At 41.9% G+C, this 72,089-nt stretch overlaps 1 protein-coding gene and 1 pseudogene across 4 annotated transcripts; one reads left to right on the top strand and one right to left on the bottom strand.

Annotated features, from left to right (window-relative positions):
- Positions 1-22,242: 22,242 nt before the first annotated feature.
- On the top strand, positions 22,243-38,263 carry LOC309415989 (elongation factor 2-like; annotated as a pseudogene). Its single transcript has 12 exons — positions 22,243-22,407; positions 27,415-27,620; positions 28,300-28,476; positions 28,934-29,145; positions 30,427-30,601; positions 31,360-31,591; positions 31,845-32,095; positions 32,607-32,700; positions 33,145-33,499; positions 33,911-34,094; positions 35,400-35,551; positions 37,773-38,263. The product of its transcript is annotated as an elongation factor 2-like (transcript).
- A 2,905-nt stretch (positions 38,264-41,168) lies between these two features.
- Positions 41,169-71,610, bottom strand: LOC309415445 (E3 SUMO-protein ligase PIAS2; the record flags this gene model as incomplete). Of its 3 annotated transcripts, XM_082012974.1 has the most annotated exons (15): positions 41,169-41,354; positions 43,043-43,080; positions 43,808-43,839; positions 44,880-45,026; positions 47,265-47,436; positions 47,882-48,015; positions 48,603-48,763; positions 49,650-49,723; positions 50,337-50,442; positions 53,441-53,575; positions 58,161-58,251; positions 58,378-58,428; positions 59,065-59,149; positions 62,652-63,126; positions 71,587-71,610. In XM_082012974.1, 15 exons carry the CDS (start codon positions 71,608-71,610, stop codon positions 41,169-41,171), a joined length of 1,911 nt encoding a protein of 636 aa, XP_081869100.1. The 3 variants fall into 3 exon arrangements, with proteins under 3 accessions (XP_081869100.1, XP_081869101.1, XP_081869102.1); XM_082012975.1 differs by lacking the exon at positions 43,808-43,839 and having other exon boundaries at positions 41,169-41,357; positions 44,887-45,026; XM_082012976.1 differs by lacking the exon at positions 43,808-43,839 and having other exon boundaries at positions 44,887-45,026.
- Positions 71,611-72,089: the final 479 nt, after the last annotated feature.

The following is a 72,089-nucleotide window of genomic DNA, read 5'->3' as shown; positions in this document are numbered from 1 at the left end:
ACTTTTAAAAGAACAAATACCTTTGTGGGGCTGATGTCTTAAAAAGGTCTTTATGGATTTCCAACCAGAATTCTATTAGTTTCTGAAGACAAAATATTGCAACTTTTTGGAGCAGTGATGAACTTGCAGGCAATGAATTATCTGCAAACAAGATTAAGATCAATTATGGAAAAATATGCTGTTAGGAATGAAGGAAAACACCCACACACAAACCTGATTAATCAACTACAATTGGCAGCAAGAATAAAAGAGAAAATGTGTTCTTTAGGAGACATTTCTTAGTATAGATGAGTTTTTGCTTGGCTCCAAGTGATGTTGTCATGTTTTCCCTATTCCCATTCCTGTTTCAGTCCTTGTCAAAGGCTCTGTCAGTACCTCAAACCCCATGTCCTGACTCATTTTTCTTGGGCTCCAGTCTTTCACAGACGCTTGGTGACAAGTAAGAGGGAAGGTAATTGGGATCTTCATTGGTCCCAACCAGGCTATTGCTGATAAAAATCTGCATTTCCCCTTGAAAATCCTGCTCATGTTAAAGATGAGCTACATCACCACGATGGGCACTGAGCTGGGTGTAAGGCATTCCCAGGAGCCGGTCAGACCCTGTTCTCCAGAGGATCCAGGATAATGTAACTTCCTGAACATGCTACTGGGAACCTCTTTGTGCCCAGCTCATTTCAGGTGGGCTAGAGGGTGAAGTTTCCCCCCTCACGGTTAGAATTTGATAGCCAGAAGTGGATATCACTCCTTCTCCATGTCTGATTTTAGGGAGTTAACTTTTCCCCCCTCTGTGTTATTTTAGTTCCTTTTCTAAACATATTACAGATGTGCCCAGAGCCCAGAAAAGGAGCTTTGGGAAATATTTCTGTTTTTTCACTAAACAAATTCTGACAAGTCGAACATCCAAAGTACAACAGCTCCCTTCCCCTCTCTGACCTCTGCCTCCCAGCTTGGGGAGGCTGTCAAAGGCCTCTTCTCCTCCCGTCACGTTTTCTGTGTCCACAGCACGCTATCCTCGGGCGACACAGCATCTCCTGACTCTGGAAGAGACTAAATGATATCATTTTGGGTACAGAAAGGGTTTTCTTTGACTCTCCTACATCTGCGCAGTTGCTTAATGAAAGCGCAGCATCTGGTCTAACAGGCCCTAATTAAAAAAAAATAAAATACCACTTTCTCAAACATTTCCAACTAACTATTCCAGACTACACTATTTTATGGAAATGTTCATGGTGTGCCAAGACAGAATGATTTTTTAATGGCTGAAGATAACATGTAGCTGCAGTATTACAAGTAGTACAATCTGCTCTAAGCTGGTCTTACCAACAGAAAAAGTAAAGCTGTCCTGCTCTGAGCTACCTGCCTTTGCTCTTGCACAGCTCCTTCGCTTGGATAGCATTAGTGTTTGCATGGATGGGTCGTGACTGTCAGAGAGTTAATCCAGGTTAGAATAAACCCAGCAGAAAAAGAACTGAATAGGTTAGTTTTCACATGGATCAGCCTCCCAGCCCAGATTCACTGCACAAGCACACAGACACTCCCAGAAAGTAGGAGAGGGGATGATACAGAGGAGGGATGAGTAGGGAAGCTGGAGATGAAGGGGTGAGAAGGACGGACTGGGGGATTTAGACCGCAGGAGAGCTATTGCTTCACTCTGTAACCTTGGGAGAGGCACTTGGCCTCAGTTTGCCTTAGCTGGAAGGCCGGTGGGGAGGGACGTGCAGCTGGACAAGCCTGACAGCGTGATGCTGTGGCTGAGCTAGGCTTTGCTGGATGTTGTGTAGCTGCTCGTGGGCAATTATGTACAAAATTACAACAGTGATGCTAGAAAGCTCCAGGCATCTTCACCAGATTTTGCTGGCCATTAATCGAGCAGAAGGCTGCTAATGGCATCTGATCGCTTGCTTTGTGCTACTGCCATTTAAGGTCACTCTGAAGGACACAAACTCTTCTATACTTTACAGTATGAGATTCAGGCAAAATAATAACCATATGTTTTCAGAGAATGAGTTCTCAAAATGACAATAAACTAACGAGATGTGAAATATTTTTTTTTAAGTCTACAGCCATGAACTGAAAAGGAATAAACTCTTGAAAAGCGAGGATCTCTGATGAGAAATTAAATATCACCTAGTGAGAGCTGATGAAGAATTCATCCATGGCACCTCCATGACTAAAAACCTTCAGAACAACCCTGTGATTATGAATCCCACCAACCGCAACGTTCAGCTCTCGCGTGTCCACCTGGCATCACTGCACATGGAGAAGCGCACACCATCCACCAGGGAGTTCACAACATGCCAGTGTACAGCAGAGATCTTCAATATGGGTAAGAGAGGGATGTACCAGCACAGGAGAAAGAGCAGCTAGCAGTGTGCTTCACACCATCCATACACAGAGAGGACCAGATGTGCCAGCTCCAGCAGGGCAAACTTTCAACAGCAGGAGTTGGTATCAAGCTTAGAAGTCTTTCAGTCCAGCCTTTGGGTGATGACTTCTAGTCAGTGTGGTTATGCAATGGTCAATGCTGGCCATGGCAGGTTATTATGATTTGTTCATTCCCAGCAAAGTTAAAAGACAAAAGATTCATTGACTGATTTGAAGAGACCTCACAGCAACCTACAGCCACTGATTTCAACTATTCCTCAAGTGTTGCCCTAACATCAGGGGGTAAAAGCTCCTTCTCAGTCAGGAGAGTCAAAGATCACATGCAAAAAGAACAAAAATAGAGCCAAGCTAAAGGGAGAAAAGAGAGGCAGGATCCTGCATATCTTGACACTTCTTCAGTTCCTTCAGCCTCAAGGAAGGAGTTCATCTGACTCAGAATGGATGGTGAGCATCAACACATGGGTTAGTTTGCAAAAAGATGTAGCTTCCTTGTAGCTAAAACCAGTGATTAATGAAACTGTGTCACTCAGCACGCGTACCACTGCCTGCCCTCCTGTCGGAGGGGTTAAGCTAGAAGCCCGGTATGATCCCTCCTGTCCTGCGTAAGGAAAACTCTGAGGTGCAAGTAGGTGTAAGAAGCTATGAGGGTACCTGGAATTCAGAGACACCAGCTAAATGGCATGAACCAGCCAGACCGAAAAATCCCTGAGCCTATGGAACGGCTCCAGTATAGGACTAGGTTAGAAACGATGACTCAGCTTTGCCCAGATCTCTTAAAAACGTATTGAAAACATATCTTAAAACACATTCTAAAACACTTAAAATTGGAGGATTTTGTTACAGACTAGTGAATGTCCAGAGGGAAAACTAACCACCTTGTATAGCGAATCTAACACAATTTTTCATTTGGCTTGCAGTCAAAAGAAGATCCAAATGACATACTGAGTCCTACTTTCACAAGTACATAGGACAGCAGTGTAGATGAGAACAAAATTTGCCTGGAAAAAAGGAGTGAACTGGCCATTTCAATCCTTGCTGTAAGCATTCCTGACTAACCACAGCTGATGGTTTTAGAATAGTAGGTCTGAGGGCTAAAGTATTGCATAGGCTGAAAACACCACGTCACATCTCTAAAATTACTCCGCTTTGTATCATTTAATGCTCTGCATACTCTTAGGATCAATTCCCAGGTCCTTATTCTCTAATGGGAATCTCCACCTCAAAGCCAGTTAATGTTTAGGGTTACTCACTCACTCCCAGAGGCTTTTATAGGAGATTCTGCCTCCAACTCTGCTTTATGATATTTGCTCAATTATACTCTTCAAATCCTACCATAATGGTTTCCCTGGGAACCAATGAATGTCCCACATGTGGATTAAGGAGAACTACAAGCCCTAGTTTTTCTTTACATAGATAATTCTTAACACAAAATAGCAATGCAATGTCCATTCACTCAGATATCTTAACTGTAAATAACATGCCAGACTATCAGACTATCTTCTGACCAAAAAAAAAAGCATAAAAATGTATCCAGCCCCTGAAGTTTATGGTCCAAATGTTCTCTTTTCACATGTCCAACTTCCAGACTTCAGGCACTAGACTGCTTTATGTGTGGGACTTCACTCTGTTTAATACAAATAACAGAAACTAAATTTTCTGGGAGTCACATTATACAGAGAGAGAAAAAAAAAGCATATTTACCAAAAATGGCAAATAAAAAGTCTGATAAATGCTCAATCTTGATAGCATTAATTACATCTACATCTGATTAAGGATATATATTGTGCTTTTTCTGTATTTAAATTTTTTAAAAAATTAAATCCAGCTTCCCTTCTGGAGGAAACGTGCGCTGGCTCTTGCTATGGGCCTGCTCAGAACCTGTGTGTGGTGCGTAAAATGCAGATTCATTTGAATGAGTGTTAGCGCTCTCAGTGACAGACCTCTAGAAGAGCTGTTCAGCAGAGTCCCGCTATAGCCAGCAGATGAAAACTGGCATCTCCAGAAACGTTTCATTGTTTTTTAAGGTAGACAGACAGGCAAATCAGCCATTGGATGTGCTTCTCTCTCCCCACTGACTACGGAAAGTGTTTAAATGACTAGCTTAGACTGGAAACCTAGCTTCTTTACAACTAAAACTAAATAAGATTAATCCCAGCTTGATTCAAAGCTCACCAAAAATGAAGCAGAAACTACTATTAACATTTTTGAGCTCCAGTTCTTGACATTACTGAGAGGTGAATAAGGCCTCAATCAGTTCTTTTTGACACCTCTGTAGCAACTTTGGCTCCTGCTCAATATCAAAATGAGGCACCATGACTTTACACATTGATGCAAAAGAGCGCGCACACACACACACACACACATATATCACAGAATCACAGAATCACTAGGTTGGAAAGGACCTTCAAGATCATCAAGTCCAACCATTAATCCAGCGCCACCATGTCCCCTAAACCATGTCCTGAAGTGCCACATCCACATGTTTTTTGAACACTTCCAGAGATGGTGACTCCACCACCTCCCTGGGCAGCCTGTTCCAATGCCTGACCACCCTCTCAGTGAAGAAATTTTTCCTAATATCCAATCTAAACCTCCCCGGCACAACTTGAGGCCATTTCCTCTTGTCCTATCACTAGTTACTTGGGAGAAGAGGCCAACACCCTTGTCACCACAACCCCCTTTCAGGTAGTTGTAGAGAGCGATAAGGTCTCCCCTCAGCCTCCTCTTCTCCAGACTGAACAACCCCAGTCCCCTCAGCCGCTCCTCGTAAGACTTGTGCTCCAGACCCCTCACCAGCTTCGTTGCCCTTCTCTGGACACGCTCCAGCACCTCAACGTCCTTCTTGGTGTGAGGGGCCCAAAACTGAACACAGGATTCAAGCTGCGGCCTCACCAGTGCCAAGTACAGGGGCACGATCCCCGCCCTGCTCCTGCTGGCCACACTATTCCTGATACAGGCCAGGACGCTGTTGGCCTTCTTGGCCACCTGGGCACACTGCCGGCTCATGTTCAGCCGGCTGTCAACCAGCACACCCAGGTCCCTTTCCGCCGGGCAGCTCTCCAGCCACTCCTCCCCAAGCCTGTAGCGTTGCATGGGGTTGTTGTGGCCAAAGTGCAGGACCCTGCACTTGGCCTTATTAAACCTCATACAGTTGACCTCTGCCCATCAGTCCAGCCTGTCCAGATCCCTCTGCAGAGCCCTCCTACCCTCCAGCAGATCAACACTCCCACCCAACTTGGTGTCATCTGCAAACTTACTGAGGGAGCACTCGATTCCCTCATCTAGATCATCTATAAAGATATTGAACAAGATCGGCCCCAGAACCGAGCCCTGGGGAACACTGCTTGTGACCAGCCACCAGCCAGATTTAACGCCGTTCACCACAACTCTCTGGGCTCGGCCATCCAGCCAGTTCCTCATCCATATATATATGGCCATAGGAAATACATTGCAGCCTCCCACATTGCTATGTGCCAGGCTTCACCTCAGCCTTCCTCTGCCTTTGTAGCCTGGTGGCCCGTGCTCAGTCCTCTGGTAAGTGAACTCCCGTGCCCCTGACCTAGACTAGAGGTCTTGGACATCTTGGACTAGATGACCTTTGAAGGTCCCTTCCAACCCGAAGATTCTATGATTCTGTGACTTGTGAGGTGGCTTGATGCACACAGCACAGATTTATCTGTAGAAAGCTTCATCCCCAAGCCACGGGCAGGTTAAGGCATCCAGAGATAGCGTGACTTGCTCTATAAGGTGCCACCTATAAGGTGGAAGTGGCAGAGCCAAGACTACAACACCTAACATGGACTAAACCCAATGCACAGATGACCTTTTCACCCATCCAAATCAACTTCCTTACATCTCTGTTTTAATTTCTTTACTCTTCAAAAAGCATTCTAGTTGTTACTGGTAGGGAAAGAAACCAAGAAAACAGGATGCTTTCAACTAAAGGTCATCATTTAATTTAAATGTCATCATTTAAAATTTCATCATCACTTAAAAACTCCTGGAAGAAAGGAGAGGGTATCAAGTTGGAGAAGCTTTATGGAATGAATGGTGAACACAGAAGGACAGATTGGGAGCATCAATCCTGGCCAAATATTCTCTGAATATGTAATGGGAACTAAGATCAGGGTGACACATCTACTCAGCTCAAACTATGAGATACCTTGGCTAAACTGGGATTTAAACTCTCATTCATAGAGCCCAAAACTCATACAATCACAGATTAATTTACAATGGAAGGAATTTCTGGAGGTCCTGTAGTCCAACCCACCACTCAGGGCAAGGCCTACTCTGAAAATGTAACAGCTTGCTCAGGGCCTTCTCCAGTGAAGTTTTGAATATCTCCAAGGATAGAGATTCCACAGTCTTGCCTAGCAGCCTCCTGTAATGTTTGAATGAATGCTTCCAAGAGGCCACTTAATAAACTTGCTTTGAAAATCCACAAAACTTTGGTAATTTGTCTCAGGACAGATTTTCTTTCCTCTCTATCTATCTATGTAGTGCTGCCAAAAATAATCAAAATATCAAAAAATCATGTATGAAATGATTTGCTACATGGACCAGAAAATCTAACCAGTTTTGAGGTCTAGAACCACAAGCAATTTGCTTTCAATCCTAACTGAAACCATTTTTGTTGTCAGATAATGCAAAGCACTGCAAGCGGGATTCATTTACCCAACTAATAATACCCCTCATCCTGTTCTAAGCCTTAAGAGGTGTCAAAAGCTTAGATGAAAAGCAGTATGAGCTATGCCACCTTTGCTGAGCTCAAAATATTTTGCAAGAAACAATATTCCTCATTTTCATGTGATTTTAATTCCAGAGCATGGAACACTTAAAGCTGTGGATTACTCCAACATATAACATCGCAATATTTTTGTGTTTCATCATAAAGAATACAAACTCCTTGCAAAATAGATCTATTAAGATGTGAAGGGGATGGATCTCTACAATACTTTGAATCTGCTCTTTGAAACTGGTATGTTTATATACTGGAAAATATATCAATTTCAGCTGCAGGTCTCAGAAGCTGCCCATGCTAAGAAAATTCCACTGGATGTAGCCTTATTTCAAAAAATCAGATATCCATTGAACTGGACGTTCTTAATGTATATATGGGTATCTTTACATCAATAAGTACAAACATTAACCTCTACTAAAACTGAATGATATTTGCTTTTCTTTTCAGAACAGAATGTTGCACTCCAGAAATGTCATAAACTTCATGACTCAAGCAAGGAAAGAATATTGATAGATAAAAGCCCCTACTAGGAATACTGAAAAATAGATCAGAATTTAAACATTAAAAGTAATAGAATTTTTAAATTAACTCTAAAATAAATAGGATTGAAAAATAAGAAATTGCTTTAAAAGAGGAGATAACTGTTAATAGTTCAGGAACTACAAAACACTGAATGCTTGCCAGGATCACATGGAACATACAGTCCGTCCGACAAAGATGATAACGCACAATTTTTACACGTCAAATCACTTATGGGATATTGACAGAGGCAGCAGCAAACAGAACTAATAACCGAGCACATCTCACGTTGACAGTAAAAACAGGCCAACAGATACTTCTTTCTCAGATTTTGAGTCAGGATATATGTGACTTAGTTCACAAATTGGGACTGCTGAGTTGCCCAGTGTTACAGGTCCAAAAAGAGGCATTTTGCTAAAACCCCACAAGTAGCTAAGAATGCAGAAATACTGTCAGCATTTAAACTTGTCACACAGGAACGATGCTCTTCTAGACTTAGTATTAAAGGGCAAAGACAGTAGGGTGAGATTTCACTTCAAAGGTTGTACTTCTCTTTCTGTTCTTGAAAAAGAGAACTAAAAGCTCCTTGGTGGGTCTACATCCTCGCTGGTAAGACCCAGAGAGACCCGGTGAGATTTCTGGCAAGCTATTTTCCTTATACTATTTAAAGCTAATTTTCCTAACAGAGACTGTAATGACAGTTACAAGCAATAAATCTAAATCTTTTACAGCAATCCTTTCCACATCTTAATACCCAAATAGTAAGAATCACACTCTTGAAAGTTTTGTAAGGCAAATGCATCTTAATTCTTTGGGGAATCGTTGGAAAGTTGATAAATGAACACTAAGGGATAAATCTGATGATGATGAGTAAATGCAGTGAAAAGTCATCTTCTTGGTCTGTGACTCTGAGTCCCGCTAGATCAACTCACCTGACCTGCAACACCCCCTCTGGCACCCTCTCTCCCAGCAGTGAACTATTGATTGCATCTGTATTTTATCACTTTCAGTGACCTAATAAGCCTAATAAGGAAAAGGTGACCTGAAAAGGAGCTAGAGGTAAAATTAGCAAACTGACGTTCTGAGAATTCAATAAAAAGAGGTTATTCTAATTAAATCCTATACCAATACTGTCTATAGCACCAAAGCCATACTGATCCAATTGTCAAAGCTCTAGACAGTGAGAGTTGAGCTCTAAAAGCTATCTGGCAACTTTGCAACAACTTAAGATTGGTCCCTCCCTTCATGCACGGGTCCCCAGGTATCATGCAGAGTATATCATGTCTATCAGTCCGTTGACCTATTTAATGAGATAGACTGTTCTCCATTTTTCCAAGTTTTATTTCCCACGTAAACCCTGGAGGTCAGAGCTTCCTGGCTGCATCTCCTTCATCACATTCAGTGTAGTCGGTGATCTGCAAGTATCACACAACCTTTTGCTGAAAATTCCCTGGATCTTAGCTAACTTAGTATTTTCAAAGTGCTTCTATATCCTTTGAGAGAAGATGCTATATAAATGCAGATACTGACTACTCCCATTTTCTCACTTTCCCTGACAGGAAAACACTGCTGTTTTGCAATACTTTAGAAATACACACTGGTGCTTGAAATATGAAATGAACTTCTAAAAATAAGTTAATATTACAGTAAATACAATAACAGCCAAGAACAAAATCACTCTGCAAAAGCAAGTATTTTCTTTGCACAACATAAGTATTTACATCTGGAGGAAACCAACACTAGTGGTCAACAATACCTGTAGTCTTTAAATACCTTAGCCAAAAATAGCTGCAAGTCTTTCAAAATCATGATGCATTCACATATTCACGTGCTTGAGAAATCCTTGAATTATTCTAGAAACAGGTTTAGGTGCTTCTGTATATTGATCCTAAACCAAGCTTATTTTGGCCCTGTCCATTACAAAATTTGGATCATTTCTGAGAGAAAATCAAGTTGTTTGGTTACTGTTCATTTAAAATACTGCACCTAATTACTCCATGAAATACCTCATTCTGATAGATCTGTGAAAAAGTCTATGAGAAGGTAGTTATGCACATAAGCATCCTGGCCTTCTGCCCAGAGACAGGGTGCAAAACAGTGCTGAGCACAGGGCTGAATGGGTGACTGGAGAGTCACGTACTTCTTCAAAGCAAAGCTGTAGTAGGACATGGGTGATGCACCATCCCTCTGCAGAGCAATTAATTGCAACTAGTGCAGCCTGTGGTTGTGGTTTCTGCATTCCTGCAGGAATAGCTAAGTACGCTTTTTTTGCCCATGAAACAAGCTGCATTTTCTCTGTTGGAGTTTATCTTGGAAGTCCTGGTCAGCCATTTTTTTGAAATCTTGGCTTTTATCTTTTTCTCTATTCTGTGATGTTTCAGCACTCTTAAAAACCTTGCACGTAATTAGAGCGTGTAATGTCAGAGAGGTGCAGTGCTGCTAGCAGCCTCCCCTGGACACAACAGGCAGGTTCATTATTGCAATCTCTCAACACACTGGTGGACAGTGGACGCTAGATCCTAGATAAGAGATTATTTGGAAACAGGAAATAAGACCTTAAATCTCTTTCTTCAAGGGTGGAGGCAACGTCGCATTTGTAGGGTCAAACGCTAAGATACAGGTTCCTTTCTTCTTCCATTCCCACGCACACCCTGGGTGATTTGCTCTGCTATTTAGTTTAATGGGGTCCTGTATAACCTGCAGCCTCAGCAAATGCCCTGATCACTCACCCCTAAAACATGTTCTTGTGCTCAAATTACTATTCTTTTTATTAACTTGGCGGCATCTGCACAATGCTCAAATACTAGTTAGGTAGCACTAGAAAACACACCCTGCAACCCCAAAGAAGTCAAGTTGAGGCAAATAGTATCTGAGTCAGATTTAAAAGGACTTAATTTGACTTCTGATTTGTTTACACTTCATCACAGAGTCAGTTTCCATTATGATCCCTTTTTATGTCCTAATTCTATAATTCCACACCATTCTCTTAACATAGGAAACTATTATTAGAGCTAGTTAAATACTCCCAAGATTTTTGTGCAAGTATGTTCAGCACAGGTGTTAACAGCTTGCAAACACATCTAAGGGAAACAACCTAACGCACAGATGAAGTTCAGCAGCTAATTGCAAGTGATCTTTTGGTTGCAATCCCTGCCTCCCGTAACACGCCTTGCCTGTCCCTGAACTCTTGTTTTCTTCCATACAAACGTATTTTACTTTTTCAAGAAAAAAATGCCATTTAAAAACTAATTATTTTGTGTATGGAGTTGATTCACAATTTTTAACAAAGCTTTTAGATTAATGCAGATCACTATGGATCTAGATTTCCTGTAAAGTTTTGCACAAATGTAGCAGAAATGTGCTGTAGAGAAAACAGCACATACGATCTGCAGGAAATCCAGCCAGACCAGAAGAGCAGCAGCAACCAGACGTTTTCCAGTCAAATTGCCCCTTATTTTACCATGATTACTTATTTACCTTCTACACGAGCTGTGGCTGCCCTCCTATGGTGCCAGATTGCCCCTTCTCTGTTTCTCCTTCACTGCCACCCATGGACTCCTGCTTCTTTCGCCCTTTGCATTACGGGCTGTCCCCCTCTTTCACCTCCCCTTCGCGTCAAGCCAGATCCAGCCTTCACCTCTGCATCACAGAGAGCTTCCACCAATGCTGGGTTTCAATTTCCTCCTGATGTCAAATTTCAGCCCAGCCCACAAAACCCATCCCCTGCCTTGGCTCTTGCATCGTGAGCTGGAAAGCCCTCCTATGCTCAAGACTTGGTTAGGGATGTTTGCAGGGAAGCAGCAGTTTTTTTCACTCCGTACTTTACGTTGTATTTCTTTTGCAGCTTTTCTCTTTTACGTGACAAAAAACAGCTGTTTGTGTTGAGAAAAGCCTCTTTCTTGAGCTAAATCTTTGCCTTTGCTGGCAACAGCTCTTTCAGTTGCTCCAGTGGCATTGAAATCCCCTGGAGTCAATAAAACTTCTGTAAGGAGCATTTCTACTATCAAGCTTTATTTTTGTATCTAAAAGAAGCATTTAGACTGTCTTTGAAGAGGTTTATTTGTGAACAAGATTCTAAATCTAAAATTCTAAATCAATGCAACGTTTTATAGGTATGAATCCTGAAAAGCAAAAAGGGGGCAGAGGACTTCTTTCCTGTGTAATTTCGAGTTAAACGTTGAATCTACAGTTAATACAGTTAATCCTGCGAACTGTTTCATGAGTAACTTGACTCAAACACTGACCTGTTTGGGGCCACTCACATGAGTATTGCGGTAACACAAAATAGGTTAAAAATTGCCGAATCTGGGCTATTAGATTAATAGCTAATTGAGGCCAGGATTGCCTGCTACTGTTTCTTTAACACACAGCACAAAGCAGATTTCTGCTCCTGCTAAAAGCCTCCAGGTAGATCTCCAGTAAGACTGAAGAGTAACAACAGATTGCTGATGACATCTGGAGCAACGTCCCTGCCTTATCAACTCTCCATCACATTTTACACCTCAAATCAGATTTGAAGTTTTAAAGCTAGATAAATGTGCGAGCTTGGTTAGATACACTCATACAGGTAAGATCATGGGCAAGAAGTTATTTTGCAGGACTTCTCCATTCCTGGTACAATTTATGATCTCTGTAATGTTGTCATAACGTATCAGTTTACTTGACATTCCCATCGAGAAACTCTTTTCCCCAAGCTCTGGGCAACTCATTCTGTTTAAATCACACCACCACTAAAACTAGACTCTAACACAGTGAACTCAATGACCCCGCCATACTCCAACATTCCCACTGGTAGCCTAGAATTCCCAAGCCAGATATTTGCAGGATTCCCTGGGAGAAAAGGGAATAGGAGGAATAAAATGTTTCTCTGCCACCCAAGTGAGCCCTTGATGGAGAAGAGCTGGTGGTCATAAGGAGCTCCCAGTACCCTAGGCCCCACAATAAACTCACCTCAGAGCTCTACAGTTTATGGGAAACATTCTCAAAATTTCTCATGAAAGAGTTGGTTTTTATCAGACTTGTGAAGCTTGCTACACATGTTTCTCCCTGTGCTTTTACTCCTTACTATGGACTTCATTCTTTAATTACTGCAACTACCACCACCGGATAACAGTGGGCCAGCAGGAGAAGAACAGAAGAGAATACAAACTCCTTAAACTGACATTTCTGAATTTTTCAGAATTTTGTTTCCTCCCACAGAAAAATCAGTAAAAAGGAAAGGGAGAAGAACATTTTCATCAGATCCCAAGGGTCAAGGATAAATGGCAAGTTCGGACAAACTATCTCAAGAGTGATTATTCACCGAGAGATATCCCTCAAAGCAGCGAAGCAGATCAAAAGACGCCAATGTTGAAAATGCTGTAAAGGTGCATGCACAGGCTACTGAAGAGATCTGGTGCTTATGAGCTGGAACAAAATAAGATCCCACTGCTTCCAAGGGATATTATCATCAACATAGCAGTATCCATTGTCACCATCAGAAAACCTTGCTAACTTCTTTTGCTCTGGTTGTGGAGCAGTATCCTGACCACGAAGAAAAACATTAAAATATATAACACCATAGAATTAAAAACTCGGCAGATGGCAAGTGCTAATGGAGCATGCACTTGCTGGGAAAGCAAGATGTTGCTGACATTTTGCTATTAATGTCACAAATTACAGTCCCATAAATGTTGCCAACTCTGCTCTGCTCAACATTTGTGAAGTAAGAGAAAGTATTTTGTCTAGAACGCAGCAATGATGATGATGATGCCCAGTTCATTCAACAACGGCAGTGCAGCAGGGCAGATAAACAACCGAATGAATGCTCTGCGTGCTGCTGCCAAGTCACGTCGGGTGATGCTCACAAGTCGCTGCCTGGAAGCACAACTCAGATTCCACTTTATAACACAAACTGCAATATTTGTTTTGCATCTACTGTGCATGAGTTTGAGTTAGTTTGCATTACTTTGCATTTTCAGCTTCTGGGGACAACAGGTAAGAAGGAGATAAGGCAAGTCAAGGCAAGAAAAGGAAAGGAAAAAGAGAGAGAGAGGCACAGCTAGTTTTAGGAACGTAGTAAACAACTCAGTATTTCAGCCCTGTTACTTACAGCTGTACTACAACCACACTGCAAAGCTGGCAGATTACAGACCTGCCCAAATATGTGTCCACAACTTCCTTTCAGCCGCCCCAGCAAACACAGCCTCAGGTTACTAACCGTTTGGACCCCACAATGCAGAAAGCCTGGAGTGTAGAAATATCCCGTTGTATACACGCAGGGAACTTTGTAAGGGGTTAATTTTGCTCTAAGGGATTTTGGGCAGACAGAAATCATAGAGATCAAAAGCCTAATAGAATTTTTAAAAAGGACTGGACAGTTATATTAGAGATAATAGCTCTAAAGATAATAATGATACATTTTAGGAGACATAAAAACCCCTCCAGCTTCCGAATAGAAGCCAGCCATTAAACTGCTTATGATGACAGACACACGTCCCTGCATGGGCTTCTTACTTCAAAACTGCCAAGTGCTCAAAACTGCCAAAGATTTACGCCTTTTTCCTCAGAAGCTGCAAGCAACAGCCTCACTCAGAAACTGTATTGTACGCTGACCTGGTACTGAAAGATGATACTGAAACAACTATAACTACTTCTACTTTTTGCTATAATCTCTGAGTGCACATGTGGCTGAAGCATTTCACTGGATTCCACACGAATGAAGGCCCTGGAGATGTGAAGCTCTCCGTGTAGTCCTAGACATGCCTGCCAAGCACAGGAGAGCAGGATGATAGGAACTCAGGTTTTGCTAACACTTCTGCAGCATCATGCCCTGAAGAGTGCACTGAGAAACTTAAACAATAAATAATAAATTCTGAAATGCAATCTTTCCATGCAGTTACCTCCAAGGCTAGGAAAGAAGTCCTGAGACCAAGCCAACTGCAGCTCAGCATTACTGCAGGGGCACAAAAATTGGCTGAGGACCAGCACTGGTTTTTTTTGGATCAGCTACCACTTCAAGATGGGGAGAGTTTCCTTCTCCTGGAATTCCAGCATCCTAAAATCTCCATTAAGGCGACTGAAATACAAGCCTCCATAACCTCTTCTATATTAGAAAAGTGGTTCAGACAATTAATGAGGAAATTTTTCATACCTCCTCTCTGTTTCTTCTGGGGTTCTCTCTGAAGTGGGACCTGATCTAATAGGTAGTTTTGAAGATGGAGAAGCACTCTATTCCTAGGCACAAACAGAATAGTTAAATATATATTAGAACAATCATATTTGCCAGAGAAGACAAGAGAAGGAAAATTCAGTCAGAGCTGGAATATTATTGCGCCATATACTTTCCAACAGCCAAGCACAACAGGGTCCCTCCACAATCCATGCCTCACTGCATCCTGTTGTATTTCCAACTGGAAAGACATATGGCAGTGCCTTAGAGAGAAATTCTTCCTTTTTCTTTTTTCTGATGTTAATGTAATTTCCCAGCTTTAAAGGAACATTTGATTATGAAACACGCTAAGGCCAAGGGTAAAAAAGTCCCTATCTGTTCCTAACAATGACAAAATCAGGTCCATTGACCTGGCATTGTTGGCATTATGACCAAATAAAAACTTGAAAGAATGGCTTGGATGCTACTTTGTCTCACACATTACTGACAAAATTGTCTGCTCTGCAGAAACCTGATGCCTCACAGTTATGTTAGGGACACTAAAGAGTACAAATTTTATTTTTCGGCTCTCAGGGAGCACTGGGGGAGAGAAGCATTATAAAAATCATCCTTCTGCTTGTAAAATGAAAAATACTGCTTTGTAAAGAGCTGACCATGAACAAATGTTCAGCACCACAACAGACACTTTTACCTCTGATTACAATCAGGTTTTATAATACCATTTTTCACTGTGAACAGAGTCATCATTACAGTAAACTGTTCACAACTGCTGCTAGATCAGGGAAGTTATGTTAGAAGATAGGAGTCCCTAGAAGAATGAGAGAGTACACAAAAAGCTTTTATAAGTACCCTATCATCACTCAGATAAGAAGAAATATTTAACAGTGATGTTATTGTAGCAGTAATGCTTTTCACCTCCCCACAGTAGCTCTAGGAGAGTTATCTTGGATCACTTCTGCTTGAAGACGGTTATATTGAATCACCTTTTCCAAAAAAAAAATGATATGACAAGCCTCACCATAGTTGTGGTATGAGAGGAAGATGGTGAAACTCTAGGTTTGCTTCATCAGCTTCATCAGCCGGGATTAACACGATCATTGTGGAGGGTTGTTCCACAGCCACCCCCCTTTAGTGAGGGTGTCCTTCCTCCCATCATCTCACGCTGCGCCTTTCCCCGTGACACCCATTGCCTCAAAGGAGCACATCTGCCTTGGCAGGCTGTAGCCAGAGGTAAAGTTTGAATGCCCCAGGCAACTGATCCAAGTGGGCTTTGAAGTGTCAGCTCCTCCATCCCAGCCTTGAAAGTGCTCACAGTGGTTTTACCGATGAAGGAACCTGGCTGCCAGGTCTGGCTCAAGCTGGGAGCTTTCAGTCTTCATCTGTTCGTTTCCTCAGTAATAAAGATCCAGAGATTCCTTAGAGACTTCAGACCCCGCACACGTGGGTTCACCAAGACTGCTCGTTCCTGACAGCGCTTCTTGAAATTGTGTTTACTTCTGCACTGGCTTTGCTCAGGGCAGCCTTACTGCATCGCCACTTGGCCTATGCCATTCTCTTCAATCAATTACAAAACACATCCTGCTCCCAGATAAACAGATGTGGCCTTTTCAGTGCAATTTGCCAGATGTTCTCAATGCAGCCCAGTTACCAGAAAGCTGAGAGGTAGCCCTTATTTGATTCAGTGGAGAAAATCTGCCTGCATTCTTCCCGAAGCAGAAAAACACTTCATTCCTTGTACTTTCCCTTCCTTTTCATTCTGTTTTACAGCCAGAATTGAATGAACATTACGACTAAACTTTCTCGAATCTTTGACAAAACATAACTACTTCTACATCCGTATCACTGTATTTAATATTATAATAGAATTTAAAATATTCATACTTGATTATAAGAAGTATTGTAATAATAAATTAGGATAAGGTAAGGAAACATTATTAATTTCATTCATAAGCATGGACCTTGTGGCAAAGAGGTCGTGCAATTTTCCAGTGATGTCTTTCATTCATTTCCCAAAGTCAGGTGCCTTATTTATGAGTCCAACCGTCAACTCTAAACGAACTTGGTTCAGTTATGTTCTTGTTCATTTGGTATATGTAGACAAGCAAGTGTGTCTCACTAGTGCAAATGATCACATCATCAATTCCAAATTTCCACATACTGGTCTTTGCAAAACGCTCATTTTTACAGCTTGGGTTTTCAAAAACAGTCATTTTGGGTCAATCTATATCAAACCAATGACAACAGCAATCTCACTGATTTAAGGAGAAAAGAATTATGTGCTAGTATCAACACCGGATATTCTTGCAAACCATCCAGTGAAGGATGTGGCATATTCTACTAGTTATTCAGTCACAACAAATCCCAGGTGAACAAAAAGCTGAAATGCCTTCCTGAAGTGCCTGTCTTTCTTCATTGCTAAGTAAGGCCTCCAATGTAGATACCTCTGTTAAATGCCTAATATTTTTTAAGATGGTCCCAGGCATTTCTGAAGTGCAGGCAAAATCTGAAGAGATTGCTTGACTATAGGAATGCATAATTAAAAAAAAAAAAAAAAAGGAAAAGGACTCATCAGCTTTCTGATTAATAGTTTTAAAGGAACTGCATGCTGTTAGGAAAAAGCCCAGGAGGAAAAGTTAAAGTCACACTTAATATATAACTGTATACCCCTGATTATGTGAATTTCAAAACGAAATTTAGTGGGACAATCAAAAACCATTTCAAAACCACAGGCTGATTGAGATGAGAGGTTACACAGTTAAAAAAAAAAAAACCTACGGCAACAGATTAAGGAAACTTTCTGCTTTAGAAGCAGTGCTACCCTGGATAATCCCAAAAGCTGGTAGTGAAATTATTCACTGCCTTTCAAAGGTTATTACACCATACAGCTTCAACTTACAGCTCATAGGATTTTCTTTTCACAGTCCTGAAAATCAACTTTTAGACTTTTGCTGCTCTTTACAAGGTTTACTGGCATCTGTTTCACAGATTTTCTAACACTGTATTGGTCAGGTATCTTTTTGCTACCATAAGCACATCCATTAGGGGTGAAGATTCACAGTAGCATTTTGAGGTAAATGGTCCACTGCTTCCTTGATGAAAAATTTGCAGGACTCTAAATTTGTTAGTGGTCCAAAAAGTATGTGAATCATCAGTTTTAAAGAAACAGTTGCCCCATCAGGCATTTTACAACAGCGAAAGCTTTTGTTGTACAGTGGCTTAGTAATAAAGTTGCATTTTTTTTCTTCTCATGCCTCATTATGAGAAATCAGATCCAAATAGTTAATTTACTGAAACATGGATAAACCTACTGTCTTCAAAGGATCCCCTCAGAGGTGTTAATAGTAGGTTTAGAGAAGTGCGATTGGTAAATAAAACAAATAGGCTACAGATCGATCTCACTTAACTGCGGTGTCTTAATGGTACTAATACTGCAAGTGAGAAAATATTTTAGTCAATACACTTGAAAAACACACAAATAAGACCGTGGATTTACAGAACTAGCTAAGTTGTTGGCTAAGGTGGTGCCATTCTTATCCAGGCAGCGTTCAAATTTGAGCTGTTCTGGGGAAAATCCTATATACAAGCAGGGGAAGGCAGGCGTGAGCTCTTCACATGCACTCGAAACTCCCAAGATCTGAGGCAAGACCAGCGTGGAAGCTACGCAGTAATAGTAATGGAGTGCCATCCCTGAATTAACACACTCTTTGAGAAAAGACAAACATTATTAACTCAAAACCAGACCAAATGGGCTATCTGTCTTTCAGGTCAGAGCTGCCTTCTGCTTGGCTAACCTGGATGATAGCCAGAGAAGGTCCTGCCTGCCTACACAAGTCCATGTACAAATAGCCTTTGATAACACCCATCCTCCAAACCCCTGAATGTTATCAAAATTAACTTGTATAGACAATGGGACCATTCAGCTCAGTTACAGCCATGGAAAAACAAATGTTCCATGCACTACAGAGCGAGCCAAATCTGTCCGAATTGAATGGAAAACGGAATCTAGACCAAAGCGCGCCAGGCACTACTTAGGAAAAACCTATGCATGTGTATGAAAAGGAGTGGATACAGGGCAAAACTGGGCAAGTGAAAATGGATTTAAAACTCTGACAAGCACTGCAAGCAGGAAATGGTCCCTCCTGTTCCATCACAGCTTCTCCTGCCGCACAGGTTTTAAATAGCAAAGCAGTATTTTTCCTGTTCTGGTGAGGCTTACTGAAGAAGGACTCTGGTTTTTTGTACTCTCAATACAACGGTGAAGCAATACTGGGTACAGTTTGGACAAACTTCTTTTCATGAAGCCTCAGCTACACTTTTACAAACCCCTTTTTTCAAAGTTTTCCAAACCTCTGAAATTTGCTAGTCTATTCTTACTTACATTGCTCTAAACACAGAACAGTTAATCACTTACCTGAAATCATTTTAGATTCTCCTAGGCCATATCACAGCTTATGAAAAACAATTCAAGTCAGTGCAGAAGGCAGGTACAAAAATAATATATCACTTCTGTCCTGGTTTCAGCTGATGCTGTGGAGGAGAGAATGAGAGCAGTAATTGCTCCAGAAATACAAAAGAAGGCTGTGCTCTTAGTAAAAAAAAAAAAAGTGGGAAGAGGAATGGTTAACATCTGTAATAATAGTGTACAGGCTGAAAGATACTTGTGTAAGAGCTGTCATTTTTAAATGGAAAGGAGATTGTGTAAAGACTAAAATGCTCATAAAGATGGCAAGACAGTAAACACCAAGGGTATTTTCCCGGAAGCCTGTTAACTTGGGAACAACTCAACAGTTCCATAAGGCTTGTTTTTCTGCACCAGATTGGCATAAACTGGAATGCAAATAAAGACACAGGAAAATAAAGTTAATTTCCATATTTATAGGATCGTGGCTGAGCACCAGCTGTGCAAAATAGTCCTAAAATTGTCCGCGTGCATGTACGCAGGCACAAGGAAAAGGTTTTGAAATTAGCCATCAGGTCTTCGGAAGAGAGAGAACTGTGCACAGAGCTGAAGTTCAGTGCATGGAAGCCCGTAGGAGCGCTGCCCAGCTCTTCAGAACAAAATGACAGTGTTTTTCCTCTGTTGTGACACAAGCAGGTTGATTAAAGGAAGCTGTTTGATGTTTGCTTCACAACCCCTGAAGCTATGCTAAAAGAAAAATGAGCCTTTGGCTAGAAAAAGCTTCCCAGCGAAGTTTCTGGTGAACTCATGTTCAGGGAAAACAGATGAGTAAGACAGCACACGTAAAGTCAGAAGGACTGCGTGGCAAGAAGCTCTCAGCCTTTTTCTTTCTTGGCCAAGTAAAGGACTTTGGTCAAATAGATTATTTTGGTTCAAAGACAGGTACTTACAAGGCAGCAAAAGCACTGGGCTTACAGCCTATTCAGTGTGAGGTTGTTAAGCACGTGGCTGAAGGAGGTCTGGAGCTCTCAGGTCTAGCTTTTCCTCCATTATAGTATTGCTTTGAGGAGTATGATGCAACTAATACCTGCTCTTTGATAAAGTGAGTAATGCCTTTGAGGCAACGTGTAATTCTGAACTCCTGCTGGCCATTTACGATGACTGAAATTGCTGTTTAATTAAAAAAAAGTCTAGGTCAGAATTTCCTAATCACATTCCCACTTTCTGCTCCTGCCTGAGTGCTTGCTGTTGCTATTTTGATATCTTAAATGTATTTGATTGTATTACACTTTTTCTAATTGAGTAAAATCCTGCAAGTTCTCCTTGGGCAGAAGCTCTTTTGAAAGTAACAGGACAGTATTTTTCCACACTTGAGGCAGGAAGCAGTTTCTAACAAGGACCGTTCATTCTGTATGGCTGATACGGCCATTTATTCCATCCATAGTGCTTTACATAAAATAATATGCTTGCATAAGAGGTTGATTTAATATTTTTCTTTTCTGATCTTCAATTCTTAGGAAGTACTACTGCATAGATTTTCCCTTAGTTTGATCCCAGAAGTTGGTGCTTTCAGTGAAGACATTCATGCACTCACCCTGTGCTTGACAATTTAATTACATAATATTTCTAAAAGACATTTTCAGGTGAAAGTCTGTATTAAAAATGTGAAGCGCTATTATTCCTTTAGTGTCTTTCATGACAGCAAGATATTTTTAAAGGGACGCGATGCCATCTTCACGTTTCAACAGGGAACCGATCAGTCATTTAACCCATTTTTAAAAGTAACTAATAAGAGGTTATGGCACTGAGCCTGACTACCTGTTCAAAGCAAGCAATCAAACCTGCCATGAAACATCCTAAGACGGAAAACACACCAGGGAGGACCTTGCAGCAGCAGAGCAGTAGAACAAGCAGTGACGAGTGGTGTCCCTCACCCTCAGAGGTCTGTACCGGGACCAGCACTCTTTAATATCTTCATCCATGACATTGACAGTGGGACCGAGTGCATCCTCAGCAAGTTTGCACTTGAATGGAGAGCAGCCCTGCCGAGAGGGACTTGGGGGATGAAAAGCTGAACACGAGCCAGCAATGTGCGCTCCCAGCCCAGAAGCCAACCGTGTCCTGGGCTGCCCCCAAAGCCACGTGGCCAGCAGGGCGAGGGGGGGGATTCTGCCCCTCTGCCCCGCTCTGGGGAGACCCCCCTGCAGGGCTGCGTCCAGCTCTGGAGCCCTCGGCACAGGAGAGACATGGACCTGCTGGAGCAGGGCCAGAGGAGGCCCCAGCAACGCTCCGAGGGCTGGAACCCCTCTGCTGGGAGGACAGGCTGGGAGAGCTGGGGGGGTTCAGCCTGGAGCAGAGAAGGCTCCGGGGAGACCTTCCTGCAGCTGCCAGGGCTGAGAGGGGCTGAGGAGAGAGATGGGGACAGACTTTTTAGCAGGGCCTGTAGCGACAGGACAAGGGGTAACAGCTTTAAACTAAAAGAGGGCAGATTCAGACTAGATAGAAGGAAGAAATTTTTCATGATGGAGGTGGTGAACCCCTGTCCCAGGTTGCCCAGAGAGGTGGTCGATGCCCCATCCCTGGGAACATCCCAGGTCAGGCTGGACGGGGCTCTGAGCACCCTGCTCTGGTTGCAGATGTCCCTGCTCACTGCAGGGGGGCTGGACTGGACGGCCTTGAAAGGTCCCTTCCAACCCAAACCATCGCACGACTCCAACACCACGGCCGCCTCGGCGTGCCCCGCCGCAGGTCTCCGAGGGAAGGCTCGGGGCTCCACCTAACGTTCCCCCGAACGAGTGACGGAGAATCAGCGTGACGGCCAGAGTCGGGACTCTCCACGCAGCACGCGGATAACGTGGAGCTCACAGCCACGGAGCTGTGACGGGAGAATTAACGAACCTAGGGCACCATGAGCCCCTGGGGGGGAGGTACCCGCGCCCAGCTCGCCACCGCCTCTCCGCGCCCTCCCGCGGCTCCCGTCCCCTCCCGGTACCCCGGGAGCCGTCGCCGCCCCTCTGAGAGACGCGGGAGACCCGCAGGGGCCGGGCGATGGCTGGGGGTCACGGCGGCGTTAGGGGCCAGGGCCACCGCTGGGAAAGAGCCCTGGGGAGAAGCGGCCGGGCGGCTCGGCTCGGGAGCGGGCAGCTCACCTGCGGGGAAGGGTCGCAGCGGAAGCAGGCGGCGGCCAAAAGCGAGGCAGGGACCCGCCCGGAGGTCCGCCCCTCAGCGCGCCACGGGCGTCGGCCGAGCTGCGGAGCGATCGGCGGCGGGAGCGGGCGGGGAACAGCTGGTCTCGACTCGTTCCCGCCTCCCGGCTGAGGCGGCAGGTGGGATCCGCGGCCGTCCGCCGCGATGGTGAGTGCTGCCGCGGGGGGGAGGCCAAGCCACCGGCCCACGGCGGGGCTCTGAGGGAGCAGAGGGCAGCTAAGCGGGGCGGGGGGCGCGGCGGCCATCTTTCTCGTCGTGCCTGTTAGCGGCGCAGCGGGCCGGGAAGGGGGTGGCGGGTCGGAGCAGCCCAGCTGGCCCTCGCCCGGAGCATGACACTTTTCAGGAGTTTTTCCTTATTCCCTCAGCCCTGGGAGCTGGCCGAGGAGGCGGTTCCTGCTCTCCCGGTGCTGACAGGAGTCCGGGGAGGCAGTGGCGCCGGGTAGCGCTGAGGCGGTCGTGGCCGCGTCCCTCTGCCCGGCTGTGGGACTCGGGCACCGCTGAGTTTATTTTATTTATTTTTTTTAATCTTCCTCCATGCTCTTTTATTAGAAGAGTGTCAGGTGCCCGGGTCGGGAGGGCAGGTATGGGGAGTGCACCTTGTCAGCGTAGGTCACGGATTTGAGCGTTTCTGTACGTTCTGCCCACCAACATGGTAGTGAATTCAGGTGTAAGCCCTGGGGTGTTTATAAGGGTAGGAGATAAAAGCATTGCTTCTAGTGAGGCTTGGAAAAGGCTGTGCATATGTGTAAATATAAGTAATATACAGTGCTGCACTGCGCTAATCTTGAAGGATGGTCTGACCCGAATCAGGTCAGCAGCATTTTCTTAGGAAAATCAGTTTTGGAAACACTGCAGGGTGGATTGTGTTGTTTTGTTTTTAACTTACTTTTTCCCTTAGCAAGCCTGCCCCGTTATTTTAAATCACTGCAATTCTGGTAATGTGTTTCACGTGTTTTGAGTCTCTTTTTCTTCTGGTGAATCAGAATTTACCAGCCTGTTTCAGTGATAAACAGGCACTTGTATTATCTTTGCATTTCTTGATGATTAATGTTATTGGAACCCGTTTGTTTGTTCTTATAATCTTTCATTACGTACATATTATTGTTTACTGAAATGGACATTCTAGTTACCTATGTCAGCTTCAATAAAGTGTTGTCATTTTTCTTTCTTTTTACACTACATATTTCTGAATTGAGGCTATGTCACGGTTCGTTACGGTAGGAATTTGAACACCTTTCAGAGAAAGAGATGCCCTGCAGAAAAGGAAGGCAGTCTGTGCTGGAGGCATTACTGATAGCCAAGGATAAGCAACACTGCAGTATGGGCTACCCAAATGATGTAATGCAGTAGCTGAGAGAAGCAAGGTCGTTGTCTGGCTGTCGTGGCCGTGAAACTTGAGAGTTTTGGCAAGAGTGATGCTCTGCTTGTAATAAAGTGGTGATGTTTCTCCCTTCTACAAATACTGCTTTTTATCTCCTTCATTTTTTGTTTGCTGTTGCACGCAGAAAACAGCCTCTCTGCAGCGAACATTTCACAGGAAGATAACTTTCATCTGGTTGCTGTCTGTCACAGCAATAGAGAAACTCTGCAACAGCTCTCTAATGAAAAACATTTAAAATTAAAATTGCTATTAAATTTTAATCTGGCTTTGTGTTTTCAGTTCTATTTATGACCCGCAAAAATTGTGATACCAGTGCGCGCCTCTCTCTCTCTCTCTCTCTCTCTCTCTCATAGAACAGCACATATGGTAAACTCTGTTTTGGCATTTGTGTAAATGAAGTGGTAAATAAAATGTTTGGAAGTGAATAGCATTTATTAATAGATAATCTTGAAGTTCCTGCCAGAAGGCCTGGTAAGACATTAATATTAATGCTTGAATTGAGCTCTTTGTCCCTTCTAATATACTATACTTTATTAACAAGCTAATTAGCAGGAACTTAAGAATGGTTTACCCAGTTATATTAACCAGAACAGCTACTATGATATAACAAAGCGAATTAAAAGTGAGCTAGCAATGTTAAGCTCTTAAGAATGCTCATTTAGGCCAAGGGATGAACAAAACAATAATAAAGGAGTGCCACTTACCTAAACTTGGCTCTCAGTATTAACTTTCTACAGGCTGAAAGTTTTGTGCCTGGTTGTATTATATTGTTGTAGGCCTGGAAAAAAGTACTAATGCAGTACTATCTAAGACACCAGATCTTCAGTTTCTGGGACGGGATGCAGTCTTGTGGTTGAGCAAAAGGATGGAAAATTTGAAATAAAAATATGTTCATATTGTTGGCATTGGCTTGCCACGAGCCTCAGCAGCAGAAGCTTTGAGGTCACTTATGGAATGCCTCTTTTCTTCTTTGGAGGTATAATATTGTAGAGCTTTGGGTCCCACAGTCCATGTAATCCCTTAAACTTGGTTGTAGATTTTCCTTGTCCTTGTCTGCCTCACCCACCCTGCTCCTCTCTCATTGTGCTTCTCGGCTCTCCTTTCCTTCACCATGATTTAGTGATTCTTTTCTATCTCAAACCCAAGTTTCTGCAGCCCTGCCACAATGTAATAGTAACATATTAATGACTTCTTGAAACACTAAGCAACTAAACCCATAAAACTAACATTTTACATCCACATCTTGTAAAACTGTCACTCCATGTATCTGTTTTCATTCTACTTTTCTAACAGTGGGACATAATTATCCCAGCTGGAGAGTAAGGCTCCATTGTTTTTAGGTACAGATCAAGGTTTTTACAGCTCTGATACCATCTATATGAATAGCTTCAACAGTCCGTAGGAGAACATCCAGTCCTGTCAGAGGGATGTGTGCATGAAGTTTACATTTAGAATGAATGTAAATGGACATGTGTAGGAGGCCTGTATGCTTAAAATACGAGAAAGAATTAAATGGTTATGGTCATCTCTGCGCCTTGCTCCAAAAGACAACTACAATGTAACCTGTATATAAATGTGTTGGAAAATTGGAGACAATGGAAAAAATACAGGTTTCAGTTCAAAATGTGATATCTGTGCTAGTTAAATATTTATCAGAAGTAAACTTCACTTGTTCCATTAAGAATGTATGATTAGCAAATACAAAGGGCACATATGTATACTTCTCAACACTTAGTATTTATTTACGTTATGAAATAAATATATATAGCACAGCTCTAGCACTATGCTTAACTCTCACTAAGACTACAGTGGGGTTTTTTAGCACAGCACAATTTAAAAACAGGGAAAATGATAAAAGTAGAAAAGTAGTGGCGCTGTTTTCTCTAAACGGCGAAGAAAGAAATGTTTCAAGGTCTCAGAAGAAGTATGTAAATTTTGCTGTGAGTGAGACTTTGGCTGCCAGGACACCCTAGAACATTCTAGCAAAGAAATATCACTGTTGGGTTTTTTTTTTTAAACTGAAGAATAATGTAACAGAACACATTCAGAAATGAAGTACCTTCATTTGAGGTGGATCACTGACAAAACCGTAAGCATACTCTGAAAATTTTCTCTTTTGTACTAGATTTTCTTTAGCAGGAAAAATAAAGGGGGTGGGTTGGTTGTTTTCCCCATTGCAGACTTTGAGGTAGGAAAGAAACTATAGCGAGAGAGTGGGGAAATAATACATTTTGGGGAAAAGAGGCCAGCCTGCTGCTTAGTGTGAATATTTCTAATCTCTAAAAAGGACTTGGCTATTTTAATTAGAAGCATTCCTTTTTTTTTAATAGGAGCCATTTTCTTGAGGAAAATAGTAATGAAATTAAAGTTGACCTGAAGATCCAAAGTTAGTATGAAAATATGCAGTGGTGAGATACATAGCAGAAGTGTATCTGTTCATGTAAAAGAAACATGTTTTGTTTCCTACATATATTTTGAGCTGGGCTGGGTTGGGTTTTTTTTTAATTAATATCCTTGCAAGAAGACAGGTTCCCTGTGTTCTGCTGCCCTCATTAAGACCCAGACTGTGTTAGAAACCTTTGGTATAGCAATAGAAATGCACATTTCATTATTTCTGTGTCATTTGCAACTGAAACACAGATGAAAAGCCTATTTAAGTGTTTCTTATGGCATATTTTTCTTCACTTGAGCAACCAGTATAAACTACTGATGTGGTATGTGATTTTTGGGTTTGCTTGTTTAATATTCCCCATCCTTTTTTCCTCCCAATTCAGTCTTTCTCCGTGACCCTATGAAGTACTTCATGCATTAAAGGGATCTGCAAGGATAATCACATTAACTGCACTCCTGTGACTTACAGGTGACTCTCATTACAGAATGAGACAGGCTGAGTAACTAAGACCTCATCTTCCTTTGCGGAGTTCTCAGGTGTTTAATAGATAATTACCAGGGCTTCTGATGGTCAGGAATTTTTTTTCTGCAAATTGAAGGAGGGGAGTTGTCCTTAGCAAGAGATAGAAGAATTATGGAAATAAGAAAGATTTCTTTCTGGGATATCACTTGTGAGAAGGGGTGTAAAAATTTTGCATTTGACTTATTAAAATCTTTAAAGAGGTTTTTGACTGAGCTGGACCACCAGTTTCTAGAGCTGGTATATTGGCTACAAAATGAGAGGACCCAACTTCTTGAAACCAGGAGGAGTGGCTCACCTGAAAAGCCCTGGGAGATGGAGAGCAGGTGTGGGAGGAAGATTTGGCAGTGGTGGGAGGAGAAGGAGAATGAGAATGTGTACAGAAGCTCTGATGAGAGCTGCAGCTTGCAGCTGTGTGCCCTAACCCTCTTGTGGCAGGGATGAGCTTTTCTGTCTCCACAGGTGGATTCTTCATTTTTGTGATATGGAATCTGAGCTGTATTTTAAGTTATGCCTCCACTCTTTGTACTTACAAAACCATACAAAAAATGTGAAAAACTATTTGTAGTACTAAGCTTAAAAGTATGAACAACTTCATTTCTTCTTCAGATTGTGAATTTAATAACAAATATTAAAAGTTTAAAATTTCACATAGACATTTTTATACTTTAAAAGGAAGCAATAATTGTTTTTCTTTTCTTTCTTTTTTTCCCACATCCAGATGAATTTCACAGTAGACCAGATCTGAGCAACCATGGACAAGAAGTCCAATATTAGGAATATGTCTGTGATTGCTCATGGCAAATCAACCTTGACAGACTCCTTGGTGTGTAAAGCGGGCAGCATTGCTTCAGCCAGAGCCGGAGAAACGCGATTCACAGACACGCAGAAAGATGAGCAAGAAAGATGTATCGCAATCACGTCTACATAAGAACTTGTTTGTATCTTTCTTTTTTTTTTCTTTCTTTCTTTTTCTTTTTAATCTGAAGGCAGAAAAATGGTTTGCTCAAAGCCTTGCACCTTGTCAGATCTTATTTAAGTTGACATGTGAATCAAGCTGTGCATTACAGAACAGAAGTTCACAGTCTTCAGGGTGCAATCTGGGCAATACTGGAGTAGAGCTTTTATGTGACATCTAGTGACCATTCTTACCTGCTTCTCACTATGGAGAAAGGTGATTCCAGAAGATTCTTAGTAGTAACCTTTGTTTTCATTGGATGGCTTATAGACTAATACCCTGTTCCTCTAAGCCACTGTGGTGGGCTGTGTCTTCTTATTACCTCTATCTTTGATGTCTGCAACTGCAAATTTGCAAGCTGTAAAGTGATTTAGAGCATGACTCTTCAAGTGCCTGACTGTGATATTATGCTGTGACTACTATCTTGAGGTGTTGATTTTCAATAAGAATAAAAATTAATTACACCCAAAGCAGAATTTTAGATCCTGAGAACTTTAGAGATTGAAATACTGAAGTCTTCTTGTGGGTTTTCCTTTAAGTACATTAAGAAATATTGGCACTGTACTGGAGCGGGTATAGTTGCCTGACCAATGCAAATTTTAAAATCAGCGAATTATTTAATATTTCATGAATTGTCTTCTCTTCCAGGGCAATTTCTATGTGTTATGAACTCAGACAATGACTTGACCTTCATCAGTTGTAGGGATAGTTCAGGTTTTCTTATTAACTTAATTGACTCGCCTGGACATGTTGATCTCTCCTCTGAAGTTACAGCAGCTCTCCGTGTCACCGATGGTGCCCTTCTTGTGGTTGACTGTGTTTCAGGTAAGCATGCTCTTCTAATTAGAAATACCTCAGTGTATTTTATTTTCTTCCTCTTAAAAAAAAAAATCATGAATGATGGAAGAAGCTTCTTCCTCTGAAAGTTTAACTTCTAATGGTACAAATTCTGATTTGCAATCTTAGCCCACGGCCTTTCCTGTATCTTAGAGGATTATATCCACTTTGTATCCAGGTTGTGGACTGAATGTAGAGTAACTGAGGAAATAAAGTCAAATTTTCAGTAAAATCCTAGGGAGTGGAGCTGCCTGCCATTCTTCTCCTCCTTCAGTTAGAAAATAGAGATACATGCAATGGAGTAATGACAGTTTCAGGGAGCACCGAGACTACCACCAAATTCCCAGTTTGAATTTCCCAGTCACCACTGTAGAAAGTAGATTAGAGATCTTGCCCATATATATATATGTAATGCATGTTTTAATTGTGCTTATATTTTTTTAAGGGCTTTGTGTACAGACAGAGACTATTCTGTGACACGCTATTGCAGAATGTATCAAACCAGTACTGATGATGAACAAAATGGATCATGCTTTGCTGGAGTTGCAGCTAGAGCCTGAGGAACTTTACCAGACATTTCAGCGTATTGTGGAAAATGTCAATGCCATCATTTCTGCCTATGGAGAAGATGAAACTGGACCAACGGGTAATATTATGGTAAAGAAAACTTAAAAACTGTGCTGTGGTTGAAATCCTATTTTGGAGAATACCAGCCTCGGTATGAAACAATTGCATACATTTATGGCAGTCCAGATCTCTGGCCAACCTGAAGGAGCTGTTCTTCAGTCCCCTTCCAGCCCCACTGTTTCATACTTTTTTCTTTTGGAGGTATTATTTCAGACCAACCAACTGGGGAGCGAAAGCAACTAGGAGAGAGGAGAGAATTCACAAAGCAGATCATCCTCTAGAGATACTTTCTCACTAACAAAATGTGTAACCTCAAGCCAGTTGCTCAGTGTCATTCAAACATCAAACGTCAGACATTTGCCAGGGGCAAATTGCTGAAGGGAAGCTATGGTTTGAAAGCAAGGCAAAGGACCCAAAGCCGGAAGATTAGCTCTCTGTGCCTGACTTTGCTGCTCATGTCACTTACACGACAAGAAACATGGTCTTTCTGCTATTCCTGACTGAGAGGACATTTAATTTGTTCTTTTCTCATATGAAGATGTAGGTCTCTGTTATTCTACCAGTAATTTTATCATAATACGCTGGATATCTCTAGAAGGATGGTTTGAAACTAGAAAGACAAATAGTATTTCCTATATTGCAGCTGAGAATTGTAAAATAAAAAAATCAGTGTCCACTGCAAGTCTTTTATAGTGGTCCAGCTGTTAGAGTAAGGAATTGTCAGAATCAGGATGCTTCAGATATTATTTTTTCACCAAATAGCTACAAGACAGGCTTTCTCACCAGAGTTTTCAGACCTGGTCCCCTTTGTTTAAATGTGGTCATCCTGTACTAGCTTGTTTTATGGCTAAAATTGACTGCAGGTTAATCCAGTTACTGGAACAAAGGACTCCTAGCTAGGATTGTATTCTGATCCTTATATTCCATGAATCTCAGCCATTCTTAAGTCAGACCAGTTTTATCTGTGTGGCAGGAATGAGCCACCTATATTTTAATTTCCAGAGAAAGTTCACTAACAGTTAATATTCTTTACAAACTCATAATCCTCCAAATCCTACTTAGCACTCTACAAATATATTTCTGAAGGTTTTTTTTAGCCTTTGTAATAAATATTTCCACTGTGTGGGACAAAGTAAAGTTCTTGCTTCAAAGTAATATTCAATAGACCGATTCTAGGGGAAATACTTCCTTGTTCTATGTTTGAGGAAAATATTTGGCATCTTTACTGCTCCTACCTGTCATTGAAAGCAATTCATACATTTCAAATCAGTGTTTTGTGAAATGCATTCACTTCTTTTTCCACTTTTAAAGATTGATCCAGTTATCGATACTGTTGGGTTTGGCTCTGGTCTGCATAGCTGGTCCTTCGCTCTGAAGCAGTTTGCTGAGATATATGTAACAAAATTTGCTGCCAAAGGTGAAAAGGACGACTCCCTCCACTTGGGCGTTCAAAGAAAGTGGAAGATATGATGGAAAAAACTCTGGGGTGATAGATAAGTAAGTATGCATGGAATGTAGATACATGCTTAGATGCCACAGTGACACTCTAAGGATGCCGCAGACCAGTGCATGTTGAGTTTGTGCTTCTGTAAAACTAAGCTTTCACAGGCAGTTTAGAAAGCTAGTTAGAGACAGGAGTTTGTAACTCTTATAACAAAAATATTTCTGATCTTATCATCCATATGATCAAAGACTCATAGAATAGTTTGGGTTGAAAGGGACCTTTGAAGGTCATCTAGTACAGCCCCTCTGCAATGAGCATCTTCAAGTAGATCAGGTTGCTCAGAGCCCAGTCCAACCTGACCTGGAACGTTTCCAGGGATGGGGCATCGACCACCTCTCTGGGCAACTGTGATCACTGAGGATGCAAACTTCCAGTGCTGCATTTTGTCTTCTGGATTCTAATGGATTACAGGGGTTCTTTAAATCCCCCTATTCAAAACTAGGTCATATGAGTAGAGATTTAGTGATATCTTGGAACCTGCTACCATAAGAGGGAAGCTTGGGCAAGCAGTAAATAAGTACTAACAGAGGTCTCAGTATTGAAAGAAACAATGGTAATTGGTAATGATTACCAAACAGTGGTAATGATTCATTACATTAACAAAGAATCTTTAGTAGCTACCATAGCTGTAATTCATCTGTCCACACACATTTGTCCTTTACTAACTGAAAGAGAGAGGAACTGTTGATAAGGTTCACTGACTTTTGGGAATCATATGTGTACAGTTCTAACTCTCACAGAAAGTGTGTCTGATGCAGATACACATTTTACTGGAGGTGTCAAAAACTGTGATCCCAAAGGCCCTCTGATGATTTATGTTTCCAAAATGGTCCCCACATCTGATAAGGGGCATTTCTGTGCCTTTGGGTGAATGTTCTCTGGTATTGTTTCTACTGGACAGAAAATTCAAATCATGGGACCAAACTGCACACCTGGCAAGAAGGAAGATCTTTACCTAAAACCCATTCAAAGGTAGATGGAAATAGTATATTTCTTTTGACTAGCAATGCATGCAAAAACAAATGCTTGCTTTTAGGTTTTGGAATCCTAATGAAATGAAGATTAAATTTCTTTGTAAGTCTTCCTGTTTAATAAAACCAGTAATCCAGAGGGACTATAGGCAAATAATAGGCAGTTTTCATTTGTGTGAAAAGGCTTAGCTTTTTAGAAATACTGGGGATGAAACAAGTACTCAAGGATTGTTGCTCATCTTCTGTCTTTGTAGAACCATTTTGATGATGGGTCGTTATGTTGAGCCCATTGAGGATATACGTTGTGGCAACATCGTTGGTCTACTTGGTCTTGACCAGTTTTTGGTGAAGGTGGGTACCTTTGAACATGCACACAGCATGAGAGTGATGAAATTTACTGTTTGTCCAGTTGCACGTGTTGCTGTTGAAGCAAAAAACCCCTGCTGATCTACCAAAACTAGTTGAAGGTCTAAAGCATCTGGCCAAGTCTGATCCTATGGTTCAGGTGAGCGTTGGCTGTAAGTTTTAGCTTTAGAGCTACTGGTTTGCAGTGCAATAACCAAAGCATTCAACTTTTTATTCACAGAGAGCTCTTTATATGATCTAATGGCATGTCTGCAGGCTCAAAACAGTTTTCAGTTGTGATTATATGAGCTAACACAAGGTAGACAGGGATGTCAGCATTTGAATAGGAAGATCCTGAGGAAAAACACAAACTCTGCAGCAGTTAGTGTTGGGTTTTTGAGCAGGACTGCTCCTTACCCTTTTTTTTAATGCTCAAATACCTCAGCAGGACAGGAACTATGTTTAATGTGAGAGTACCCAGTTTTGCTGGTGAGGAGATTCATTCTGGAGCACTCCTGGAAACAATAATACTGATGGTTATTTGGTACTTTTTTGAATACTTGGGGTTGAGTAGTTTTGGGATCTGACACTTCTGTGATTTAGTCTCTCTTTGTTTCTGTTAATACTAATAAATTCTTAAAATGTTTACTCCCTCCTATTTCTTCTTCTAGTGTATTATTGAAGAGTCTGGTGAACACATCATTGCTGGAGCAGGGATCTAGATGCCTTAAAGATCTGGAAGATCATGCTTGTATTCCAATTAAGGTATTCAAGAATTTTTGTGGACTGCGATGTATGGAATATGACTAAATATTAACCTTTGAAAATATCATCTTAATCTGCTGTTGTTGGTTTCCTTAGAGCAACTTCCTTAAAGCAATTTGAAACTTTTTAGGAGACCAATTGATTAAGTAATAAAAGGAATTCTTCATTAGGTCATTAAAAGAGCTTAGAATTGAGAGAGATGTGAAGAAAATCCAGGGAACAGGAAAACTAACTTGAACAGTGATGGTAACCATAGATGTGCTCTGAAAATGTTGTTGTTTCTCTTGATGAACTTAGCAGAGCATGCCTGGATGACTGAGTGAGCCTGGTATTAACATACTGCCTTAGGAGCAGAAGCCGCAGTTTACTGAACAGCATTTGATTGGTATGTGGAAATGATCAGCTTTGTACTTGGGAGTTTTTTGTCTTTGATCTACTTGACAGAAATCAGACCCAATTGTATCTTACCACGAGACAGTTGGTGAAGAGTCAAGCCAGATGTGCTTATCCAAATCTCCCAACAAACACAGCAGGCTGTATGTGAAGGCTCAACCCTCTCCTGATGGCCTGGCAGAGGACGTAGACAAAGGGGAAGTCAGTTCCCATCAAGAACTGAAACAGTGTGCACGTTGCCTGGCAGAGAAATACGAGTGGGATGTGTCTGAGGCTCGTAAGATTTGGTGCTTTGAACCTGATGGTACTGGTCCAGATATCTTAGTTGACATCACAAAAGGTGTCCAGTATCTAAAGGAAACCAAAGACAGTGTTGTTGCTGGTTTCCAGTGGGACTACAAAAGAGGTAAGAGTAGTTCTGTATGTTGTGCTTGTATTTTGTGTTACTGAAATATATCTGAGCTCTGTTCGTGTGAAATCTTTAGGAACTGTTGGTAACTGATAAGAACTGGGTGGGTTGGAATATTTCCCCACTGAAGAACGTATGTCATTCAACTGATGTAATGAACACATTGTTGTCTGTGGGTGTTTTCATGCTTGTTCCCAGTGTGAGTTCTCAAATGGTAGAGGAGCATTTGAGTCCTTCCTAGAAGGATTTTGCTGTGTGTATGGTGTACGCTGCCTTGGTCTAAATATAACTGTTCAGCATCAGCCATGAGTGACTTAAATCAGGCCAAAATCCTGCTAAGTGAAGCTTCATATCTTAGAAACTCCTGAGTAGTATCACACCTTTGTTTTTCCCCTTTTAATATTCCAGGGTGTCTTGTGTGAGGAGAACGGAAGATGTTCGTTTTGGTATCCATGATGTCAGTCTGCACGCTGATGCTGTTCACTGTGGTGGTGAGCAATTCATTCCTACTGCCAGGAGGGTTCTGTATGCCTTTACAACAACCCTGGCACAACCCAGGCTTGTGGAGCCCATCTACCTGGTAGAAATACAGGTATGCAACAGGGTATTATATATGAGATCGTAGAATCATTTAGGTTGGAAAAGACCCTTAACATCGAGTCCAACCATTAACGCAACACTGCCAAGAACAGAGATGCAACAGATAGTTATATAATTGTGTTTCCACGTTCTCCTCCAGGAAACCATGATAGCTCTGTCCTGTGTCCTTTAGATCAGTGATGCAAAGACTTTGTTTGAGAAGAGGTTTTTCGTTCCAAAGTTAGGAAAAGGTTAAATGGAAACAGCAAAGTGTAGGTGGGGAGGTGAATTATGCTGTTCTTTATGAACTGCCAGTACCTTTGGGAAAGTTATCATTTGGGGGTTTTTTCTGCCCTCCTTTCTTTCTGTCACTGTAAACATTCAGGAGAACAAACAATGGGTATCCTAAAACAACCAGAAGGAGCGGAAAGACCTTTTCAAATTTTTTTCTTTAATAAGCTTTTTTGAGCTGTTCAAACATTAACTTCTGTCCTTTGAATAACTGGATTTCCATGGTAAATCCTTCTTCCATGAAAGAGCCTGGAAAATATACTCCATGTTAAAATTATTTCTTTATCACCAAATACAGCTATTCACATACCAATTTGTTTTAACTGTCTTAAAAGCAGTTGGAAGATTTAAAACCTGCTTTAAAACTATGGTGCTGAGTGGTAGGCAGGAAATCTACCAGCTCAGTTACTTAAAAACGTCTTAGCCATGAGGGCTGAAGATGAGTGCAAGTAAGAACAAAACAGCAAAATGGAGAATTTTTTCACCTTGATGACTTGAGACCTATCTTGACATAGCAGGGGAGTTTCACAGCTTTAGTGGTACGTTTCTGCACAAATGTGAGGTTTTTTTAAGTACAGTTTTTATCACAGTGGTTGTCAGCCATGTTCTAAGATAAGGTACAGTGAGATCCTGTTTGTATAAAATTTGCATGCTATAGTAAATGCATTTATTACAAAGCACTAGAGGACTCTGCTTTCTTGTGCCCAAAGACCGATGAAAGTAATTCCCTGAGCATTTGCACTTTTGCCTCACTTTGTGTACGTAAACTACAATCCGGTACAGTCAGTATATACGGTAGTTGGAAACTTCACAGTCAGGTGAGGCAGAGCTTCTGAAAGTTGTCTTGGAAGTGAGAATTGTTACACAGGAGAGAAATTTCTCTGAGTGAGGAGCCATCATGAGAAGAACATCGAGAGAGCTGTCTGGAGGGATTATCTAATGCTGCCTGTCTGTGTTTTAATAACTGGTGATCTCCTTCTTTTATGTAACTTGATAGAATTTTTTTTTTTTTTTTTTTTTTTTGTAGTGCCCAGAACAAGTGGTTGGTGGGATCTATGGTGTGCTGAACCGGAAAAGGGGACACGTTTCTGAAGAAACCCAAGCGGCAGGAATACCAATGTTTGTGGTCAAGGCGTATCTACCTGTAAATGAGTCATTTGGTAAGATGATGCTTCTTTTGTTACTGACATGCAGTTAAAGACATACCTCTGCAGCATCAAAGAGCCTTCAGAATTTTTTAGTTTTATTAGCTCCAAGCTCCTTGCTGTTGTCCCTTTGCATCTTCAGTTCAGAACAAATGGTTTACTCCTTTTTTTTCCTGGCGGCCTGCTCCATTGGGCTTTCGTGCCAGCAGAGGGTGCCAAAAAGATGTGGCAGCTTCTGCACGTTAGGGCTTTTCAGTGTACAGCAGATTCAGTTTCCATCATTTTAAATCAAAGTCTGTCTTTGAAGAAAGACTGGAAGAAAGAACGGGTCTTCAGCAGCGGCAGGCTACAAAATTTGGTACTGATTTGAATCCCTAAAAGAAGGAGAGAGTGTCAGCCTGAGTAGCTTAAATGGCATTACACCCTGTTGCCAATCTTAAGACTGCCTTTAAAATAATAATCTGATCCTTCTTATGCTGCCCCTGAAACTTCAATTTTTCAGTGTGGTACAGCACCCCTCCTCTGGAAGGTTTGTTTGTGGTGTCCTTCCTCAGCTTCTTTTTTTGTGGTTTGTTTCTGTGTCCCATTTCCCTCTTCCCCATTTAAAAATGCACTTCAAGAGTATCCTGTGACATCGTGACAGAAAGTTTACGAGTTCTGTGGGGCACATTTGTAAATGTAAAAGATGTCATGTTTTATTTTGGAGGAGGCTGCGTTGCCAAAGTAAATTGGTGTGGTAAGTGTGCTAAAATAATCACTGATGAAATAGAGATGCTTAACTTTTGAAGTCTAAACTGGCAATTTAACTTCTTGAAAGAACAATTTACACATGTGTTTGTGTGTCTGGATTTTGAGTATTTGGGGTTTTTTTTTCCCTTCTCCAAGTTTCCATAGAGCTTAAAACAATTTCATAGAGACACAGTTTCCAAACATGGAAAAATAAAAAGAAGTGTAAGCTTAGACTTGGTAGGATGTGTATTACTCTGGGCTCCCAGTCTCAACTTACATAGCACGTTAACATCCACATTCTGCAAAACTGCCTTTCTAGTTCCTTGCCAAAGCTGCTGTTGAATCTTGCTAAAACAGCGATCGAAAGATCTGGGGAAATACCGGTATTCCTATAAACTAGTGGGTAGAAGCAGTTCTAGAGTAGCAAAGTCTCAGTTCACAGGCAGCAGCTCTTCACAGGAGTGAGTACTTGGGAGAAGGGGATGACACTGCTATGGAGACGAGGACATGGCAAAGGAAACACCTATATATCTTTGGTTAAACTTAAAGTTCCTGTACTGTCAAACTAAATGTCGTGTTAGCCCAGCATCTTGTTCACAACAGTGCCTGAAAGAAAGTGAGCGCTTGGGGAAGAGAAAGAACAAGGTAAGCTGGTGTAAAACTTTCCCAGTTTCTCTTTTATAACAACTTTCAGAGGCTTTCTGGAGCAGAAGTTTCTAGATCAATTTAGTAACTCTCAATGGATTTCTTTATGAAGATGTTCTGTCTCTCCCTCAGTGTAAACCGTCAGCACCCATAGCACGGGCAAGGGCTTCCACCCATCTGGATGTGTGAAGAACCACCTCCTTTTGTGTCTCTTTGGCCTGGCTCCTGCTAGCTTCAACTGGTGCTCCCTTTGTATCTGCTGCGGCCATGTTGCTTAATTTCTAGCCCTCTCTCTCCTTCCTGCTGCACTGCTGCTCTTTCCATGCTGGAGAGGCTCTAGCTTGTGTGTTTCTTGGCGTGGAAGCCAGTTCAGGGCTTTGCTCATCTGCATTCCCCTTCTCTGACCCTTTTCTGCAGTAACTGCTTTTATAATAAAGGTGCAGGCTTTCACTGGGTGTAATGTTTTGGTCTCTGTTCCCTTCCTAACAGGTACTAGCACTGGGTTTCTCATTTTGATTGCTTCTGAACGCTGAACACGTCTGTACTACTTACCATAACCCTAAGATCTCAAACTGAGTGGTAGTGATCGGTTCAGGTCCTGAGACCTATGTGCTTTTCTATCTATCTAAATTGAATTTTGTTTGCCTTTTTATCGCCAATTTACTTGGTCACACAAGATCTTTCTGCAGGTCTTTGGAGTTGGCCTCATTTTTACCTGCTTGAAAGAATTACCTGCAAAGTAGCAGCTTCCTAACTGTACCGTACCCAGGTTCTGGAAGAGTGTTTTTAGGGTTTTGTTTATGCAGAAATTCACAAATAAACCAGTTTTATTCTTTTTTTTCTTTTTCCCTTTTTATTTTTTTTTTTTTCTTTCCCACTAGGTTCCACATCCAGCACTGGGCTTTTCCACAGTCTGTCTTTGACCACTGGCAGATCTTGCCTGGAGATCCTTATGATGCAAATTCTCATCCTTGGCAAGTTGTGGCTGAAACATGTAAAGGCAAAGGCTTGAAGGAGGGTATTCCACCTCTGGATAACTTCCTAGATAAGTTATAAGCACTTCCATTTCATGTTGTGTGATGCACTCCCTAGTTTTGTCCTGATACCATTTCCTCATAAAACCAGGAAGGAAATGCAAAATTTTTAGACTGTTACATTGAATATACACAGAGTGTTAATGTGCTGTGATGATGGCATGATCACCTACTTAAAAAAACACACACAAATAAAAATGGATGTGCTGATTTGACTGATGGGAGTGTTGTTGCCTGTTGTCACTGATGCCTGTGTCAAAAATACACATTAAAAAAACAAACAAACCAAAAAAATTAGTTTCCTAGGACTAATGGTGTTCTTTGCAGTTTGCCTAATCCACAGCTGTCTTTTAACCTAGGAAGCAGCTCCCTACATTGTTGCTCTTGCAGAAATTCTTGTTGAATGGTCAGGTTTTGTCCTCTCAGCCAGAAGATGCATTCTTTCACTTCCAAACTTGAATCCTCTGTACTCTTGAAGACTGATAGTGAAAGGCTTCCAATTACAGGTAAGCTTTTTGGCATCCAGCACCTAGATTTAAAAGCAGATACGAAAAGTACCTACTAATGTCAGAAATGCCTGAATTCTTGCTGCTGGACAGGCGCAGAACTGCCTGGAACTGTATCCTCAGGCAGCAACATCCTGCCTACACAGCTCACAATTGTTTCACAGCCTCATCTGACCTGGATATATGAAGATGAAAAGCCAGCTTGGGTTAATAGTCTGCAGGCATATAGGTACAGCCTTTCTGTAACTAGTATTTTTAGTAGATAGCTAGAAATGGCAGAAAAAGATGTAGCAATTGGATGGGTGGGGGGAAAAAAAGGGCGCCAGCTCTTGCAGTGTGATTTTCATTGCATGCTGGTTACCTGCTTTGTATTAGTCTCATAAGCTTTACTTTCCTTCTGCAGTTGGTTGGAAGGTAGCTTTGATATAGTCCACTCAAAGCAGTAACCAGATACTTCCATAGCAGGGGAAAAAAGAGGTAAGAAGTCATCTAACCTTTTCTTCAAGCTTTTTCTTGTTAGAAGTTCTTGGATAGATGTTCTGATGCATTTTAGAACTTGTTGACAGAAAAATAAACCAAGAACTCACCTAGCTGCAACCCACAGGTTTGCTTAGAGCAGGGGTACAGGCCCCCATCCCTTTTCTCCACCCACCACAGCTTAAGTAAATTCTTTTTCATCTTGTGGGAAAAGGTATCAGAAGGGTGACATGACTGCACTATTCCAACCCCTTGATACACATCATCCACAAACTCACATGAACTACTCACAGGGCACAATAATTAAAAAAGCTGTATTTTTTTAATACCATGTTACTAGTTTAGGGCAGTCACTGTTAACTTCTCTTACAGCTGAGATGTTTACATCCCTTTGGCCAGTTCAGTAATTGCCAGAGTCACGCTTTAGCTTGGCATCAAGAGTAGAAACAGCATCTTCAACCACGCTTGTTTTAAACACTTTATTGAAAATTACTCTGGCCCCTCTCTCCACACTCTGTAGTTCCCGTTCACTGTGCAATTGTGATGCAGAAAGCACTGATCTGCTGCAGGCCATTAGGAAAAAACTTGATGAGTAATGTGGCTTTATTGGAAATAAATCATGCTTAAAACCTGATCCTTAACAGGTACAAAAAAATTTCAACAGATAAGGAAAGGAAGAGAAAGACTGGATGCAATATTAAGACCACCATGTGAACTGAAGAGTGCTGTGAAAGATCATACAAAAAAGGTGATGAGGAATAGTAATGCAGTGTTAAAGGTGGGAGTTACAATACATCCTGCTTCAATGTTTCTTATTCATGTACTTTGTTCAAATACTGCAATAGTAATGGAAGGCAGAAAGCACTGAACCTCTGACTGAAGTAGTAAGAAAAAAGGAACACAAGAGCTGCTACTTAGGGAAGGAATAATCTCAAATACAGTTACTCAACAGAAACACAACACTTGGAAAAGCTGCTCTGTCAGCAGCTATAGACAATTCCACCTCTAGGGAAGTGACTGGGTTTTCCTGGTCTGTAACCTTCCGCATGCAGTACTGCCACAGTTATCCTTAGAGGTGTGTGGGAGACACTGCATACATACAACAAAGCAGCAGATTCATCAGAGGGGTAAAAGTCATTCCCATCAAGTTAAAAAAGCCATGATTAGGAGGCCATGTAACTGGGGACAAAGCATCATTAAGCCCTAAATCCATAATTCCAGTTGGGTGGAAACATGATGCAGGTACAGCTTTTATCTTCCGCTAGGCCTCCCCTGTGATAAGTCAGAGTGCAGTATTCCCAAGCAGAGCACAGCAGAAAGGACAGAAGCCAGAGGCAAGAAGTCCTAGAAAATAATCCTGCACTGGAGAAAGGCATTCCTATTTTATCTCCTTACAGCTGCCATAAAACCATGCGCTTCACTTGGTCATCTGGTGAGAGCTGGCAGTTTCAAATAAGGTCTTTATAATCTAAATTTGAGTTTAAAGGCTTTTTTCCTATCACCTCTTAAGTTAAACCAGAAATTCAACTATAGCTCAACTGGGCATAGTTTCTGGTCCCAATTCCAACCTGACAGCACAGATTCTGTAATGCAGGGTTTGCAGATAGTTTCTCCCCTCCCCAGCCCAAAGAACATTAAGAGGAAGAAGTCACAGCTTAGGATTGTGTTGCATTCATGAAAAACATGAAGGGGGGAAGCCCAAACCAATCCCATTTACAGAGGCTTCCCCTACATCCCCCAGGTAAGGGGGGAAGTGGGGAATAGGAGACATGGAACACAAGTCATGGCTGTTTCACAAGGCTTCATTGTCTTAAATGAAGTTTATTACAGGCCCCAGTGAAAATATTAAAAATTCACCAATGCATACACTTCTGCACCTTTGCCCAGGTCATTGCTGTTGTTCTAGAGTGGTTAAGTGCCTTTTTTTATTAAAAAAAACATTTTTACATTATTGCTGTGTTTTACAACAAAATTAAAAACCATTTGTGGAATCCACCCAGCAACAAAAATTCAGTTTCCCCAGAACAAGCCAAAAGTATAAACACATGTTCCGAAGAGGCCTTTTCTATACCAGCTATTTAATGAGCAAGGAAAAAAAAAAATCTATCACTTCTGTTCCTAGCATAGATGAATTTACTCCATTTTCCAGACGGCAAATCCTTTCAATAAATATCAGAATAACTTCTGAGATGCTGAAGTTCCAGAGATACAAGCAGCAGCTCTGTGCAATTTCTCCTGGAGTCCCGTGCTGCCCCTTGTTTCAGTCCAGTGAGATGATGTCAGGAGCGCTGCCTCCGCTGCTGGTTATCACTCCTGTCTCGCTGCTCCTGCCAGAGGAGCTAACGTGCGTGCTGCTCTCGTGGTGACTGGTTGATGTGATGATGCTGCCAGGCGTGCTGCTTGTTAAGGTTGAGGTGAGACTATCCAAAAACATAGGAGGACAGTACTGCTTGAAACAAACAACGAAGAATGAAGAGACTAACTGCACAAGGGAAATGTATGCTCTGAAGATACATCTTCCCTACAACAAGCACACAACACATTACTAGCAGAACCTCAACACATGCAAAGCAGGAACCAGAGTTCTGCAAAACAGCAAGGAAGCAAGCAGAGATGGTAGCCACAAGCCCTTCTCCCTCATCCTCCCCATTATTGGTGGTGGATTTTTTCTTACTAACTGGTTAGCTTGAGCATTTACTAGCACATTAAGAAACAGTCATAGCCACATGATGATCACAAAAAGCAAACCCTTAGCATTTGGAGAGCATTCACTGCCTGTAGCTGCTGGGCATAACCGTGTATTTCAGGCTCCTTTCAGCACGAAAGGTAGCAGAATGCTTTTTGCTACTTTGATGGAGATTAGAATAATTTCATGCCCTCAAGTGGCAGCAGCTGTACTAATCAACATTTACATACCTGCAACAATACATGCAGGTCTCTAAACATTTTAGCAGTGATAAATGAGCCCTGATCAAGTCTGATTAAGAAAAATTACTGAGTTGATTTAAATTTTCTGAAGTGGAAGACAAGCCTTCTCAAAGCAGAGCTAAACATTTTAAGCGTTTAGAAACAGAACAAGGTCACCAGATGTCAGAGAGGAAGACAATGTAAGACAGCCCTACACACACACACACATGTTGTTCAACACATCTTACTGTCTCTTACCCTGTGGATTCCAATCTCAGGCATATGTTTGGAACTGAGCCTGAACTGTTTGAACTGTCCAAAGTGGACACTTCATAGCAGCACACCTGCTTCCAGTCTCCCACATGAACAAACTTCTGTTATTCCCACTTTTGGCAATTCAGATCTCAAGGTCAGGCACAGAATATTGCAAGATGCGGTAAGTGGAAAGAAAAGGAGGAAGTTCATCCTTTGTTTTTATGACACCAGAAAGTCAACTCTGCAGTAGAGTCCTATTACTGTTGTTTTCTAGTGACAGAGAGATGAAACAGAGGGTCTGCTTCAGATCCTCTTGTCTTCGTTAGGGAGCAGATATTCCCCCACAGGTCAAGGCTGTAGCCTGTCCGTGTAAGAATCTAGGTACAGTAAGAGTAATTCTCCCTGACTATGTAAAGTTTAAGTTTCCAGGGAAAGAAAAGCACCACCTAGTTACTTCTGACCTACAAAATTTCCATATAATCCAAAACCAATGGGGTTTAGGTGTTACATGGAAGGATTTATTATTTAAGTGTCCAGTCATGTGCCCATCAAATTCATGAAGATATTTTCTTTAAAACTTAATCTCCTAATATCAAAACCAACAGCAACGGCAATCAGCGAAGTATATTTACAGAGCTTAATCTGGCCTGTGGATACACAGTAGGAACTAAGAGCATGAAGTACATGAATATTCAACTTAGTGCTGTGCAAGTACTCACTTTAGAAAGGTAAACTATCATTAAGAGTGAGTTTCCAGGCCTGGATTTATCATAGTAAGGCTAAACTGAATCCTCCCTTAATGCATCTTTGTTACCGCCTCTTGTTGGGAAAATGGGTTTTACCCGGTCTGTGGTTAGGTCTAAGTGGACTGCAAACATGGTATGAATGATGAGAGCGCCCCGATAGTTACTCGAGCAGTATGTCACAAAAAACAGACTTGGAAATTATCCCCATAGCAGTTCAGAAACATACCTGTGAATCGACTGGGATTAGTGAAAGAAAATCCAGACCTAGGAAGAAGAGAAGGATAATAAATTGATGAGTGTCTCTTTTATTCATACACAACAAATTTAAGGAACTTTTTTTGTGGTCGTAGAACAGATTTTGTAATTGTTACAGTTTCTAAATGGAATATACCACTGTGACACCACTCTCAATGACTACTTCAGGCAGCAGCAAAACGAGTTATCAAGTACATGTGGCTCTTTTTAAGAATGAGAATGACATAATGATGTATTATTCACAGGATATTGCAGGGTGGTTCAATGTGGTTGCTTAGATGGAGGTTGCCATTTGGAGCTGTTGGTTCATAATGCAAGTTTCACTGCATATTGTACCTGACTTGGCCAAACTGGGACATGAAGAGTGTCATCACATTAAAGATGCTGGAATGAAGTAAAGTCACAACATGCACAAGTCCAAAAACAAGCAGCAGGTCTCTTCCTCCACCCATGGGCAGCCAATAAGGAAACATTTCTAATATCATCCCCGTTTTGTGTCTAGACAGATAAAAGGAATGAAGAAGAGGAAACTACAAGTAGTTCAATGTATATCCTCTAAGAGCAGTGACAACTAGCGTCCATCTTATACACTGTTAACGTGTAAGCATTTAGGGGCAAGATGTTTAAAATTATGAAACCAATGAGAAATTACAGCCTTTTTTGTTTTGCTTCTAAATATTGGCCTTGTGTCTGCTATGTCAACAGAAAGAAATGGTAAACTTACTCCCTCCCTCACCTCCAAATCTGTTCTGGCCAGCAGCATCTCTCCTCTTCTCCATTAGAGAAAAAGTTTGAAGGAGATTTAAACTCAAGCTGCTTTTCCAGAATTGACAGCTTATTTTGTTCTTGCACAGTCTAGAACTTCAGTGGATAGAGATGGACAACAGTTCTAGGCTTCCATTCTCTCAGCTTACTCTCCTATCCAATTTGGGAAGACAAACTGATTTCTTAACAAGGGAGAAGTGGAGGGAGGGAGCAGTAAGGGAACCAAAATGGACAGAGAAACAAGGGGAATGATATCCATCCCATTGCCAAACTGGTGCTGAAAGAAGAGGAAAAAACCCAGAGATGTTGCAGGGGAGAAATGGAGACAGGCAATGGAAGGGAGAGAGGGAAGTATAGGAGGCCAGTGTGACACCTTTCACCGCAAGTCACCATTTCCTGGGCTCTGGGTTCGTTACAGCTGGCAAAGAGAACCCCCAGAGTCCCTACACACAGTGTTCTGTTCAAGGAGCCAGGATAGAAAACAATCAGTATCCCCACCTTTTGTCTGATATTTAGCAGCAGTGTTGAAGAATACATCATAGGCATTTAGGGTATGTCTAGGTAAAGAAAGTCAATAGAGGTCAGCTTACATATTGTAGCTCACCTTAACCTTTTTTCATACAGTCTAGACAGAGCACCACTAGAATCAGCTAGCAGAGTATCTCTATGTCTAGGGCTGGGGTGAGTCAGTGGCATCACTCGTCTGTAACTTAAATAAGCAGCTACTCTCCCTCCTATCTACAAACACGTAACAACTGGATGTTTACACGAAGTCTAACTGAATACAGCAAGAAGCATTTCTGGCTGCCGTTCCAAAGCGCCAATCTGTACCCCAGAAGCAGTGCTTTTCACATCACTGTTGCAAAGTGCAATCTGAAACGGGAAAGACGGCCTGCACTGGATTTGTCTAGCCATCACATCTGTGCAATACTGCATATAAGTCTTACTCCATTTAAAAAAAAAAAAAAAAAAATCAATTCTCCAATTTTTACCCACCCCGCAAATTAACAAGGCTGTCAGAATACGCATTAAAAAACAGCCACCACCTACCTGGCAAGTCTGATGAAATACTGGATATTGGTGGGTGATGGAATGGTACTGGGTAGTCTGTTAATGAAGGAGGAATAGCAGCAGCATCAACGGTTGTCACGCTCGGCACTCTGACAGTAGATGGCTGATACATGAGAACCCTGTTTTAAACAGCATGGGAAATTACAAACAACCTGGCCGTTAGTTACAGAAGAGAAGTTATGCACCACTGTGCACTCTCATTCACAAGGTCACTTATGTTACAACACAACTATAGCATGGCTACTCACTACACAGTATTCCACTCTAATTTCCTCTTTCATAACAGTCTTCATAATAACATGACCGTATCTTGGCTCTCAACAGCAGCTGTGACATAAGAGCAAGTTGGCATTAAAACAAAGTACAGTGCTGGAGTCATTTATAACAGTCTACCATTCAGAGACAGAAGTGGAAATCTGTATCTGTGGAGCAACCCTGGGAGGGACGTGCAGGTAGCCAGAGCCAGGAGGAGAGCGCTCGTTTCAATTTCTCCACATAACTGTTCCTTGGTGCTAACCTGCCACGCTGAGGGCACGGCTGACCATTATCCAGCCCCTGGAGCACAGATTACACACGTGGAAGTTAAACATCAAGCCCATCTTTACTCACAGCGTGAGCCCAAGCTAAGTTCAGCTCTCCAGGAGCATATAACCAGTTAAAACCCTCCTGCATCCCCACCTTCCGCCCGATTACTTCACGGCACTGTTAAAGTGGCCTTCAGGCACCAGCCACATGCATAAATTATTTCACAAACTCCATGTCAGCTGGAAACACCCAGATTCCCGCTCCCAGCTGCTCTGCATAGCTCCCTTCAGCCTGCCAGCCATGAGCATTATCCACTCACATCCTCCTCCCCAGACTGCTGCATTGGTGCATTTATGCTACTTCTGATTTCAGAAGCTTGGATTTCAGACCCTCCTGTCTCTAACCACCTCTTACACTTCAGCCTATGTTGCTTCTGCCTATAGGAAGACACCCCACAGTTTGCATTCAGGCAACATTGTTCATGGGAAATAAGCTATTCTGCAAGTGCCTGGCTGGATTTGAAGAATGCAAACATGCTATTTCCATACCCAAACAGTAGGGAAAATACATTGGTCACAGATAGACAAGAAAACTCGGTCCTTCTGCAATTAGAGTTGCAGAAAGCCATATCAGACAAACACAGGAGCATGGAAGGAAGTCTTCTGAAACTTCACTAAGAAAAAATAGCTACAAATACATCTCTTATAAAATAATAAGAAACAGAGTCTCTTGCAGAAGGACTCCTCCATGATCCTCACAAGAAGCAACAGCATTTCAGTATCACTGCTGAGAGTTCTTTAAGATGAACAACTATTTGCTCAAAGACCACACATCCCTGTGAACTAGAGACACTGTACACCACCTCATTACTTCAAGAGTGGGCAAAACAGAGAGTGTTTGTTTTTATTACCGTTATTTTAGTGTAAGACAAGCCACTACGCTGACACAGACAACACTACTCACACATGGCAACATTAACTAATAAGCCATTGCTAAAAGCTGATGCTTGGAATTGCCTCGTGGAGCAGTGACTGCTGGTGAGCCTAACCAGTGCCCCTCTCTCACTGCAGGTCTCCTGTGCCCTACAGGCTGAGAGCAAGAACTTTATGGAAGCCACAAACAGTAACAGCAGCAGAGTTGCACACGGTGGGACAGACAGAAGGTGAGACAACAGTAAAGCTGGTTAAGCCTGCCGCTGAAGTCAGGCATGACTACAAAGATGGAGCAGTTGACAGAGAACTTGGGAAGTCGTCGGTTGTGCTAACCAAGGTGCAGGACTGACCCATAACCATGGCCAACGATAGTGTCCAAGACATTCCAGAATTTAACAGAGACACAGAGGAAGAGCTTGTCTTGATTCAAAACAGCAAAGCAGCTCCCTTCCAAGACTGACAGGACGGATGAAACACGCAACGCAGCCTAGCTTTTCCTGGGCACCAGAGCAGGTCAGATAGAGTGTAACAGACAGTGAGAGAAAAGCCTTTGAGGTGACACTAACTTAGCAAGAATGCATAAAGCTTCTCCACTTGGCATAATCTGCTTCTTCAGGAGAATCCTGTCCATTAGCTTAATCAGCTTCCTTTTCTATGGAGAAATATCCCTGCAAACACAGCAACAGTCAGCGCAAGTCTTTTGAGAGATGTAAAACTATTTAATAGTGTTTTGCCTGTACAAAGGTACTGTATCAATACAACCTTCTGCAAGGAGAGGCCTAGAAATTCTCCTCTGGAAGTGTGGAGCTGGATCCTGAAGAGAGATTACAAGTCCATTTGTCTACACATCAGTTTATCTGAGACATTACAGAATAACAACTAACTTTAAAATTGACAAACCCTTTGGTTGGGCTTCCTTGTGTTTCAGACATAAATATGCACTTCCTTTTGGCAGGAGGATCTTCCTCTTCATCAGAGGAACTTTCTATTGTCAGGTCAATAACGTCAACTTTCTTCTTGTTTACCTCATTGGCCACCGTCACAGAACACGGTTTGCTAACAACAGTGGAACCTAGGCAAGAAAATAAGATATTGCTGGTTTTTAAAGGCTGTTGACATCAGCAGTTTCTATTTGCAACAGAACCAGGAACTCAAATCCTGGTTTAGCTCATCTTCCAGGCCACTACAGAGGATGTTATGGCCCAGGAACTATTTTATTAGTATTCTGTATCATGTTGAGACTATTAAAGCACAAGCTTTAATCTTCACTTATCAGTTTAAGGACCTAAAACAAGAGCAACCTTTCGTTTTCTTAACTGCTATTACAGAGAGCAAAGACAAAGCCCCAAAATGCACACTTCTCGAGATACAACCCTTTCTTTTTAGTTTAAATGGCAAGAAGGTTATAAGTATTAAGCTCTCCACAGACCAAACATCAACATCCATACACATTATCCAAGCTACGGCTACATCTCCAAGACTTTGTTGGTTTGCAACTAGTACCCAGATGTGCGTACTTTCTATTTTGGTGCACTGGGGACTTGAGACTTTCACAGCTTCTTTCTTTGGCCTCATGGGGCACCAGGAGCCATCTTCTTGGAATTTGATCTCATCCACATCTGAACATTCATTAAGGATTTCCATGAAGAGCCTGCAAAATAAAGTTGAGTGGTTTCATTTTTGATTACAAGTGAAAAGGAGACACAGTTAAAAAGCTAATATAATCACCTTGGACCCATTGCATGTGCTCTCTCCCTAGTTCATCCTACCTGAAAGCCTGTAACTACAGCCTTTGCAGACATTGAAACCTAAAAGGAGTATCCCAACCTACCCATATTCCACTCCAACATTACTGCAACTCAGATTTCCATATGGAAGCAGAAATCGTCATCCTTTGAATGAAGTTTGACACTCATTCATGAGTTAGAGTTTAAATTTTAAGTTAAAAGCTTCAGAGACAGGGTCATGTAAAAGGGAGACCTATCCTTAGATGTCACATTTGGATTTCTCCAGAGGAAATATACTGAGGCTCAAGAGTTTGATGATGTGGTAAGGAGATAAACTTACGTAGCTCATTACATGGGAATAGAAACTAAGAGTCTAATGGTTCCTCCCAGTCTAAAGTATTTTGACAAAGAAAGCAGTATGAAATGGCTAAACGTCAAGTCACAAAAGTAGCTATCAAGTACATCATGAAAAATTTTAAGTAATTGTGTAATCCCAAACCCAGTCTCTTACCCATCTAATATTAGGCTCTCATAAGCTGCCTTTTTGTCACAGACAGGGCAGATCCAGGTCGGCTTCTTTTCATTCATTTGAAGATAAAGAGCAGCATCAAAACATTGCAAGTGTGTGCAAGTAACAGCCCGGCATGGGATTGTCAGTCTCATTTTTCCCAGCTGCAGGAGATGCATTTAAAGAGTGTCAGAACAGAAGACAGTGAAGCAGGCCTGGATGGCTAACAATGAAATTGGAGGCAGTCGGTGAAGTAACTGTCTCCTCTCACTACAGAGGTGCCCTGCCCTGAGGTCACTGCAGGCAAATCCACCCTATCAAAGCACCTACAGGGCACCTGAAGGAACAATAAAGCCATCCTCAAAGTCTTCACTGAGTTGAAAAAACAGTCAGAAACATTTCTCATGGACCTGCAGCTATGTTATTTCTAGGATTTTATTTTTGTTAGAAGACCTACTGAAATACCTGCTTTTATCATTTTCTTTTAGCCAAATATTTCAAGGGTTTTTTGTGAGCTCCAGTTATGTTGACTCGAATGGCGTAATACCCATTTTAACATTTAGCTTAACAGACCAGTCTCAAAACACCAGGCCAGTTTCTACCTAGGAAGAGAAACTCCAAGGCAGCGTTACCTTGTTACAGAGCATTCATATTTTTTTGTTTGTTATCATAGCTGTCAGTACAAGCAGTACCATCAAGATGAGGAGATATGAGGTTTTATTTATCACTGTATCCCTTAATTATTCTGTCACCCTGCCCAATTAGTCTCAACACCTCAATATATGCCATTACTCCTTCTAAAGGTACACACAGGAGCAGCAACTTATTCTGACAGCGTTACAACCGAGGCAGTCACAATTCTAAGTTGGTTGAATGCTGCTACAATCAGGTACTCATAGATGCACCCTCCTCCCCACTACTTTCTATTAATGAATCAGTATGTAACAAAAGCCAGTGAAGTTTCTAAAGCGGGGCCTTTTAAAAGCAGCCAACTCTGCACTAAGGATGAAAAATACAAATCTGTATATGGTCATTTCCAGCCATACTTACAGGACACATCAGAGATACCCGCAGACTGGTGGTGGCGATCTCACTGTCAGGATCTGCGGTTAGTTTTTCTTTAACTATTAAAATAAATCAAGATGTTATACACAGACACCATTATTTAAAATGCTAATCTTGATTCTTCAGTACATGTACTTTATTGCCAGCTGCCTAAAAAAATTAAGTATCTAGGAAACTAGTTCATAGCAGTATCAAACAACAATAGTTTCACTATTTACAAGCAACTGGCAAACACTATGCATCACAAGATTGTTTGATGTGCAGCAGGTGCACTAACAATCACAATGGTTTAGTGGAGCAAACTCAACCTAACATGCGAAGAGAGAAATAAAAATAATCGTGAGTGAGGTACAAAGACAATCAACATCACATGCAAGTGAAGAGATTTAGGACATCTACCTGCACCTCACAGCCCACCACAGTAAGTGGTGCTCATGGCATTCCCATCAGAACATTTCAGATGGGATCTCTAGGTGTGCTCCCTACCAGCGTGCAAGGATGCTCGCTCAAAAAGTACACAATGCCTCAGCAACAGCAAAGGGAACTTCTAATACTCTGGGCATGGACTTTCCTTTCAAAATGGTGCAAATCCCCTAAGTATTACCTATTCTAATTTTAAAGAGCCACCAACCACCCTCAAAAAGTTCAGACAGGCAAATTAATTTGACTTACTTAGTGCTCTGGAATGATCAGGGTTTCTGATACCTTTCATTTTTAACCTCTGCAAAAGCATAGCTGAAGTGAGCTGACGAACGAGATACACAGACATGGAGTAATTCTGCAAAAAGAGACATTAAAGATTACATATTGATTTCATACAGCACTTCCACAGTGACAACAGATTACTATTTACAGTAGTTGTAGCATACAGTAAAAACAAAAACATGCCGATTTTTTGCTTAATAGTGATGGGAAGCATTGATGGACGACTTCATTACTGTGAAAGAGTCTGATACTCTGCCAGAATTCTCCTGCCAATCAAGTCCCACTGTTCTACTCCAGTTGGGACTTAACTAAGAAGACTAACTCCACAACCAAGAGACAGTCTGGGCTCTTTTCTTGGAAAGATGACACACTGGTGACACACCTTCTCATATATGCAGTCTTTAAGAACATCTCACATTTGTCTCCTAAATCCTTCCCTTTTTTCCCCAGTGTCAATCTGGTAGCAGGGAGTTCAAAGACAATCACATGACAAAAGAAAAGATGAATGGCCTCAGGTGCAAACACTACACCTTCAGATAGCACAGAGCTGCACCAGTTTCTCTGTACCTTTTCTTTCGCTTGCTCTGCACTTTTACGCAAAGCCTCATTACACCACATCCACTCCTTTGAGGCTGGCCACATTCCCCTAGCATTTACTACTCTTCCCTAACTCACACCACTTGCCAGCTTTTGTCCAGTGTTCACTCTCTCTTCAAGGTCACTAATGAAGAGAAAATTCTGCAAGTCCCACTACTGCAGAATAATAATGGGTTCATCTGTATAACACACACAGCCTGCCATCTCTTATTTCCATTCCCTGCCAGCCACCTTCTTATAGCTCCTATACTGTCTGGGTACTACACAAGAATTTTAAACAAGAACACCTACTGCCCTGCTCCTCCCTTACTACCTATAGGAAAGCCAGCTCTTACCTAGATGAGCAGATAAAGTTATCTAAATGCATGAGAAACCACTAAGAAAAATGGAGTATTTTTTTTTCCTTAAAGAATGATGATACATTGCACTGTTTATTGCCTACACAAAGAATTCTATAGGCTCAGGTCTGACCACCCCTGTGGGATTAATGCCTCCCTTGCTCAGAAGCCCTCCACTATCAGTCAAGTAGATGCCACTAAGCCCTTACCATGTCGGCCCGCTGACACTCCACACCATCCCCAAGGGTCTTATTTAGAGAATGAACAGCAACGGCTGCCCTGTGAGTTCTGAGCACCAACCTTAAACCAAACCACCCACTATGCCTTTCAGGGCAAGGGGGAAATGCTGGCACAACCTCCAATTCATCTGCTTCCAGGAGAGTATGTTTTGGCAGATACCGGGGAGGAGGAAAGCAGGGGTCAGCAGGAGAGGCCAAGACCACACAACACTGCAGTCATTTCAAGATTCTTGTGCTTTATGATTGGGAAGCAACAGCTTAGATCTTCCCTCCCACTTCTGTTTTAGAAAAAAAGAAACAAAAACCAAACTTTGCTGTCAGCACTGCCCTTCATTTATCTTCTAAACATTAGCTTTCTCTCCAATGTGTTTAACTTTTAATTAGTGTACAAAAGCTTATACTGGAGTCCCCCTCTGAAACACGTGGTGTCTCTGGTCCACAGATTTTGATTTTGAAGAAAAAAGTAACAGGTGAGCTACTTTGATAATCAAATCCAGAAGGATTTGCACAACTAGTCATGGATAGAGGAATAAGTAGTTCTTCACTTACCAACAACCGAAAGGGCTGCTGCAACAGCTATTTAAACCTGGGAAGAATTCAAAAATTCCTCACACTCTCCCCTTCTTTCCTTAGTAAATCTGTAGGGGAATTTCTAAACAGCCGCATGGCCATTTTAAAAGCTAATTCCTTTTCAACTACCATTAATGACTGCAGGCACTAGAAAGCAAGAGATATCACATTTCAGTCACCACCCCCTTTATCTCCTGCCACCTGAAGTCCAGGATGCTTTTCCCCCACTGCAGCTTCCCATGAAGTTGAGAATTACATTACAAAGAGGCTTCAATTTTCCTTCCGTGCCCCGCCGCCCCCCCCCCCCCCCCAAGTTCTCCACCATTCCCCACATTGAGTCTCTGCTCCCCCAGGTCACCTCAATTTCCAGAATACTCTTCATTTGTAAGAAAACACTTAGATATCCTGCATTACCAACACACACCACACCAGTATGGTCCAACCAAGCATATCTGAGATCCATCAAGCCCAGAAACAGCTGACTCCAGCAGCTTGACACCTCCCCAGCAAACTCTTCCCAGCAACGTGCCATCTGAGAGCTTTCCGAGCTGGAAATTCCACCCGTTTTGGTTTATTTGGAAGTACGATTTTAAATCAAGTCATAGAGAGGCCATTTTCATGTTAAAAAAAAAGAAATCTCAAAAGAGTAGACACAGAAATATCCATTAACCAGTTCTTCCTATGAAGTAAAAATTGCTTTTGTAAAACTACTTAGTATTATTTGGTTAGAAAACACAAAAACATCAAACACAAGTGCATGTTTCCACTCCCACGGCCTTGGCACATCTGGTCAGTTTAAAAAGCCTTCTCCAATGGACAGCTCCAACAGACACTGAGAAACATGCCTTAGAATATAGAATCATAGAACAGTTTGGGTTGGAAAGGACCTAATAGATGGCTACATAATTTCCTTTTTCACACCATCAGGCTACAAGGAAGAAAGTAGGTTTCCCTTCTATTATTTTGTCATGCCTGACCCGTTCTGTACTATTTACACCACAAAAAGATTTTGTTCTTTTTGACACACATTTCAGGCATAAAAGGTTATTTCAGGCATAACCCCTAACAGCAGGCTTTCTAATGTGAAATAATGTGAATTCTATAAGGAAGTCTTTGCCATCTGTATGCAAATCTTACATATGTTACTGTAAACTACCATACTTCTACAGCAAGCTTTGTTTCCTGGCACTGATAATAAGTTCAGCCACGTAATATTAAACACTTGCTGGTGTATGCCTTGCCAGCAACACCAGGCAGCAGGGGAAAAGGAATGTTCGATGAGGTTATTTAGACAAACTTTCCACACCCTACAGAACATACAGTTTACCTTTCCAATTTCAGAAGCCCAGGAAATGGAAATCTGATTTGGCACTGCTGATGACAACCTAACTAGAGATGTTATATTCAAAGGGCGCCCAGGTCGCTTCTGTTCAATTCCATTTTTTGGTGGCGGAGCATATCCCTATGGGAAGAAAAGACAAGGAAAGTGTTACTCTGAAACCTGCTGAAACAGACTTGTTAAACAGATCTATGGGAAGCAGGTAAACCTGCTGGAGACTAAATTCAACACGTACTCTGAGAAATATCAGTCTTTGACAGTCTAATACCATAAGTTTACCACAATTTTAAAGCATTTTTTGTTTTAAAGTGGTTTTACAGAAGTGCTGAAAAGGTGGGAGAGAGCACGGTTTTGGTGTGAGTAAGTTCACTGGAAGAGCAAAAAGTAATGTTGATGCTTTGTCCTTTTTTTCCCCCACCGCACTGAAAGAAAGTGGAACATCGCAAGGACACAGCCTTAGTGACAAACACAGCAAGTCATGAAGAGTTAATTCAGTGTTTCACACCCAGAAAACACTTCACTGATTCTATTTAAGAAACAATAAAGTCTTGTTCCAAGAGCTCCGTATCTCCTTAGCGTCTGCTTTGCCTCGCATCAACTACACCTAGCCCCGTTAGCGACAGGTTGTCATCTGTACTCTGCCAAGGCCCCTGAAGAAGGGCTGTACATGGAATATCATCTGAATTTAAGAGCTAATCGGCTTCACAGCTGTCTCCAGAAACAAAATAAACTAGATTGTTTGCTCAGCATTGAGGAAGAATTTCATAACCTGGACAGCTTTTCTCTGTAGTTTTATTGCTGATATTTGTGAATTGAATCAGGAGCCATCAGGTTCCCTTTTGCTTCTAGGCAAGCACACACTCTCCGGCATATCATGAGCAGAAAGTACTTGTGCTAGATGAAGGAGCACACGGCCTAACTGCAGCTTATTCATCTCACCCTGCGTCTGTCACTACGAAGCCAGTCCGTAATAGGAACTCTGAAAATCTGTTTTGAGCTCATGCAGACAGCCTGCAGTCCACTCATCTCAAACTCATCCTGCACCAAAGGATGCCAGTAAGAGATTGCAGCCCTCTGTTTTGCACAGAACTGTCTGCCAGATTTCATTTAGTTCAAGACAGTGTTTTTCTATACAAGAAACTCTCCCAGAAAGGATATGCTCGAAAAAACACACTTTTTTTTAAACCCAGAGAAATACACACATTCACAGCCTAGTGCTTGGGAAAAGAGCTACTTTGAAAGACGTCAAGTCTGAAAATAAAAAACAGAAGTAAACAGCCTCTTCCACTCTCTAGCCAAGTATACCATAGGATAATCACTGCCTCTAATCCAGGGAGGACTCGATAGTTGTCACATCATTTCCTAGGTTTGTAAAGCAGCTCTACTACTAGTCCGTATGTTTCACCAGACTACCAAGCCCTGGCTCTGCCTCACCACTGCCCTTAATTGCACACAGGACTCTTGCTTGCACTGACAGAAGAGAGACTCAGAGCTTCTACAGGCAGATCTGCCAGGCCAGAGCTGAAGAGCTCTCTCTAAAATGGTTCTCGCCATAGATGAGTGACCCACTCACTACCAGGAACCTTACCATGTGTGCTTTATCACAGAACAGAGAGGCAGCAGATGGATGGGGACTGCTGACAACTTCACATTTAAAAGAATGAATTATTTGCCATTTCTTTAATCAGACATAACAGCTGCAGTCATTTATAGAGTATATATCCTAATTGCTTTACCTTATTAGGCCTTTCTTTACTATGGTGACTTTATGATGAGCTTATGTGGACAAACACACTACCCCTGCAATATTTCAGAGAGTATTTCCACACGTACTGTACCAGCCACAATAATCCTGCTGGCATCCAACCTAAAATGAAGCTGCCTTGCTTTAAAGAGAGCAAAGATGCAAGTTCTTTTCTATTTCACAACTTTTCTTTCTTTTTTAGAGACAAACTCTGCAGCACACATGCTTCATTTCAATCACGCTTTTGATGTTTCCTTCCACAGAGGAATGACCTTGTGATCAGATTCAACCTTGTACTCCCTAGAACACTAAAACCTTCCCTTCCTACCCTTCCAGGACTTAGGTAAAGAGCACTGCTTGCCTATCACAACCAGCATGGTCTAGCACTGTTTAGGCAGGCTGCCAATTCTAGTGGCTAGCAACTGCCAAGATTATTTGGGTCTTTAAGTCTTCCACGCTTCTTGCGAGAACCATAATAGTCAAAGCAGGTGGAATCTGCTATAGCCAGGAAATCTGTCAACAGAAAGCGGGATTGCTCTTCTATCTGGCTATTTCCAACCTGCCCTGACATTTGATTTTGTCCTTTGAAAGAGGCCTGCAGTGGTCTATGGAGATCCCCTGAGAAAAGCAAATTACCTTTTGGACTTCTGCATTTTGTCTTGCCTACAAGAGAAGTCAAGAGGAGAGCCACCTGCTGCAGTGCATTACGTATAAAATCCTTGCTACTTGCCAAGATACCAGCATGCAAGGCTCTACATTTACTCCTTTTAAGTCAGAACCAACCCTATACGAGGGGGAGACAGATACTTGTAGGATTATACGAAAACACCGCGTTAACACGAGTTAGCACAACCTGAAGCAGTACTGGCACACTGGTGGCATTTCTCTGGTAAGGACTGCAGCCAAAGAGATATAAAACCAAGAATAATTTACAGAACATCTGCAGAGGCATCAACGGCTAGTACCAGGAAAAGACTGAACAGTACTCACTTAAAAATTGTACAAGTTGGCAATAGAGGCTGACATCACTGATTAATTACCTAAATACCAACACTACTGAGTTGGACAATAGTGGTCTTTGAGGCAAAGAAGTTATCTCCTACAACAGAAAGGAACCACCAGAGGGATACAGACAGTGACCAAATCAACAAAAATGTTTGCAGGAACATTCAGACTGAGATGACATTTGTCATTCAGCTCATACTGAAGGAAAAGAAAGGAATTTGCCAAGACACTAGTCATTTATTCACTTCCTCACCTCAAGTTTCTGCTGAACAGATTAAAGAATCGTCTTACAACGTGCAAAAAGAATGTACAGGATTTAAGAGTTAAAGCAATGCAATAATCCCAGATTACAAACAATTTTTGCTACAACTGTGACATGTTACACACAAAATGTATAGCATAACACAACATAGTAGGACATAAACAGTATTAGCAAGACTGAGAGTCAGCAGATACTGATGTCCACAAGAGAACAGACTCAATTCTTTTTGGTGGGTTGCTTAAAGAAAGGAAGACAATCTGCAGAAAAAGGGAGAAAATCATCAAGTTTGTCACAGAGAACATAACTGGCATTTGCAGAAAATAGCAACCAGAAAACATATGAAAGAAGTCTTCTCACGTACTGGAGACAGATAGAAGAACAGTGATGGTTAAAGAAGTAGGGGGTTAAAGAGAAGCTAGAAAGTAGCTTCTAAGCTGAGTAGAGGCAAAAAAGAAAATCAGTCATGGTTGCATATGGCAGGAGGGAGGGTACAGGACAACACATCTGACACACCAAGAAGGTGACAAACATTCTGAAAAAGAGACTTCACACCTCCTCTCTCCACACAGCGTTTTTCCAAACCCACTGCTGAAGAAAACATCTGTACTGCTACTTTTTCCACCTTCTATAGCTTCCAGAACTATTTCAGAATGGGTTGCATAAGAGTTTCTCTCTGTTCTACTGCACAGAGATACCCATGACAGAGGTTTTTTCAAGAATGAGTGTGCTTTTCCCGTTTGGTATATATTCAAGCCTTGAGGTGACCCTGCCTACATACTAACTTTTGCAACATCAGACACCAATAAAGCGTATGACTGCCAACACTACTGAGGCTGAGGGGAGACCTTATTGCTCTCTACAAGTACCTGAAAGGGGGTTGTGGTGAGGTGGAGGTTGGTCTCTTCTCCCAAGCAACTGGCAATAGGACGAGAGGAAATGGCCTCAAGTTGCGCCAGAGGAGGTTTAGATTGGATATGAGGAAGAATTTCTTTACTGAGAGAGTGGTCAAGCATTGGAACAGGCTGCCCAGGGAGGTGGTGGAATCACCATCACTAGAAATGTTCAAAAAACATGTGGACATGGCACTTCGGGACATGGTTTAATGGGCATGGTGGTGTTGGGCTGATGGTTGGACTTGATGATCTTGAAGGTCTTTTCCAACCTTAATGATTCTGTGATTCTGTTTCAGCATCAGCAAATGCTAGGAACCCTGTGTTTGTTCTTCATCCCCACAATGAATTCTGCTCTAATCGGACAGATGCAGAGCAGCATACAAACTTGTACACGAGAAAGTGAAACCATTTCCTCATAACAAGAAACTCAAGGCAATCACAAATACAGATAGCCCAAACAGCGAGGGCTGCTACCGATCAAGTCAAATAACCTCAATTTAAATACCTATGAGGAAGATTCCCCATGCAGACATCAGTTTGGTTTTGACATGTTTTGTTGTGTGAACTGCAATTGATGAGGTTTGCTATAGGTGGCTAAAACACAATTAATCCATGCAGTGGCTGTAGCCATGACTACTGTTCATCATGTTATCTCACACAGACCATATGCCTAACAGTAGTAACTACAGAAGTTTAAGTGGTAACAATAAACAGCTTGACCATTTTAGCAAGCTAACAATAAAAAAAGCCACCACACACACTGCAAGTCACAGAGAAGCCACAAATACGTACAAACAAGCTTACCGGCAATGGAAACAGCTTCCCATTTACTTTAATACACAAACTGTTAGGGTAATTATCTTCTTGAGGGCAGCTGGTCTCTGCTAGGCATAACCTATATCCCCAAAAAAAGAAAGTATCATTTTCAAGTGTCATCACATTCACATGTCCCCACAAACCTCTAGACTTATGTTACGTTAGTCAATTAAGAAGTTATAAGAGAACACTATGAGAAAAGTACCTTAGCTGAACTTGGACTGTGTAATCTCTCCTGCCCCCTGGCAAGAAGTCCCTGTGACAGAAAGAAAGAAAAAGAGAAGTACTCATTTAGCCAGCAGACCTCATATTCCAGTCATGCAGAAAGAACTGGCACGCCTGCCCCAACATCACTAAATTCTGGTCTTTATTTTTCTTTTATGGAGCTATGAACAAGTCTTACGAGCGGCACCTCTGTTTAGCTACTGCAAGTTAAGCAGGACTTTAGAATCAGCATCCTGTGTCAAGAGTTTATAGTAACAATAAAGTATGATTTTGCCAGAGAGGAAAAAACCCTATGAATTCTCTTGGCTTACACCATAGGTCTTGCAACAACATGAACCCTGGGACAAAAAGATAAAAGCAGTCTTCCATCCCTACAGCCAGGAAACATGCAGGGAAGAAAAGCTTACCACCTCCCTAAACAGTCACAATTATTTGTAACAGGGTAATTGTTAACTCTTTAGTGGCATATGTCTTACCCTGCACATAAATTCTGCACACAGTAGTTCCTGAAGAAAAACAGAACAGATAAACTCAGCATAACTTTGGTGAGGATTATCACTCTGCATCTGCAAGCTTATGCAATACATAAAATGAACCAAAAAATCCACACTTTCTCCTGAAATTTTGCAAAAGTTTACCTACAGTATGCCACACTCTTACTTCTTACCTGGAAATACAGATTTCTCTGACCTGCTGAGGTGTTAAAGCAAAGATAAAAAACTTCTCTTGGAACCTCTGAATACTGCTCTGTACTAGAAAAAAAAAAAAGATACAAAAGAGGTTTAACCGTGATGATTAAAGTAATTGATTAAAACAGGATCTGCAATCGAGTTTTTCCTGGAACAAGGCATAAGTCACTTAATATAATCAAATTGTGACTGAACTGCACGTAACTGTCAACAGGAAAGCAATGGAACAAATCATTCATTCAGCTATATTCAGATGGCTTAATATCACATTACACTTCAGTACTAAAGAAGCTTAGCAAGCCACATTATAATCCTTTCTCCCAAGGGAGAAAGGTTCAAATACACACACAACAAAATGTACCATTGGATAACTGACAAAAAGAATACCCCAGAGAAGATGTTTACAACTATTTTAGTGTACTAAAAGAAGAGAATGTGTACCAGAAGTTATTGATGGACAGCTGGAAAATTACTCAATTCAGAAACAGCTAAAGGTAACTAAGGCTTTGGGGAGGAAGGGAGGGAGCACAACCCCTCATGCCAGAGAAACCAGCTAGACTTCATGTCTGGGAATTACCCCTCAGTAGCATTGCAGGGGGGCGAGGCGGGGGGGGAATGAAAATACAACTTTTGTATTAGAATCCTACTTGTCTGCCAGTGATGGGAAGCAGTAACTTTTGAGTATTAAAGGTTTATAGAAGCTAGAAATCTTGACCTGACAAAGGTAGATTGGACTTGTCCAACAGTTTAAAGTAATCAGCAAGGAGGACAAATACAAAAATAGCACAACTAAACCAGGCAAATTTGTAAGAGCTAGACTGTCTTGTACACCGTGACATTCAGCAAAGACAACCCCTATGCCCAGAAAACACACAGAAAAAGGACACAAGCACAAAATAGAACCCAGGTGGAGCACACACACATAAGTTCCTCAAACAATTCAAAACAGCTACATTGTGCACGTATATGCACGTGCATGCACCACAGCATTTTATATTTTGAAGTAATACTTGAACTCATGTAAAAGATCATGGAAATACTCTGTTATTGAATTGAGCAGGAGTTAAAACTAAACCCTGTACCTGCTCTTGTGTTCTCATTTTAGTGCAAAAGAATACCTACACTCATCCCTTTTACAGAGTTGCAGTGAAGCAGACTATACGCCTAGTTCTCTGATTTACGTGTCCATTTGGTTTCTGAATTTTTAATTCTCAAACACAAAACTTGCTTGTTCCATGTCCCAATCACCGAGGTCTACTAAGTGGGACTATAAGCTATCCGTATAAATCTAAAAATATTAAATGAAGGAAGACTCATTTCCAAATTTGCTCATGAATCTGTGCTGAGAGGAATTTTCAGCCAATGTTCATATCCTTCTAACATCAGAAGGGCCCTTTATTTGCATATAAGCCATTCCTCACACCTCATTTCTCCATTCCTCCTCACACAGATCTGAGTTGTAGCTCTGGCTGCTGACACCTTCAGGTACTGTGCTCTGGAAAGAGTTTGAAGGCAAGTGAGTACAACTCTCTACAACTACCTGAAAGGAAGCGGTAGTGAGGTGGGTGTTGGTCTCTTCTCCCAAGTAGGAAGTGATAGGACAAGAGGAAACAGCCTCAAGCTGCGCCAGGGGACATTTAGACTGGATATTAGGAAAATTTTCTTTACTGAGAGCATGGTCAAGCACTGGAACAGGCTGCCTAGGGAAATGGTGGAGTCGCCATCTCTGGAGGTGTTCAAAAAACATGTAGACGTGGCACTTCAGGACATGGTTTAGTGGGCATGGTGGTCTTGGGTTGACAGTTGGACTTGATGATCTTAGAGGTCTTTTGCAACCTTAATGATTCTATGAGTATTCAGTTAAATTAATCTTGTCCCCCTCACCCATGTCCTAAAAGGACCCAAATGTTACAGAATTAGATAATCCTCACTCCTGAGAAAAAACTCAGCAACATGCGAAGAGCCTACAGTCTTCAAGGGAAAGAGGAATTTACATGCAGCTCTAACTAGAACATGGTGACACCCCTAAGGAAGAATCCTCCTTTCAGAAAAAAAAAAGATCATTTCCTAAGTTGAGGAAAACAGCTGTTAGGGAAACTTCTAGCATATCACCGCCACCTCTAGATATGATTGACCAGGAAACAAAAGGTAACTGCACAGCAGAAATATAATGCATAGCACATGCTGCATTATATGGGTCAGAGGGACTGTGTGGCTGGGAACCAGTCTGGTTAACTGCAAGCCAAGAGTTGTTCCATAGCGCAGTGTAATTCAGGAAGCTAGTTAAGGTACTCAGCTACTGCGCACAGCGAGCGTAAGGAGTTAGCCAGGACATCGTGGCACTGACAGATTTAGCTCTCTAAAAGTAATGGTAGCATAAGCCGTATGTCCAACACCAAAGCAGCTATTGTACTGACACACAGGGTCGGTATGAAACTCTTTAACAGGGTGTCACAAACAGAAGTGACAACAGGCTTTGTAAATAACACTTGTTAGTAACATTTGCTGCTTTAGGTACTGGAGGATGACCAACGATCAGTATATGCCTCACTGAGGTACAAGCCACAGCCTAGAAGGCTCTATTATCAGTTAAGAAACTAAAATGTTTAAGAGGATGCAAACAGCTGAAGTGTTTCTAAACAGTACTGCTAAATCATTAGGGAACATTCTTCTAGCATGCAAGGTAAGACAGGTTGAATTTCGAGACAGAAAACAACATATTTCCAAATAATTAAATATGTTTAAGAGTGAGGCATTTAAGGAAGCTAAACTGAGATTTCAGGTTATTTGGAAGACAAGGGTCCACTCTACACTTTAACATACAGTATGGCAATAACCTGTAGGCTGAGAAACCTTCACGAATCTGCATACAATACTGAACCTTGCTGCACAAAGTATCTCTTTCAGTGAGGGATGTCAGAACCTGCAGAATTGTTGCAGTGAGATAAGCATAAACTAACAGGGAACTTGTTCTCTTTACATTGTTGCAACTTATAAATTACTGACCCTTGAAATCCTTTTCCTGTTAGCCCTGGCAGATGTGTTCCTCACTTGGACAAGGCAGAGACTTCAGGTCCAAATCTTTCAGCCAAAAGTATAGGTTCAGACTAGATATTAAGAAGCATTTACTTACAGAGAGGGTGGTCAAACACCAGAACCAAACAGATGTGGTCAATGCCCCCTCTTAAACACTGTCAGTCTAAGAGGCATTTGGACAACGCCCTTAACTATTATTCTTTAACTTTTGGTCAGCCCTGAAGTGGTCAGGTAGTTAGATGATCATTGCAGGTACCTTCAACTGAACTATTTTACTCCATTATTTAATATTCAAAAGACAGAAGATCTTTAATCATATAATATTTTCAAGAGAGAACATTATTGCCTGAAGTGTGGCATGGCAATTTTGGAGACAAGCGGTGAAGTGAGGACAAAGGTAAAGATGAGAAGGGAAGGGAGCTTCCACTTTTCCCCAGCTGCAAAAAGCCCTTTAAGTCCGGACTTAGTACTGTCATAAGCACCACCTATTTAATGAATTAAGCAACCTGCAGAGCTATTAAACACTTACCTAGGCTTGTAGGTTTTATGAGCACATCAAGCACATCATAAAAAGGTAGGCTTTTTAGCTGAACATCAGGATGAACGGGTGGAATTGGAGGGGAAGGCTGCTGCATCTCAAAGTGGGGCTTAGTGTCTTGGAGGAGCACAGAACTGACAGGCGAGGAAGGAGACTGAGGCGTGACTGAAGTAGAAGGGAGCGGGTGAATGCCAGCAACAGCCAGGTCAGGCTCGACAGGAGAGGAACTACTGTCCAAATTGAAAACTGCAGGTTTTATAGCTGATAAGTCCGAAAGTCCTTCAATCGTCCTTGGGTACCGACGCCTATAGAGTTCTCTGATTTTTATCTGAACTGCTGGGCTGCAGCCACTCTTCAGTAAGTGCAGTGCCCTCATCAGGAGGTCATGTTTCCGCCCGCTTTTATTACGTCCAGCAAACCCCAACAACACTTGTAGTTCAGAAACACGAAAACTTGATACCATATTCTAGAAAGAAGAGAGAGATAAGCACAGGTGAACCAACAGCACCCCAAGCACACCTTTTTGAGGAGCATGGTGAAGCATGACCATTAATCATTCTGGTTTCACACTTGGTATCTTAGGTACTACCCATACCCTTACCCAACACAAGAGCATACTTAGTTTAAAACAAAGAAACAAAGTGTCCAGGATGAAGGTTGAGTTTGGCTGTGTTAATGATTTCAAAAACTTCTAATTGTTTCCACACTCAACCAATAGCAACAGCAAAACCTTAATGCAACCCATGCAGTGCTATCTTAAATTCACAGACAGAAGCATAAGCTCTAACACAAAATACCTGTCTTACTTCATGAAACGAGCAAACAAAACAAAACCAAAAAAAAAAAAATCAGATGAATCCGTATTATCACTTGTATCCCAACACATTTTAAGAAATAAAATAAGGAAGTGCTTAAGTTCTGTATAGTTTATCCTGAAACGTCCTTTATTTTGGGCAGCATGTTAAATGCATGCATGAACAGAGACAGGCACATCAGGTTTCACTCTTGGAAGGATGGCCCAGCAAGGCGGACACTTTTTAAAAAGCAATATTATATCATACTAACAGACTATTTCACCAACATAATTGATTCTTCCAGGCTGTCACAGAAAACGTCCTGTCCTTTTTGTATCACATTCTGGTATCGTGGGACACAAAGATGTCTTCAAAGGAAATAATAGTATTTACTTTGATATCAGAGTTCGTTGGAGAAGACTCTGAGGACCGAACTATGAAGTTCATAACCAGAAAGATTCTCATTTAAAAAAAAAAAAAGAAATAAAAAAAGCCCACTATGCAAGAGGAAGTTGTCTTCTCCTCCCATTACTACAAGTAACTAACTTAGCACAGGCACCTCAACTCACATTTTTGTGAGCAAGCTCTCTTTTCAGAGGTATAAAACTGTCCAGAATTCTTCTAAGCAACCTCCTTCCTATTTCTGGGGGACTCTTCCATCATAACAAAGAGGTTAAGCTTTAAAGATGAAAGAACATCTGACTTTAATCTGTACTGCTGTACCGAACTCCAGACTCAAGGACTGACAGATGAAGGCCTTAACAGAAGGTATCAAGTAGTAGACATCTGGGGTCATAAAAGATTTTTTTTAAAAACAGTTCAAAAGTGCACTGTTGACTTTTAAATAGTAGTCCAATATACAACACTTAAAGCTTTGGGCATTGATTTCAGAAGGGATACAACTCAAAAAGCAGTGTTTTTGAGTTTACCTTCCCTAATCCTTACTGTACAATTAAAAGAGTTTACGCCCATGTATTCCAACATAAAACTTCAGCTGAGATCAGGTCTAACACAACTATGCTACAACCATGCAGCCAGCCACCAAAGTCTGAACTCCTGCTGTGCCCCTAGCTGCTTGTTTCCTATTCTCTCAATGTTGAGAAACTTGTTTTTACTGTAAGACAGATGAGGGAATTGAGTCTGATAAAAACTGAACTTGCACCATTACAAGACAGCCGGAGCAAGCAACCAGGACCTGCCTTTTCAAGGGCTACATTATTCGTGCACATCAAGACAACCGTCTAAAATACTATAGTAGCACTCTCATCAAGCACAGCCTTTCCTCACTGCTAAGGGGACAAGGTTATCTGATTTCAGATACCAAATTTCAAAATTTCCAGACAGCTTGGGTACGGTGATGTTTCTATCAGCCAGCAAGCCCAGCAGTCTTCAAACTGGTATTCCCCCAACATCCCATCTATAAATGCGCCACAGATGCAACTGCCAGTGAAAGCAGTGTCACATGAGGCATTGAGTGGCTCACCCTAACTTCTGAGGAAGAGACCAACAGCAGATATCACCTTAATTTCATCCCAGCAACTTCTCTCAACAGCCAAATGATACAAAGAGAGAGGAGATGGAGACAGAACTCCATCCAGTTTGCAAGCTGCTGGGAAAGGTTAGTTTCCACCTGGCATTCCCCTGCTACTTTTCCTCAGTCTCACAGTCAAACAGGGTAAAGAAAATAAAGTGTTTCAGTATTCATAAAAAATACCTTGAAGTACTATAGCAGCTTTATAGTCATGTCACATAAAAGAGAACTTGTGTTAAAAGATAATAAGGATATTCAAGAATTTACTGAGAACTTCATGTTGCGTGCTTCCATAGATGGTTGCATAAGCTTGATAGCAACGTCAGCTCTTTTATTTCAGATGCAGGTAGTAAGCATGATTCTGGATGCCATAATCAGAATGCAAATGAATAAAATAATCCTTTACATTGAGATTAAGGAAACAGCATTGCAAAATACTATTACCCTGCCTGCTGCCTTCTGTGCATTTCTGCAAGTTAATCAAGGTGAAATGTGCAGTCAATCACACCTTGAAACAGCTAACATTTTATACAGAAATTCCACAAACTAGCATTTTGTTACAAGATGGATTTCATTTTATTAGAAGACACAGGCTGGCTTCAATATCATAGTCAGCAAGATTTTAAATTGACACCTCCACTAAAAATGTTTGGGAGTGTAAGAAAAATACGTAGTTTTTTCTGTTAATGAAGAAATCTTACATATGCTTTTGAAAGAAGTCTCACAAAAGTGAGTTTTACTGGGAGTAGTTAAACAATGGCTTTTGCAATATTTTTGCCCTAAAGCTGAATCTACATTCCCTTTAAGGCAACAACCACCATTTGCATGGAAACATGGCTAGTCTGATCTACACGTTTTAGCTTATTACTCCATTTACAGACATATCAAAGTGGACACTCATTATAATCAACAAGGGTTTATGGAGGCTTAACATATGCTTAGTAGCATTTATAATTATGGTGCAAGACATATTACTTCCAAGAAACCCTACCAACTTATTTTCTTTTGGTGTTTCAGCAATATTGCCGAAGACTGCAGCCTAGCTATTAAAATGCTTTTCACATCACTGAATTAAGATTAGACATTCAAGTTATGTCATGTAAATGACATCAATTTTCTGTTAAGAGAAGTTCTTTACAGCTGCACAGTCCAATAAAAAGCTTTTTTAATGCAGAAGACGAAAGCCATTTTATTTTTAATATTTCTCCATGAACACAATGAGTAGTTTGACAGAACTTTAAGGAAGGAAATCAGACTGGATAATTCAAGTACTTTTATATTCCAGAAACATTATTTTCCCTGAAATTCATATTGAATTTGAAGATCATAAGAAGTTTTACAGGGGTTTTTTGTTGCTTATTGTTAAACTACAGCAACCATGATTCATAAGCAGAAACATGGCTCTAAAGCATTAATCCGTAGGTGTATCTGGAATGGCATTCATTTCACAGGGATGATGATGTTAAGGAGTCCAGGAAATGCTGACATGCTGCTGAAATTAAGGGCAGGCATGTTTCAGAGCAAAGTAAGGGATCAAACATCTCTCTCAAACAAGAGATACATGATTCTCCACATTTCCCCTGCCAAAGCTACCTGCAATTTTAACAGTCACTGTACTTACATATATGAAAGGTAACCAAGAACGCTTGTTAAACTCTTGACATGGGCCTATAATAAGCACCAGCAACTGTAGCTTCTAGGGCAACCACAATGGCTCAAGTAGTGAGCCCTACACTTGAACCCACAGCAGCAATCCAAGTCAACTCAAAAGTTCTAGTCAGTCTCTGCCTAAGACCTCTGCTTCAGCCCCACTGGCTTCCAGACATTTTCTGAAGTGTGTGAAGGCTATAGAGGGAAGGGAGGCACCCAGGATCAGCCCCACAAATCCTCGCTCCTGGCTTTAAGCCAGGATACTGGCTGGATACTCACAGCAGAGAAGCACATTTGTGACATCTTTTGCAATAAACTTGCATACTTCCTGATTTGCAGTGGGCAAGAAGTGTGTAACACTGATTAAGAAAGAGCAACTTGTGTCTTGGGCTGGTTAAAGACCTCTATGCTGACCCTAAATACAAATACAAATGTATTCTGGAAACTGATGTAACTATACATAAAAAACTGCAAGTCCTGGGAAAGAATGAAGATGTCACTAGTTAAATCTGTGCTAGTAGTACAGCACAGTAAGAGCAGCTCTGAAGAACACAACAGTCGGTGCAAACAGCATGTCTATCAGGTCCGCAGTATTACGGGGATTTTTCTTTGGACTAACTCTGGCTCCTAAATTAGTCTTGACAGTGAAAATCCTACATCAGATACTTGCATTCATTTCACATAAGATGCTCAAAACAAAGCCTGACCTATTTCATTGCAGCCTCATTTTTTAAGTACCATAAACTGCATTATCTCCTTCCTCTCCCCCATCGCTGTATCTCAGCACAATCATTAATTGTTAATTATTCAAGATACAACAAACTTTTAAAGGTACCACAATAGGCTTCAGTGGTCTGAAAAAGTGACTATGCATCTAGGAGGACCAGGGGAATTTCATACAGATACAAGATAACAGTATGTTATCATAGGTTATTGAGAGTATTTTACCAGAGTTTATCTTATTTAATATACTCAAGGTTAACTGCCACCTAAAGATCACTACATCACTAACAGAAACTTCTCAATATCTATTCTGTCCACCATTTTAAGCTTACCCCAGATCAACATGCAGAATTTGACTTCTACATCAACCCCCCAAACTGGTCAGCATAAACAATACAATGTTATTAACACAGCTAAAATAAAACAGAGTACAACAGAGTGTTTGGCAATGTGCTTGAAGAGGACACATGAAAACAGCTCTTGGTGTTTTCTTTTTGGCTAACTATTTAGCACTAAGCACTGCTTCACCTGGTAAACAGGCTAACACTGTCCATTCAGACTGTAAAAATAAAGCAAGAAGAGTGGAAAGACACCAAGTCTGGTATGAACGAGAGATCCAATACATACAAGAATGAGACTTAAATTTCTGCATTTTTAATATGGTATCCAAACCAAATTGCTCTTCACATTTGAATTGCATGACTTCAGTACTGGGTATGCAAGAGCAAAAATTAAAAGTGGGACTTACTTTCAGCATTTATAAACCCTGATTTTCCAGTAAATTTTGTGTGATCTCCCCTTCCACGTAGGATGTATGAGCAGACTTCCATCTCTTCTCACTAAAAGTGAGGGTTTTTTCCACAATGGCCATGAAACTGATCACTAGTGTCACACAAATTAGGCATACTCCTTTGCCTATAAAGTGCTTTTTTTTTTTAACTCCCCCCAGAGATGAAACTAACACATTACTTCAATACCCGATTAAACACAAACTGAGACTGAAGCTGTTATCTTCTAAACTAGGGATCTGCAATGTTTTAAGGATAGCGTATGCTCCATCTTGTTTCCAATTTAAAGTCAGGATGCCAGCAGAAACTTAGGGAACCCAAGAGATGTACTCTCCCTCTCGTTACCCAAGTAATAATATATAACCAATTCTCTTATCTGCTGTATTTTTGCTGGTCTGCAAACCAAAGCTTCAAGCCAAATCTCGGTGAGTTCAGAATTTGTTGGTAGCTGGAATTGTTTTCTCACAGATGGCTCTCAGAAGGAGCTGTAGTTTCCCACTCCTGGGCCAATTCTGTTCAAAAATGTGTTCACATGCCATCTCTGGCCTCCACACCAGACTGCTGACTTCTGTTCCACGTCCGTCTATGCCTGTGTAATCCCTTTGACATTCACCAGGCTGCTCGTGAGTGAGGATTATGGATAAAGGTATAAGCCATGTTTAAAAGCACACCTGTGAACAGCAGGTCTGAAAACCTTATCTCAAAATACAGGAAAGATACAGTTGTGCTCACCACATCTTCTCACCAACTCCCTAGTATTCCAGAAACTGGTAACCTACAGGATTCAATAAACACTACTTATTAATTAAGGGTTAATCTGAGGGTCTGGAAGGGTAGGCCTTATCCTGGACATTTTCACCACTATCTTGAAAAGTAGTGACTGTGGTTACAGCTACTTCCGAATCCTTTAACAAAGCTGAAGATTTGAAGCATGAAGAAGGCATGATGTAACAGCAGGTTCCTTTGAGTCTCTCCGTTTTCTTTCACTACAGCCTGTTGGTTACAACCCTTTGGTCATAGCTCCCCAGAACTTTCACTCTGAAGATCCAGAGGATGGCAGGGATGGTACGAACAAATATTAAAATGATCCTTTGCCCTGAGAATAGAAAAAATGCTGCCCCTACATATTTCATGCAAAACCAGGATTTAAGAGAACTCTGACCTCCTGCCTTTAGCCAGTCCTTAACGATTTACTAAAGTAAATTCAACTCTTCAAATTGCCCTAGTGGGCTTTCATAAGGCAGGTAGAGATCTCATACTACAGGAAATTGCAATCAACAAGAGAGCAGCAAACAATACTGCCATAAAAACGTCCCGCACATTAATCTATAAAGCAGCAGTTTCAGATCCCTCCTAAAGGTCAATTCACAAAATCTATTGGGGGGATGGGGGTGGGTGCCTTTGGCCAAAAGCAGGAAGAATCGGTTGTCTGAAAAGAACTTAAACCTGCAAACCAACTGCCTGGTATTCAAGCAGACACATTCAAATGTATTCTCTTAAAAACATAAAATGGCAGAAAAGGCCTCGAAGACATAAGGCAGTCTACTAGAGTCTCTTCCAAAAAATTTCTAGAGCTTTCCCAAAATGGACCATGAGTTATTATCAGCCAGATGTTGAACATTTAGAGAAGCTCCAGGCTAACAGATTCATTTCACAGGAAATCCAGTTTACAAATAAGATGAATGGGAGCATCAAAAGACATTTCTTCAGACTAGTTTGTTGTTTTTGTTTTTTTTTTTAACTACTGATACCTATTCTTTTGAGTGACAAAAGGGCAGTCCTGTGATTGGCCTGAAACACAGTTCCCTTTTCCCTCCACACTTCCCATGTTACTTTTGGCAAGCAACTCAGGTGCATATATAGTTTCAAACGGTATTTAGGTACCCAATTCCCACACAAAGCCTACCAATACCTATGCATATAGCGGTAAATGATTATAGCGCTTTGGAAAATGCGGATCACAGCTCCGGCTCAAGCCTGGAAAAGAGGAGCTACCCTAAGAAGAGTTTTCTCTGCTACAAAGTTTACACTGGTGGTTGAGCCACCTACATAGCTACACCCTTTGAGAGACCTTGGAAAGAAGGCTAAAAGGGAGTGAAAACACTAAACAAAAACACATGTAAACACAAACAAGTTAAAAAAAAAAAAGCCCACAACATTTAACTTAGGAAAAAATAAGCCAACCTTTCTTAAACCTAAGACTGAGATAGGGCACTAGCACCGTTGTCCTTACAGAAACTCATTTCTTTCCATGAGATTTTTATAACCAAGCTCCTCAGCTACACTACAGCCACTTCAACCCAAGCGGTCTTAGTGCTGGAAGGAGCCTTAGTGTAGGAAATTCTCTGGTGATTGCAGCATTTTTCCCACTGTTGGTCAGACTACAGTCAGTTCAGCCATCAGACCTTTCTCTACACTAAAGCCGAACTCACAGCAGTTCCTATTTAACTGACTTTTATTCCTTCTTTAGGAAAGTCTAGGTCAGGGGGAGTGGTTCAGTATGCATGTAGCATTCCCTCGGCGGCACTTCTGCAGGTGTGGATGCTGCAGAAGGATAATATTCTCCTTCCCAACAAAGATACTCACAGATTGTTCAAGAAACGCAAGGAAAAACGGAAACGATTTAGTCAGCTCTTTGTGTACACACCTTAAAATATGAAAGGCCTCCCCCACACCAAAAAAATCTATTACAGGAAGTCCACAAGTGCAATATAAAAAGCATTCAACTGAAGATAAAACAGGTCTGAATACTGGATTTCATGCTTCACAGGCACAGTTTTCCCGGTTAGAAAGCGGTTAATGACTCTACAAAAATTCAGTAACTATTAGTATTTTCAAAGATTCAGTAATTATTCAGCATTCTCCCTTCTGTTTCCAGTAAGGGCACCGCGGCGCTGGGCCCTCCCGAGGGTGCGGAGCCCCGCCAGGCGCCATGCGAGCCTCCGGCTCCGGGCCCGGCTTCTCGCCCGGTCGGGCCACAGGCAACAACCTGAAACGGCTTTTTAAAAATGTCGGGGGGTGGGGGAAGAACCCCACCAACATCAGAACCCACATGGCGGAGGTAGAAAGCAGGCTCGCCGAGCCCCAAGCCCTCCCCGCCCCGGGGAAGTGACAGGGAGGGTTTTCCTCAGGCACAGACAGCCGCGCTGCCGGGGACGCCGCCGGCTCCCGCCGCCCCCCGACCGCGTTTCAGGGCGGCCCCGCTTCCTCCCCGGGGAAGGCGCAGGCGGCCGCGGGGGCCCCGGTAGTTTCTGGACGGCCGTTACGGGCTGATGGCTCACCACCTCCTCCCATATCCCCCAAGCACCGAGGGCTGCGACGGGGGCTCCCCGTGAGGAAAGGCCGGGGGCGGGGGGGCAAGGGCCCCCACCCACCACGGGAAACAGCCGGACGACATTTTGGCCCGCGTTTCCCCCGCCGCCGCCTCTCTCCCTCCTCACCCGCAGCTCCTCGAAATCCGCCATTTTCTACCCGCTGCTGCTCCTGCCGCCGCCGCCGTCACCGGGCCCCGCCGCCGCCGCCACCATCGTGCACCCTGTGCGCGCCCCCGGCACGTGACGAGGGAGGGCGGCTCCGGGAGGCGGTGCGGAGCCCCCGTCGGAGCCGCCTGCCTGCCCGCCACCGGGCCGCCTCTCCCCTACGGCGAGCCGGCCCCGAGGGCAATTGCGAGGGAAAAACAGCCTTTTTTTGTACACACACACAGATCCGCCAGTACCGGGCCGCTCTCCCCGTCCGGGGATGCCGACAGGACCGCAGTCCCCCTCCGCCGGCCCCGGAGTCCCCAAACCGGTGGGGAAGCGGCAGCTCCGCAGGCCCAGCCGGGCTCCGGGGGCACCGACGTGAGAAGGGAGCACTCTCTCTCCCGAATTAACACCGCAGAGGACGTTCTAGCTCAGCGGTTAAACAGAATTGCTATGCACACACACACAAAAAAGGAAGAAGA

The sequence above is a fragment of the Phaethon aethereus genome, assembly GCF_964289735.1.
Source record: "Phaethon aethereus genome assembly, chromosome: Z".
Lineage (NCBI taxonomy): Eukaryota > Metazoa > Chordata > Aves > Phaethontiformes > Phaethontidae > Phaethon > Phaethon aethereus.
This window is presented reverse-complemented; position numbering and strand designations above follow the sequence as displayed.